Source organism: Myxocyprinus asiaticus, chromosome 46 (assembly GCF_019703515.2).
Source record: "Myxocyprinus asiaticus isolate MX2 ecotype Aquarium Trade chromosome 46, UBuf_Myxa_2, whole genome shotgun sequence".
Taxonomy (NCBI): domain Eukaryota; kingdom Metazoa; phylum Chordata; class Actinopteri; order Cypriniformes; family Catostomidae; genus Myxocyprinus; species Myxocyprinus asiaticus.
Window position 1 is genome coordinate 10,570,849 of NC_059389.1, and position 72,089 is coordinate 10,642,937.

Sequence of the window (72,089 nt, forward strand, 5' to 3'; positions counted from 1 at the left end):
ATGTTAAACATTTGGGGCTTTCTCAAAGGAACAGTGTATATGTGCCATCACTTTGGGTTATTCTCATTCAATCTGATTCTAAAATGTTAGCCATTATAAAGCAAAATCTATCTATGGTAAACTGTGTATAGAGTTTACCAGTGGTAAATTCCACTGGATATAATGTGAAGCAAAACCTCTAATCACACTTTTAAATAGTTGCAAGTAGAAATTACTATGGGGACAGGAACCCCAATGGCACAATGTAAGGTTTATCAGATACTGTATATTTCTTCATAACACTCCTGATGGTAAATTTATGAAAAGTGGTTCAAAGCCTTAGTAATTTACCATTATTTAAAGCATTATTACATTCATTAGTTTTTCCTGCAGAATAGTGCTAATGCCCCAAAAAGTGTTTTGGTGAAAATAACATGGCGGAAAGCTGTATGGCGGACATTGAAAAATTGTTCATAATAGTATTCTGCATTGCCACAGAAATAAAAAGAGCAAAGAATTAGACTCCAATGTGGTGACTACTTTTGGCCATATTTTATGTACTTTGACCAGTAGACACTGCTGTCACCAAAATGATCAAATACACTCAGGGCATTGTGCCAGTTGATACAAAGCAAGTTCCAGTGCTTGGCCCCTAATGAACTAGTAAACACACAAACTTTGAGTCAAAGAGGGATTTTTTTTAATAAAAGCAGAACCAAAACGTATTTATAAAGAGCTGACATAGAGAAAGCTTTTCCCTTACCATTTCCCCCTTGAGTACCTGGCCAGCTGAAAGCTTGTAGCAAGCAGCATTCCTCAAGATTAACAAAGAAAAAATAAAATAAAAACAACAACAAAAAGTATATAGCCTTGAAAACAATATATAGATAACAGTAAGATCTTACTGAGAATTTGTGAAGCTTCATTATTTCACTGCATGCATCGCTACTACAGCTCTCCCTGTTTGACCCTTGACCTATGATCCGTCTAGAGATTACATACAGTATCTTTGAAGAGGATGGCAGTTTATGAATAGGGCTACCACTACCCAGAGATAAAATTGTCCTCTACCCCCACAATCCCTTATTAGCTTGTGTATTGGTGGATCTGAATACGGTTTGTTATGGCACACTGACCTGATGCAAGAATGATAAATGAGATTATAATTTAGTACTAGGTGGGGGCTTGCTGACTGGATCTGGATTAATGCTGCATTCCATCCAAAGTTAATTGTGTGATATTCCTACTTAATATCTCCGACTTTCAACCATAAAGTTGACCTGTTGTCCAATTCTCATAAGATGATAGAAATAAAATGGTAATCCCAGCATTTGTTTTACAGGTGTATGATTATCACCGTGTGTTACAAACATGTAACATTTGCTAAACAGGCTTTATTACTATGTATAATTACACAGCTGTCTGGAATACTTAATTCTGATTGGTTATTCATAACATTCCATAGTCAAATATTTTCGTATAATGATTAATGCTCATTGTCCCTGGGAAACCAATTTTCTACATAGCTGTGCTACTTTCATGCATAATGTTGCACTATGCGGCTTCTTTATTCTCATATAATAAAGTAATTTAAATTTTATTAACATTTTAACAATTATGTCCATTTATTTGATAAGTTAAACATTTAAGATGATACAAGACCTGACAAAAGTCCTGATCACTCAGACAGGGTTTATTTTGCGGTAATGACCAGCTAATTCTACATGATCCCTTATGTGTTGGAGCTCATACTCATTGAGCATGTTTACATTCACCGATTATGCTAAATAAGCCGACAATGTACAATGCCTTAAATGTTTTTTCCTTATCAGGGTAAGGTCACAAACGGTTTAAGAAAAAAACGTACATGTTGATTTTTGCACATTACCCTGATTTTTCGTTGCATGTAAACACCTTTACTGGCATTTCCAATGTGCGCAAATGTTGTGCACATGCCTGTTTACATTTTGACATCCAAAAGCAGAGAACAAACCGATGATTTCAAGTCTCATGTGTGTGGCTTTCTTGCGTTGACAGATTTCTTTTGAATAAGCTGATTTTTGGTAGTTATCAGCATATTGGTGGGCATGTAAAAGCACTCATTGATGCATTATCCATGCAAATGATTGCTTATTAACAGTGTTCATTGCTCTGTGTGACACCATGTTTGTGGAATTCCATTGCACTTTTCCAAGTAGGAAGACTTTTTGAATTGAAACGCAGCATTATATTGCGATGTTCATTAGCTTGCTGATTTGCCAATTAGTCTGTCAGTCGAAACAGGGCTGAGCTCTACACTACAGCTGCTATAAACCTCTAACACAGCAAAAAGCAGATAAATGCATCATGGGGAATGTAGTCATTTGTAAAAATCACATAATTTCAAATCTACGAACCATAGTAAGAATAATGATAATAACAATAATAGCAATAATAATAATAATAATAACAACTTATAACAACAGAATTTTAGAGAGTATAAAAGCAATTGTGTTAACAGATGAAGAGAGAGTTTCGGTGGGTTTAAATGGGGATTCAGATCAGCCATTTTTGGTACTGTTGCCTGAAATACGCGTGTAAACATTTGCAAGGGACCACCATCTTGGCTCAAATATGTAAACAGTGAACACTGAAACAGGAGGCTTTCAGGGTATCATATGTCCCTGTAATGAAGCCACAACAATACTACGATAGGGAAACAAGTGTTGTTTGTGGGGGAGGGGTTTGTGAAAGCTTTTTGACGTTCTTTACTTCAAACATGCAGGCCACAATATGGCGGTGCACTTAGGAAACATGCGTCTACCGACAATTAGAACATCCAAAGGGTTAAATTCCCACCAACTGACGAGTTTTCCTATGGTGCGCAGATTTCAGAGTTTGGTCACTGTGTCCCAGCAGTCAGTGCAACATGAATGAAATGTTCTGACTGCACTTAATTGTTTGAGATCAACTTAGTGTTGTATGGGGCCATACAATACACCTGTATATCAGTATATAAACTCCCTAAAAAGATGGCACAAGGCCATAGAAACCTTAGAAAGATGTTAGAAAAGAAAGACACTTTTTGCTGAGGTCTTTTGAACAGCTGAGGGATAGACAAGGGAGAGGTCTTGTCCTCTTGTGGTGGACTAACTTTAAACAAACAGACATCCATGTCCGTATTGACAACCAGTACAGTCAACGTAGGCATTTTCCCATACAACAGATTTCCTTCGAAGATTCTCCAGGTCATGGCACCAGAAAACGGACTTTGCCCCTTCATAAGTCTCACCGGAAAGCATTAGAAGTGCTAAGGTGAGTTAAATCTTTAATTTTCTTCTAGAGTTCAGATGTAAACATAGAGTGTCCAGGGACAGATGGAGTGTGAGACTGTTGTCGTGTCCATGGCATTAACAAAACGGTCCGGAATGTCACACACTCGCATACTGCTTTCTGGTGATTGGTTGATTTCTCTCCTCTCTCTTTCTGTTTGCTTTCCATCTCAAGCCATCCATCGTTTTTACGACTCTTAAACCTTCTCAATCACACTGCCCTCATCTGATGGAAGGCTTGACTAATGCTTCCTCCTGCTGTTTTTTCTTTCACTCAAATTCTCTCTCTCTCGGTCTCTCTGTGGCATTGATTTTTTTGAATTACGGCCGGGTCCTAAGTCTCGTCTTCACTGGTTGACACTACCAGTCTTGCGGCCACTGAGAGGTGGTCAGTCAATCCAGCCAGTTGAGTGATGAAGCTAAACTCCTCTATATCCTGTAAAGGGTATTGATCAAATCTTTAATAACTTTTAAAAAATAATACCAAAATTACATCATCAGTGGATAGAGGTAGATTATACCTCCATGAATAACTCTACTGGAACAGTTGTATGAACTGCAGTTACTATAAATCTTCAATGAGGACAACTGGTTCAATGGACATGTAAACATGATATTCCAGTACGGCTCCATGGGATGGCAGCATAGAGCTGAATAAATATAACACTGCTCCCTGAATACTGAAGAAGTATATAGCTGTAGACAGAGCTTCATAAAGGGGCGGGAGCTCCGAAACCCCTGCAAAGATATAGGGAGCCCCTAAACTAACCCAAGCCCTAATTGTGTGTGAAAGTGATGCCCCCTTTTGGAGTTGGTGCAACCCCCTTTGGAGTAACCCCACTCTTGTTTGGAGATTACACCCCCATTTGGAGATCTCCGGCCTCCAGCTATAACTTCTTGGAATACTGCACAGTATAAACCATATACTGCTTTTTTAAAGAAAATAAAATGTGAAACAGAATGCATTATGGAACAATAAATGTTCCAAACAGTAGTATGCTACCTTGATGTCACATGACTTTATGTTGCATGTTTAAAATTGCAGTTAAATGTGGTCTGTTAACTTTGAGGCCATATGACTAGTGACTCCTAAAAGTTGACAAAAATAACCTTTAGCAGGCCAAAACAGACCAAAAATATGGACTTATCTTGCACTACGCAAATTTTTGTCAAATAAAATGCATTTCCACAATGAGAGGCAAGCAACAAAACATGGTTCATGGCTTGGATGTACCTAAAGTCTATTGGCTATTTTTTTTTTTCCAGTTACTAATTTACAATCTTTTCGCTGAAACACACATTAGTGATTAGTCGTATTTGCATAAGGAACTTGATAGGGGAAGGTGATCTTTAATCACAACTCACCACTTTCCAGTCCTGTTGCAGGCCTTCTTCTTTATACAAGATGTAGTCGATCCTCCTGCCGTTGCCCTTCAGGGGGATTTTGCGCCCCTTCTGGCTGGGACAGTGGTTCTTGCTGGCAGGGAAAACCAAGTACTCTTTTCTCCCCTCCTCATTCTCCATCACTCTATCAGACAAATGCAGTATTACCGAGTGTGTCCCATTAATGCATAATCTGTGTATTTGTGTGTTTGCGTGTGTTCTACTCACTTTTGTAAGCTCTCTGGCGAGCTGACTTCCTCATCGTATAGCCCGCTTGTGTCCAACAATGTACCTGTTAAAATGCATGCGTATGCAACAACAGAGGCGATACAGGTTTTTTTAAGTTGTTGACAAAGATATAGATGTACAACAGTAAAGATTCGTCCTGTTAGAGACCTCTGGAGAAGAGTATAGATATATAGTACAATGGCCCCTGAGTCATACATCCCTTCTAAATTACAGATTCCATTATTGCCATTTTAATCACTATAGCACTGTACATATTTTCACTGTACTATATTTATAGTATGACCGTATGAATACTTAATAGACCCTTGAGTCATTCAAGAAGCAGATATTTGACATCTTTGTGCAATCAAGGTCTCTTAAAAGCCAGCTCTAGAGACTATAACTGCCAGGTCTCACACACCATTAAAATAAGCTCAAGGGAAAACTCTGAGTCAAACCAAAGTTCTGATATATATAAAGACATACTGAGTTCTAAGGTTTTGACTGGCCATCCCCACCTAACACTTCTCTCTGTTATGTTTATTGCTCTTAATACTTCACTGATCCCATTATGCAAGATACTGTAGTTACAGTAGTTCCAGTACTTTCCAGAGGTCAATATTCTAATGAAGTTGCTCTTAGTAGTCTCGCTGAATTGCAATGGTTTTCAAAAATGTCTTTAGAATTCATCATGAGAGTAAAAGATTCATGAGACCAAATTCATAATACCAAAGAACTTTGATATTGAAATGAGGTTGGCTCATAATTTAAAAATATCAGGCACAAGGCCAGGTTCCACATTAAAGGAATATTCCGGGTTCGATACAAGTTAAGCTCAATTGACAGCATTAGTGGCATAATGTTGATTACCACAAAAATAAATTTTGACTTGCCTAATTTTCTTTAAAAAAAAAAAAAAAAAAAACATCTGGTTACAACGAGGCACTTACAATGGATGTAAATGGGGCCAATTCGTAAACGTTAAAATACTCACTGTTTCAAAAGTATAGACATAAGACGTAAACAATATATATGTTGACATGATTTTAGTATTAAAAATCGCTTACCTTTTCTGTGTTAACATTTCACAACTTTGGTGTCATGATGATGTAATGTCAACAAACCCTAAAACGACTGTAAAAAATTATGATTTAAAAATATTTATAGTTTAAATAATACATGAGTTTTAACAGAAGAATTAATGTAAGTGCTTTTATAAAATTATAAGCTTCATAGGCCCCATTCACATCCATTGTAAATGACTCACTGTAACCTCGATTTTTGCTTTTTTTAAAGAAAAGCAGGGATGAGTCCAAACACTTTTTTTTTTTTTTCATAATCAACATTATGCCACAAATGCTGTCGATTGAGCTTAACTTGTATTTAACCCAGAAAATTTATTTAACCTATTTCTATTTGCATGCATTTTGGAACTCCAAAAATGCATTGCTTTCTACCCATAAAATATTTAGCCAATAAATGTTTGAGAATTTTGTACTGGTCTTTCTAAAGCCCTATTATATAAACGGGAATAGATTTCCACGAGGTGGTTAGGTAGATTCGCAGTTTGCAAACTTGCTTTTTAATATTGTAAAACATGTTTGTGTTTTCTCTCGTAACTTAAACATCAAATAGTGCTTAAAGGGCTAGTCCCCCCCCCCCCAACATTTTTAATTCTGTCATAATTTTCTTACCCTCATGTCACTACAAACCCATATTTCTTTCATGGAACATTTGAGGAGAAATTTTGAAGTACATTGACGCTTCTTTTTTCCCCATACAATGAAGTGGATGGTAAGTGAGGCTTTTAGTCCTCTAACATTCTGCCTAATATCTCCTTTTATTTTCCATGGAAGAAAGTCATAAGGAACAACTTGAAGGTGAGTAAATGATGACAGACTTTTCATTTTATCTTTTGGAGATTTAACATTATTAAACATTTCCGGTGAAGCTTTTCTCTAATAAAAATGCATCAATTTTTTTTCTGATGTTAGTTGATTTGAAACAGGATGCACTAAAAACGAGAAATGGAACACGCCCTCAAATGGCACCCACTAAAATCAAAAGTGTCATTAAAGCCCTTCACTCCGTTAGATCTATTTCAGAATTGGGGCTGGGCAAGAACTTCTCTACCGTGGTCTCCAGCCACCTCATCTAGTGCACCATCTGTGTGCGACCGCGGTGAGCACAGGAGTGTGACATCTAATTTAGCTCTAACATGAAGGCCTCTCCAAACTCTCACTGAAACTGAGACATTCCAAGCAGTGTTCTCACTATTTTAGTTGAGTTTTCGAGATGTCCTGGAAAATGACAACTGTGTAGGTGTTTGCACTAACATGAGGCATGTTCTGACAACTTGCACACATCTGAGCAAAACTTCAACATTTCTTATGTTTCTGTGTTTGTGAGTTCATATATTTAGATTTTAAAGTACTGTTGGTATTCTTCATTTACAGTGGGTATACATTCAGAACAGGCTTTCTACCACCACGGTCACTGTGTGAATGAGTCATTAGCAGCTCTAAACCGCTAAAGAGCACTATAACCATAGAATTTCAACAGGCCAGAGCTGAATGCCTCAAAGCTTTTTCTCCCAACGTAACGACAATTCAGTTGGAGGCGGTAAGGGCAAGTTAAGCTTGTTTTGCCAGCCGACATAAAAAAGAAAAAAGAGGAGAAAGAAAAAGACCAACAAACACCACATTTATTTTCTTGCCAAATGTTGCAATGGAGACGTATGATAGAGACTTTACTGCAGCATTCAGCGTTCACGAGGATGTCCGTGCATTAAAGAGTTATTTGTTTGCATTTATTCATTCACATTTCATTAGAAATAATCATCATTTGTAGTATTTTTACACATATGCACAGACGTTATGAGCAAGCATCATTAGACCGCATATTCAAACAAATGTGACTTCCAAAACCTGTTAAGACTCTAAACCTGTGCTTTCTTTTAATTTGCAGATAGGCTAGCCCATATTTTTTATTTTTAAACAGGATTATCAAATGTGAATTAATTTATATGTATACTTGTGTCATATTATGTTATATTCTCCTGGCAATAAAAATGAAAGAAAAAGTGAACAGGATCATTATTTATGGGAGCAGAATACTTATCAAATGAACTACTATAAAATTTTGAAAAAGAATCGCAATTTTCCATTACATGAATTAGGGTGGAAGTTAGTACTGTGACCACGTTATTTGTATAATATTTGTCTCAATACATGCGTTAAGAGTTTTACGCTACACATGTAAAACCAGAAACGCTATGCAGTTCAAACCTGTAGGTTACAAACTTTTATTCATTATCTGTCGTAGTATTTTATTAGTAGTTAATATTTGCTATTGACCAATGCTACCACAAATTTTGATAACACTGATTATTTTTCGCAGTGAATATTTGCTTTCAGATGTAACCCCAATAGTCTATCCAAAGCATCTTACATTATGTTTTTTTCAACAGTTCCCCTGGAGAAACATGTGAGATGCTTTGCTCAAAGGCACGAAAGTTGTAACTTATGGGACTTTATCTTCAATGTTTGTGTTATAAGTTGTTTCAGACTGATATCATTCAGGCCATTTAATTAAACTTAATTTGGCTATTAATAGTAAAAGTTGTTGAACTTACCCAAGGCCCATGGTTTGTCCTCTCCAGGACCAAGACGACAGGGATCTTTATAATGAGTGAATAGAGAGTGCTGCTGTTCAAGCTTATCCTCTGAAAGAGAGAAAAAAGCATTTAGAAAAGGGTTTAACATTGCCTCCTTCTGGTCATACAACAATATACAGTTCATTCAAAACAAACAAAATTTACAAGACACCTTAGAAAAATCTAAACCATATCATTTTAAAATGGATAGCTCTTGCTAAAAAATATGATTGATTTAGAGTTCAAAACTAAAATACTCACTGTTTAAAAGTATAGCCACAAAATGTAAACATTAAACATTTTAACATGATTTTAGTGTGATAAAATAGCTTACTAACCTTATCGGTGTAAAGTTATATCTAATATTACAACTTTGTTTTCATGACAAGGAAACCCTGTAATCCCGGTATTTGATATAACTTGAAACAGATAAGGTTACCAAGTCATTTAATCACACTAAAATCAAGTTAACACATATAACGTTTACATCTTCTGGCTATTCTTTTGAAAGCATTTATGGACTGGCCCCATTCACTTCCATTGGCCTTCCATAAGAATATTTTTTGTGGTAATCAACATTATGCCACAAATGCTGTTGATAGAATTTAACATGTACCCGGAAAATCTTTTTAAAGGAATAGTTCATCCAAAAATGAAAATTCTTTCATCACTGACTCACCGTCATGGCCTTCTTTCGTATGCTGAAAACAAAGGTAGATTTTTAGAAGAATATCTCATCTCTGTAGGTTCATACAAACCAAATGAATGGTGGCCAGAACTTTGAAGATCCAAACAGCACATAAAGGCAGCATAAAATAATCAATACGACTCCAGTGGTTAAATCCATATCTTCAGAAAAGGTATGATATGTGTGGGTGAGAAACAGATCAATATTTAAGTCCTTTTTTACTATAAATCTCCACTTTCACATTCTTCTTCTTTTGTTTTTGGTGATTCACATTATTTGTGCATATCACCACCTACTGGGAAGGGAGAGGAATTTATAGTAAAAAAGGACTTGAATATTGATCTGTTTCTTACCCACACCTATTATATCGCTTCAGAAGATATGGATTTAACCACTGGAGTCATGTTAATTACTTTTATGCTGTCTTTATGTGTTTTTTGGACACTCAGAGATCTAGCCACCATTCACTTGCATTGTATGGACCTACAGAGCTGAGATATTCTTCTAAAAATTCTCGTTTATGTTCAGCAGCAGAAAGAAAGCACATCTGGGATGACATGAGTGTGAGTAAATTTTCTGGGTGAACTATCCCTTTAATGTGTCAATCATTTGTGCATGGAATGATCTTTGTACTCTTAAGTTTGGCTAATGAATGACAATATTTTACACGGCAGAAAATTGGTTTATTGTGATTATAATTATCAATATATTTATTTTTGTCTTTTTTTATATTGCTGTTGCCACTGTTTTGTAAAATAAGGATTATTGTTTTAGTAAACTATTTAAATGTTACCTGAGGAGCAGTTGTCAAAATTGAGGTCTCCAAGGATGACGTCGAAGGCCACCTGATCTTCCAGAACTTTCTCCTCATCAGTGGGACCTGAGGTGGCCCTCTTAAACTCAGCGCCCCATTCAAGCAGCATATCCAACTGCTCACAGCGCACCGATGAATCACCTGAGAGAGACAGAGAGCGAGAGAGATTTACACCAACAATACCTACCAGGAAGAAAAATCTAATAAAACCACCAAATTCCATTTTACGTGGGATTTTATTCAATAAAGAGTGCACAGATTGCATTGCGAAAAACAGCTCATTTAGTTTATGTATAATGTAATGAAATGGCATCGCACTGAGGTGCCTTCAGTTTATCACATTTTCGCATTTTGCACATTCTTGTTCTAAGGCGGTTTTTGCAGATGTAGCATTTAATGAGAAAGAGAGAGAGCAGTGAAGCATGGGTGAAGAGGAGATGATCTGTAACATCTCCCCTCTGCATTGGTTCGAGCAGACAGAGGCAGGTGTAGAAGAGCAAAAGAGAGAGAAACTGAAGGTTGAATCGTGCCTCTCAAACAGCTGTTGAAAGAAGAAAGTGTGTTTCATTAATAACCGAACTGTGTGGGAATGTAACCGTATTTAGCACTCTAAAACAAGACTGACAACCGAGCTGTTCAATCGAGTTGTCAATTAACAAAAATTACCTCCCTACACTTAACCTTAAACCTAAACCTAAGCGATACTGTCATAAAAAGCAAATGTGAGATGAAAAATGCAATTGTTGAAGCAACCACGTCATATTACGTTGCTTCTATGACACTTTCGCCTCACGTGTTAACTTCAGGTCTCCTACCACTGTCCATCAGTTGAGCAACTGTGCAATTTGAGGGTTGGAAACTGGAGTCTTATGGATTACTTTTATGCTGCCTTTATGTGATTTTTGGAGAATCAAAGTTCTGGTCACAATTCACTTGCATTGTATGGACCAACAGAGCTGAAATATTTGTCTAAAAATCTTTATTTGTGTTCAGCAGAAGAAAGAAAGTCATATACATCTTGAATGGCATGAGGGTGATTAGGGCCATTAGGTCTCCTGAGTTACAGTATGAAAGAGCTATCTCCGAGCAATAAAATATTCCTTTAGGTGCTGTGTAGGTTGAGATCTTAAAACTGCTGGCTTAAACCCTATTTCAGTGTAGAGAAAGCAAGGAACTTCGTTTACATGTGTGTGTACGTCATAAGAATAAATTATTCCCCCTCTGCACTGTCAAAGTCTATAACATAGACACTCACACATACATTGAAAGGAAAACAACGGCTTGACAATATCCAGAGACAACACTGCCACATTCTATTAACTAAACCACACTTGTCCCTGTAAGTCCCTGTCCAGCATCACTACAACATAATCAGGTCCCTCTCTCCTTCCTCCCCCTTTTATTTCCTCATACCCATATGTTTCATTTATCCTCCTGAAATAGCCCTCGCTCTATAATTAGAACGGATGGCAGACACACAGAGGCGTAGGTGGATCCCGGAATAGCAAGAGTGTCTTCGTAAAAAATGAGCGCCTGAGGCCGCAAGCTTTAAATAGAGCTGACGGCAGGATCGGCGAGAGCTCGTTGCCATGGGAACGGGGACCCTGTGGGCGAGCGGGACACGTTGATTAATCTGAGCAGGGAAGAGGAGTGGAGAATGGGGGTCAACATGCAGTGATGTCACAGCACCCAGTGTGTGAATTGTGAAGTGTCGATTTTGGCGTGTATGCGTGATTCAGAATAGGGAGTTAGAATGGGCCGTGTTTTTACATTGTCTTGTTTTGTGACGCACAAAAGCCCTGTTTGAATTTCATGGGCAATGCCAGATCTCTCTCTCTCGCTCCCTCTTTTTCCCTCTCCGTTTCCCTTGTTATATGTGGAAATTCACTTAGACGAGCAGTAGGATCGGGACAAACCTGTCAGTATCACTCAGTGTCACTGCACCAGTCAGAGTACTGCTACACCACTGGGGCTTTGTGTGTGTGTGTGTGTGTGTGTGTGTGTGTGTGGGCAGGTTTAAGTGGTTTACGAGGACTTTTTGTTTAAGGTTACAAACTGATAATTACAAGGGTATTATGCTATAAATATGGTTTATGAGGACATTTCTAGTGTCCCCATAATTCAAATCACTTAAAAAAAAAAAAAAAAGATACTAAACTGTTTTTTTGAAAATGTAAAAATGCAGAAAGTTTTTTTGTGAGGGTTAGGTTTAGGGGTAGGGTTAGGGGATATAATCTATAGTTTGTACAGTATAAAAATCATTATGTCTATGGAGAGTCCTCAAGAATAGCTGCACCAACATGTGTGTGTGTGTGTGTGTGTGAGGTTTAGCTATCTTTGAAGTGACCAAATGTCCCAATAAAGACAGTTAAACCTAAAATCCTACATTGAGGGGATGAGGGACCAACCTCAAAGTCCCCAGCTTCAAAAAAAGGGCTAAAAATGTCTTATTTCACATATAAAAATGTCTTAGGGTTAGGGTTAAGGGTAAGTTTATAGCAGTTCCAACTAGCTTAATTTAAGAACAGTCAAAGAGAGGTCCCCACCTTCAATATACAGTATGTACATAATAATGTGTAAATAACAATCTAAACTAAATTTGTAAAATTTCAGAGGGAAATGTAAGTGATGGGTTAGGGTTAACATATTCTACGCAAGTACGTAAATGCAGATGCTTCTAGCTACCTAAGCTCGATTTTGTGTGTTGTTCAAAAATATATCAGACCACATTTTATAATACAATTACAAGTACGCGTTGCATTCTCAAAGTTGCCACATGGGGTGCTATAGCGGACATTAGTGTGAACTGTCCGCTTCTACAGTGAGTTTTCTCTTTCGAACCATCTATGGTCATGATGGAGCAACAGTTTGAAGAAAACAACCTTGTCTCATAGAGTGAACGCTACTATAACAAAATATTTGCAAACTGACTTTTAGGTGCCGAAATTCTGTTTCGTCGCAGTTTCCTGGTGAAATTAACACTTGAGGTGCTACAATAACTGTACGTTTTATTTCTTTCACACAAATCACGACTACAATGGCTGATTATGAGTTTATAAACATGCATTTGACGCACTATTACACACTGCTGTGTTATGATATTGAAACACTTTTACTATAACGCATCCTTTGAAAAACAATACTATAGGCCAGCGGTCACAAATTAGCGGACCGCAGTGCAGGTCCTGACCTTGGCTTGGTTCCATCCGGACCGTGAGACATCTTGACATTTGCTGCCCCATCTCATTGTTTCTATACTTCAAGTGATCAGCACGACAAAACAACGGAGCTGTGTACAGCGCAAGCGCTCGGGTGCAGATAGCACTGATCTTTCAGCGTTGTATCCTTGAATACTTTTCTCTTTTGAGGGCAGGTTTGGGTGGTTTACGAGGATATTTTTTTTAGGTTACAAACTGTTAATTACAAGGGTATTATGCTATAAATATGGTTTATGAGGACATTTCTAGTGTCCCCATAATTCAAATCACTTAAACATACTAAATGATGTTTTTTTTGAAAATGTAAAAATGCAGAAAGTTTTTTTTTATAGAAAGAAAGACTTTTTTTTAGTCAGTGAGTGAGTATTTCAGTACAGTAATTTATGTTGAGTCACAAAAGCCTTTATTGTAAAAGACTGTGTTGATAAAAAGGTTTATAGTGCATTTTATAGTGCTGAATTCAGTGTGTGCTGTGTGGTAGTCTGACCACTCGTCTCATCTCTCACACCGGCTGCAGCAGCACGGAGCTCCGCACGCACATGCTCTTGACACAGACTGCGTCCTGCGAATGCTGCCTGTATAAGGAGGTAGGATTTTTTTTTTTTTTTTTTAATCCCCTTTTCTCCCAATGTTGGAATGCCTAATTCCCACTACTTTAGTAGGTCCTCGTGGTGGCGCGGTTACTCGCCTCAATCCGGGTGGCGGATAACAAGTCTCAGTTGCCTCCGCTTCTGAGACGTCAATCCGTGCATTTTATCATGTGGCTCGCTGTGCATGACTCCGTAAGTGGAGGCTTATGCTAAACTCCACAATCCACACACAACTTACCACACACCCCATTGAGAGCGAGAACCAATAACCGCAACCACGAGGAGGTTACCCCATGTGACTCTACCCTCCCTAGCAACCGGGCCAATTTGGTTGCTTAGGAGACCTGGCTGGATTCACTCAGCACACCCTGGATTTGAAACAAGGTGCTTTTTAAACTGTTCAGAGACCAGTTTCCTTTAGAGTTCCATTCAGCCAAATATGCTGTCGTTTAAACCAATAACTGATTAGGCAGCTGCCTACGTTTTCGGATGCAGCCAAAGCTCGTGTAAAACAGCCCTAACAAAAGTGTAACTCTGATCCTGGCGTCCTCCATTGGTGTAGTTGATTTCGGTGTTGTTGATTTTGTTTTTTGTTGTTGCTATTGAATTGCACGTTCCAACCATGTCAGAAGAAAAATGGTCGACACTAGATAACGTCACTATGGTGGTAACAACAGTATGTGAATGCGAATGCAACCGGGGAAAAGTCTCCTCGGGTGTTCTGTTCCTCGTAAGAGTTCTCATCTAGAAGGTTACTAAAGGAAAAGTACCAGGACTGTAGGTGGGAAAGGGCCCATTTTAACACTTGTATTACATGTGATTAGCTTGTGCGGTGGTTCACCTGATAGAGTGTTAGACTTTGAATTCTGTGGGCTGCGGTTCGGACCATTCAAGCATACAAGCTGACACTTGAGCCAAAAGCATTATAGAAGCGACATGAGATGAAGTGGTTTCTTCAGAAAAAGTGTTTATGTTGCTTTTCATTTTAGACAGTATCGGTTAGGTTTATGTTAAAGGTTTAGGTTAGGGAGGTTTACTCATTAAAACCTCGATCTAATATTTACCTTAAAAGCCTCATCTGATTATGACACCATTTCACTAGTTTCTGGCACTCACTGCTGCCATTTCACTGGGAAATTGCAGCCAAACATGTAATAAGTCACATAATGTTTATTTATAGCAACCTAAATAATAACACTGTTACTAGCCCACAAAAGAGCTCCTCTCCAAGTCTCTATAATATTCTGATCCTTATTTATGGCTCAGGTCCCTTCTTCAATATAGGACTTTTTTTTTTTTTGCCTGCTTTATCATCCTATAAAAGTAATAGCACACCTCTCCTCAACAAGCCATATGATTTGAGGTATCATTCATGTTACATGTACAGTTAAATAGCTATTGTTTTAAAGAATTTAAAGAACGAAAATGTTGAATTCAGGTGTGCTGAATATGTCTTTTCAATATGCGTGCATCCAATTGTTACAGTCACCTACCTTCAATAGCATGCAAATGAGTACATGTGATATATCCAACAACCTGTTGTTCCTGAGCAGAGCATCCCACCTGCACCTGAGAAGGATAGAGAAAAGAGAGTATGAGGACAAAAGAGATTGAAGTGATAACTTTGCCACATCAAAAGTGTAACTGAAATGCAAAGTACTGTCAGCACCCTTTCTCACACTCCATCACTGTCAGCTCATCCCTCATCTGTCATAACACTCTAGATTCCTTTTATCTGGCTGTGGCTTGTCTGGGGAGCATGTTAAAAGGTTATAGTCACAACATGCACACCTCTGAGCTTTTCAAAACACCTGCTCATGTTGTCATTTTATTCAGGCACACCAAATACCTCATTTTCTCTTGCTGGGGCTCATGCATAATATTGCCTTTGTGATGTCATGATCAGATGCACTGAATATTTCGAATGACAAATTGATTAGTTAGGCGTAGAGCCCGACCGATATGGGATTTTTGAGACCGATACCAATTTTAGAGGGGGGAAATTCACAGATTACCGATATGGTGGCCGATATAGCTCATTTTTGAGCTGGAATGGAAACAGACCTTTTCTATGTGGATTTTGCACCAATTTTGCACCGATATGACTATGCAAAGGTACTCAGAAGGCTGCTTTCTTAAACAAATATTTTTTATCACAGAATATTGGACATTATTATTAAACATTGTCAACAAATTCTAGAAATGAACACTGAGAAAATAAAGAATAAATAAAAATACAATAAATAGCTAAATAAACATCAGTAATGTATGTTCAGTATCAGTCAGTTGCTGACCATTAAAATAAAGAATAAATTAAAATTATAGCTAAATAAAAATCAGTACTGTATGTTTAGTATCAGTCAGTTGCTGACCATTTAAATAAAGAATTAATTAAAATTATAGCTAAATAAAAATCAGTAATGTATGTTTAGTATCAGTCAATGGCTGACCATTTAAATAAAGAATACATTAAAATTATAGCTAAATAAACATCAGTACTGTATGTTCAGTATCAGTCAGTTGCTGACCATTTAAATAAAGAATAAATAAAAATAAAATAAATAGCTAAATAAACATCAGTAGTACTGTTTAGTACCAGTCAAATGCTGACTATTTTAATACTGCCAGTCAATTAGGGGCAGGTTGTAAAACAAGAAGCATTTACACCTGCCAAGTCAAGAGATAAACAGCGGCAGCGGTGCTATACAAGTTCAGGGGAAACTTTCAATGGTGGAAAATCAGACTTTTAAATATTACTTTTTGTAAATGCAATGACTGGAATTGTTCGGTTGAAGGGGGTACCAAACTGTGAATCCTGAACAAAACAGTTTTGTGAATACATGTTTACATATTATCTTCCACTCAGCTGACAAGGTATGAAAGTAGCTAAGTGGTTAGCTAGTTAGCTATATGCTCATTGTCACGGAGAGCAAAAGATGGACTTTATTTTCTTTCCAGCATTGCGTCTCACCAACTAGGTAACAAAGTAGCATGAAATCAACACTCAACAGACACAATCCACCACCGCACCATTGTCTGCTGAGCTACAAAAAGATTCTCTGACAAACTATAGCTGGCTAACATAGCAAACAGATGTGATAAACATGAGTGACATGGTTGTCAGGGACAGGGTTAATGTTATATTAGTATATTGAAAAGGGAAAATGATGGGGTCATTGTTTCCAGTATGTATTTCACAAACTAGTTAGCGACTTACCGTGAAGACACCGCTTAACTCCGCACCGCTTAACACAGCACCGCTTAACTCCACACTGTCTGCAGAACCACCGTCACCAGAACCACCGTCAGCTCAGCTCTGTAAACAGTGGAGTCGGAGCGCGCTCTGCTGGACAAACTACGTTATGACACCAATTCTAAATCACCCCAAGCATTGTTTTCTGCATTATATGTTCTGAAAAAAAGTTTTCATATCTGCACATATCGGTAAACATATACGCCGATACGATATATCTGTAAAAGGCTATTATCGGCCGATTATATTGGCCGACTGATAAATCGGTCAGGCACTAGTTAGGAGAGCAAATTAAACAAAACTAAAAGGTTGCAAACTCACACTGAACGATATGTGTTTGACCTTTATTCTGTACTGCTTAACCCCTCTTTTCCTCGGCTTTGTGCACTGGAGTTTTTTGTTTCCTTGTTTTACCCAAATGGTCCATTTAGTGTAAATCATTCAATGACTTACATTGGCTCATCCCCAGCAAGGACTCCTATTCAAAGTGCTGAGAGCTACAGTACGGCTGGCCAGTTTCTCTACTGCCTTTTAAACAAGAAAGCCCCAAAAGTCAGTCTCCACACATTGCAAGCAACAGGCAGTAATAAATGCCATTGCGTTTGAGGTGATTTGTAGATTTAATTATGTTAATGAGAGTCTGACAGTGGTTTGTACTGTGAGCTCATATCTTTGGACCAAACATGGCTGTTACTCTTTCATTTCACTGCTCACTTTGCCTTCTTATGTTCTCTCTTTCTGCCCTCCCTTGCTTTCTCTTTCTGCATCCTTGTGTATGAATAATTCAAGTGTTTATCCATGCTTGGGTAAGAGTGTGTGTGTTTGCGTTTAAAGACTAGAGGAGGTTGGGAGCTCGGAGGGAGAAATTGTTATTTTGCATGTGTGAGACCTTGCATAATGTTTTATTTGAGATAATGCTGAAGTGTGTAGTTTTTATGTTCAAATACTTTCTGTAATTCCAGCTTAATATGCATAAAAAATTACAGGTAAGGCCTTTGTAGGCTGATTTCCCCGAAAAGTGTAACACTGTGACTCTGTAGTGCTATCAAAACATTGTTTTGTTTGTTTGAGCATCCCAACCAGTCTGACACAGCAACATTGACTCAGCCAATGGTTTAGGCTATCTGTTTGACTGACCAATGGCAAGATGGGGAAAGTGTTCATAAAACCATTTGGCAATTCCATTAGTGGATCAGAAATGACACATTTCAGCTTTAAAGTGCACGCGAGTGTACGTGTTTGTTGGTGTGTGTGTGTGTGTGTGTGTGTGTGTGTGTGTGTCTGTGCACATACATGCAAATAAGTGATAATGAGCAGTGTGCTAATTGGAATTTGTCTGCCGCATGTGGGATCTCTTAGAAGGTTAAAGATTATTTGCACAAAGGAGGAAAAATCGGCTGGCTCAGTAAGTCCAACATGCAAACACACACACACTCATAGTCTGGATGTCTAATAAACTTCCTCCATCCTTCTAATCCACTACTAAAAGCAGCTTGAGCACTGAGCTGACAGAGCTCATAGAGCTGATAACACAGACAGAGCAAAGAAACAACTAAAGCTGAAGACTGCTAGTGCTTTACACTAACAAATCTTTTTAAACAGAGCTGACCACAGCAAGAGAAATGGGTCACAACCCTTCAGCGCTATTTGCAAGTGCTAGTTTTAAACGGCTGTATTCTACATTTTATGTACCTTTTATGTACTGTAAAAGCACTTACATTAATTCTTCTGTTAAAACGTCAGTATTATTTGAGCTGAAAAGTTGTTTAAATTGTAATTTTTGGGGCTGCCTACTAACTGGAATTTAGGGGTTTACTCCATTATGTTTGTCATGACAACAAAATTGTATATAACTTTACACAGAAAAGGTTAGTAAGTGATTTAATCACACAAAAATCACATTAACATGCATATTGTTTAGGTCTTGTGGCTATACTTTTGAAACAGTGAGTATTTGAAAATGTATTAAACATTACGGATTGGCCCCCATTCACTTCCATTGTAAACAGTAACCACATATTCAGGATGGGGGGGTAACTTACCATGCACCCTATTGAGAGAGCCCCTAATCACGACCAAGAGGCGTTTACCCCATATGACTCTACCCTCCCTAGCAACCGGGCCAATTTGTTTGCTTAGGAGACCTGGCTGGAGTCACTCAGAGCACCCTGGATTAGAACTCACGACTCCAGGGGTGGTAGTCAGCGTCAATACTCGCTGAGCTACCCAGTCTCCCGTGATTGTACCTTTAAGACATCTATAGTATATGCAAATGACCTCTGTTATAAATGGCTAACCACTATGAACTGGTGTAGTTCACACTGTTGCTTATCAGGACAGGTAAAGTTACTGAATTAAGCAATAAGGCATGTGAGGCCGTGCTATATTGTGAATATAGTCACAGCTGAAGGGTGTTGTTAGGCACGACGCAAAGCAACTCCTTTAGCCATGACTATATTCACAATATGGCACAGCTTCGAGTGCCTTATTGCTTTTATAAAACAGTCACCACATAATAAAAATATTAAGGACATTAATGTTAAATTAAAATGCTATATTTTGTAAAAAAAAAAAAAACAAACAAACAAACAAAAAAAAAAACATTAAATGCCATACTTCTGCCAGAAAATATAGTCCCTGGCAGAAAACAGTAAACAGGATGTTGCTAGGCAACAAGAATAACAGTCAGTTATGGGTGTTGCAGAGTGATACAGAAAGAAGTTCTGTGAAGAGGTCAGAGCTCAAGGGGTGCTCTAGTGATGATTACTGTGAACTGTCTGCTTCTAGGGGCAGTGGTGGCTTGGTGGTTAAGGCTCTGGGTTATTGACTAGATGGTCAGGGGTTCAAGCCCCAACACTGCCACGATGCCACCGTTGGGCCCTTGAGCAAGGCCCTTGACCCCATCTGCTCCAGGGGTGCCGTATCATGGCTGACCCTGCGCTCTGACCCCAGCTTGGCTGGGATATGCAAAAACAGGGGCAGTGGTGGCTTGGCAGTTAAGGCTCTGGTTTACTGACTAGATGGTCAGGGGTTCAAGCCCCAACACTGCCACAATGCCACCGTTGGGTCCTTGACCCTATCTGCTCCAGGGGTGCTGTATCATGGCTGACCCTGCACTCTGACCCCAGCTTAGCTGGGATATGTGGAAAAAAGAATTTCATTGTATATGTGCAAATGTATAATGTGTGATAAATAAATATAATTAAATTAAATTCTATGCTGAGTTGTCTCTTAAGTCAACTACTGTTATGGCAGGGTAACAGTTTAAAGAGAATATTAATGAGCATGTAAGGTGAAGTCAAATTATTTTTGGTAACTTACCAAAATAATAACAAATCCAATTTAATAGCACAGACTTCTGAAGGTAACTCTATCGTTTCTTTTGAGTACTGAGGTTTGTTACCACCACAGTAATGCAAGAACACACGTTGTGTATGTTTAACCGGACCATGTCTAAAATCTGTCAACTCTGACTGGCCCAAAATCTAAAGACTGGAGCCGAACAGTAGCCGATTATCAAACAAATACACGTAAACATTCCTCTATACAAACAGAAAGCACAGAACTGCTTGAAGCACATGTGCTAACAATATACGAACCATGTTGCACACTCAAAAGAGTGCTCTACCCTTGACGTTGCGAGTGCAGATCGCTCTTGAATAATAATAAGGGGCTGAACGTACATGCTGAAAAGCCTTAATTAGAGGGCCGCTCATTCCTACGGGAAGCATTTTTAATTAATATCTCCACTCCACACACATCCCTCCCTCTCATCCTCCCTCCCCCCATTCATTTTCTAGCCCCACGCCCACCCCAAATCGTTTGACACAGAGGCTCCAATCGTAGGGTTTTTAGACTCTCAATTCTCACTGTACTGGGCCAATGAGAGAGAGAGAGAGAGAGAGAGAGAGAGGGAACCTCCACAATCTTGTTCCATCTGAGTAAGTTAATTAAGCCAAAACTTTTTTTTTTTTCATAAGAACTAAAGTGTGAGCTTTCTAACTAATTATTTTGAGTTTTGCTCCAGTCACCAAGCTCTTGTGGGATTTTCACAGCAGTTCTTTTCTGCAGTTACTCTATCTGTGTCAAACACAAGGTAACTGTGTGAACTGAATCACTTACAGTTCAAATTTACTCTGGTCCAAGTTCTGTCCTCATTAAAAAGTCAACATAAAATCAAATTTGACCTTGTTTACTTTCTTAATGCACACTCCTTAACAATTCATCAGTCCATGTTTTTCCAAAGGAAAAAAAAATACGTCAGTCTTCGTAATATTTAATCAAAATGCAACAACATGCTCTTTCTGACTTTGACCAATGAATTTCCTTTACTATGTCCAGTTGTTCAATATTAAAAATAATTTTATTGCACTTACAGTCAGCAATTTCGAGCCAGTGAAAAGCTTTTGAGCTAAATATAACTAGAAACATTTCCAGACATAATTTAAAAATATTCTGAATAGGTTTTCCATTGCCATGTAGATGTTTTTAACCAATAGCCAAAAAAGCTATTTAAGCATTGTTTTAGGAAAGTCTGGCTCCATTATGGCCCACTTTTCACAGTCCAAACAATCCAGTCCTACACTTTGTCCTGTTTAATATCCTGTTTACAATAAAATATGTCACATTACAGAAGTAAAATGGGTTGTCAACTTTCATATTGACTATAACTTGACATAAAAAATATAGTTACCCTAGTCCTATTTTGAAACCTTCAGGGCTGGATAACAGGCTTATTTTGTGGTTCAAAAGCTAACACTAAGCAAATAAGAGGCCAGAACCTTTCAGCAATATTCAATCAATAATTCTAGAAACAGCTGCGTAAACCTACAACACCATGATAGATTGAACATCAATTCGAGTGAGAATCTCTGTAGTGAGAATGTGGCATTGACCTGTTGTCCTTCTGTGTACAGTTTTCAATTTGTAACAAGCCCCTCACACACACACACACACACACACACACACACACACAGACTCAGTGTTTGTATTTATCATCCTTGTCTGACATACAATGGCGGTTGGCCTGTTGCCTTTTGGAAGGAAAAGGAGATCAGGTCTGGAATGTGGCCAGAATCAGCCACCGTGCTGAAAGAGTAATGACATCTCCAGCCTAAAAGCCTGAGTTCATCATCACTCTAGATGAGAGCTACACATACAATAGCTAATACGTATACAAATCATGCAACATTTCTCACACCTTAACTGTGCTCTACACTGAGCCTACCTAAGTATGTGCCACAGTACATAAAGATCTAAGGGAAACTGGCTTGGACTTTCATATTTGTTATTAAATATCACTTTAGTTCATAATCCAGGAGTTAACAGACATTTACATCTTTTGCACTACAATGCATCATGTAGAAAACATAGGCTTCATTGGAGAATGCTTGCAACAGCAGATACAAGACAAATGATCCTGTCTGTACAAAATACAGACTCTAATAAGCATAAAATACTGTTTTATAGTAAAACTTATAATTGCAATATAATCTCAGCATAAGTGCAAAGTCCCATTAAGACCATATATAATGAAACACACTTCGGCAATGTACGTCCACCAAGATTCAACAAAGAGAGGAAGCATATGTTTCTGAAGGCATGACAGATGAGTGTTTCAAACAGGCCCTCTGGGCTACAAAGGGCTAGTTGTAAATTATTCAGACTGTTTGTATACACTCAAACCACCAGTCCAGCTTTAAGTAAAGGGAACACATGCCATGAAACATTTAAGAACAGGAACAGGCCCTGATGGCACAAATTGATAATATCGATGTATTAAGTGAAAAGTACTTTTTGAAGTATGATAATTAATAAAGAAATCTAATCGATAAGCAATATATTGTAACTTGGTGGGATATTTACTTTATGGCAAAAGTATTTGGACACCCCAACACCACACCCATAAGTGCTTGTTGAACATTTAATTTCAAAATCACGGGCTTTAAAAAAAAGTTGGTCCTCCTTTTTCTGCTATAATAGCTTCATCTTTTCTGGGAAAGCTTTCCACTAGAAGTTGAAACAATCGGCTGTCCAATTCATCCCAAGGGTTTTCAGTGGTGTTCAGGTCTGGGCTTTATTCAGGACAGTCAAGTTTAGTCAGTAAACCATTTCTTTATGGACATCACCTTGTGCAAAGGGACATTGTTATACTGGAACAGAAAAGGTATGCACCATTCTACTAAAAATGTTTGATTTACAGTACGTTAATAATGGGTGTAGAAGAAGGTGTCCGGATACCTTAGACCATGTAGTGGAAATTATCATTTTTAGAAGTCCTTTTACCATTGCAGGTTTTAGGGTGTAGTTAATCAACTTGGAATGTAGCTAATCCACTTTTGAAGCTTATGTCAAAACAAAGCTACATCAAAGAATCTAAGAAACACGGAAAGAAATGCACTCACCTTGGCAAAAAGAACTCCCTTAGCAGCCAGAGCATCCTCGCTGCGCCCATTGGGAAAGCACTCATAATGGGCATCCAAAATGGGATAGCGACTGGCCAACAGCAATCCACTGTTCAAGAACTTGAACTGGGAGCAACAGCCTTTCCAGCCATAGCGTCCCACGTCGCTCAGCACGAAGGGGAAATAGCGGTGCAGCTGCCTCCTGAGCCTGTCTGCAGCCCGCCTGTCGAAGACTTCCTGCAGACACAGGAAGTCCAAGTTGGCTGGGAAGAAAGCGGAGATCTCGTGGTCAAAGCCGTCATCGCCGTGACGCCGCTTGCGCCCAATGGGTCTTTTGAAGACTGAGGTGCGGTGTTGTGAAAGGGTGTTATTGGGCGATATGCCTCCATCAGCTGCATGGAATCGTACCAGGGATTCCCTAGAGGCAGTGCGGCTTTCTAGGCTACCTGTGTCTCCATCACCGGTCTGATGGTTACCTTTTTCAGCCTCGTCTGGCTCTGGATCAGGAGAGGTAATGCTGATCTGTACTCCAGCTGGATGGAGAGGACAGTCCTCAGAGTTTTGGGTGCTGTTGCTATGCACTGGACACTCACTGGAGGCATGTGGGTCTGAAAACTGATGGACCGGACAGTCTGGGACATGCTCTTCTCCATTGGGGTGAAGAGGACACTCAGAGGAATTCTGGGCTCCAGTGTTGTGGATGGGACAATCCAAGATTGTACCTCCTGAGGGATGGATGGGACACTCTGTTAAGGGCTCAGTCTCAGTTTCAGTGGTGACCGTAGGTTCGGGACGATGGTCCAGAGAAGAGGTGCGACGGAAGCCCTGAGTCGCCAAGCTGCAGAAGGATGTGGCACTAATCGAAGTATTAGTGGGCGAGTCGATGTATATCTTGATCTGCGGTCTACTGGCACCATTTCGGATCCGTTTTCCCACTTCCCGTGCCCGCCGTTGAGTATATGCCAGGTTGTTGAAGCGTGCTAGTGAGTCCGGCAACAGGCAAACGTTGGCACTCCCAAAGCAAAAGCTGCAACCCTGAGGGCGCCACTCAGCAAATGCCGCCCCATTCCCAGCAACTCCTCCCTGCTCATCGGCATGCTTGTCTGGTTTCTGGTGGGAGTAGATGTACGGGTTCCTGATGCTCTGCAATGGGGCCCACAAAATGAAGCCAAGAAAGGCCAGTGGGAGGGATGCCAGTAGCAGCACCAGGTACAGTGGTGTTGAGATCAGGACCCCTAGTGCCAGGAATGAGCAGGGATCCTGGGAGCGTCTACGTTTCTCCAGTGATGTTGCAACACAGGATGCCAGCAACCGGTCCAACAGCCAGTAGCAAGGGAAAACAAAGGCCCAAGACAGACGGCTCAGGAAGCTGAGGAAGGCACTGGGGTAGGGTGTAGTGTGCAAGACCATTTCTGGCTCACCTTCTAGACCAACTTCCCTTTTAAAAAACAATACAAAAAAACAACCACAAGTTAACCCGCCCCCCTGTGGTGGTAGAAGGTACACTACATGGTTCTTTCACTGTGTTCAACTTTGAATACAGGATATAATGTGTTCCGTGCCCAGCCTCAACCTTGAGTGGGTCTGCAATGCTACAGTCTTATGATGAATCTGATCATGGTGATGGCAAAAAAAAACTCCTGGGATCCAGAATATTCCACACACGGCAATGCAAAAGGTAGTGAGGCTTCGTTAGTGCAGAGCCTGCAGACAAGCGGGGGGGAGGGGGTAGGGGGTGGGGGGGGGGGCAGAATAAACAGGCAATCAGTTGAAAGTGGAGGATAATGTGCAATCAACAAAGTAAAATTTCAAACGTTTCTGAAATCATGATGAATAATAAATAATAATAGCTTTTCATAGAATACAGTGTGCCAGGTCACCAAATGTAGCTGGCTGTGTAAGAACACGGCTAAAAGTGTTTCATATTTTCATTTTCAAGTTAAATATATAATTTGTAAAATCTTGTTGTTTATAAATAAACTAAAAGCTGATATTACATATTATCAGCTTGACCTTATAAATGTTCATTATTCAAATTTGTGCAGCCACAGTTATTGTTGGGGGAATTTTCACAAAAGTGGTCTACCAGACAGGGCTCCAGACTAAAAAAATGACTTAGGAGCCATTGGCTCCTAAACTGAAACATTAAGGAGCCAAATGGCTGTTTTTTGTAGTAAAATCACAGATTTTCTTGATTTAGATAGAAAGTCAGCTGATAACCCATTCATCAAAGGTTTAATAAACAGTATATATAGCTCAGAAGATAAGTTTGCATTCCCTTTTGCCTCATAAATGTTCACACTACTTTCATAATTTATACAAATATAAGAGATAAAAGATTTTTATTTTATTTAGTACTGCTCTTTAGAAACTACATTACAGATATTTACATATAGTATACATATAGCAGTGTGTTGTCTTCTTGAGCATCAATGCATGTTTTCACCTTGTGTAATAGTTGTGTACAAGTCCCACAATTGTCCTAAGTGTCAAAAGCTTATTTATATACTGTATATATAATTGTAATTGTTTTAAAATATTGCCTTAGTCTTTCTTTACTGTTACAGGATGGCTCCAGACACAGAGACTACAAAAGTGCAAATTGAATGAAATCCCAGATGCAGTTTATTGTGCTACTCCTATCCCAATTAATAATTACCTGAAGAGAAAAAGTGGTAAATAATACAGGACTTTTAATTATAAAGAAGCTTGAAATACACATGGAACTTTTATTTTGAAATGTCTGCACTCCCAGTTGTGAGCACACTGATGGCTGATTCTCTAAGAAAATGAATCGGATTCAAACTGCTAACCAAGCTCCTGAGTTCAAACCCTCAGTTCTTTTCAGGTGATTCATTAAAAAGATCCAGTTCAAAAGAGTAATTTGCTCATGACTCTCTCACGCTGGGTTTGTTGTTGCGTGCAGTGCAGCGAGCTCGTCAGAAACAGAATGGGTGAAAAGCAGATTAGTCCCACTAGTGCATGCGCTAAAGATGTATTCAATAATTCACAAGATGATATCTGACGAAACCGCATATGAACGCACACTAAGTTTTAAATTATTGTCGCAATCAATTATATTTTAGTCGTAGTCTGGAGCCCTGCCACATGTGGCTTGTTTTCTCGAGTGACCTCCGGATTTCAACAAAGGAGAATTTAGGATAATTACCATTTAAAAAGCTCCCACTGCACAGGTGTCACTATAAAATATGATAACTAAGTCCCTTTGTAAAGTGGCAGTGGAAAGAACTGGTTGTTTTTTCTGGTTGTTGCACATGAAATAAACGGGCAGGAAAAGTAGGCACACACCATATGGAATAGATGAGAAAGATTAGACTGCATCCTCACAAAGATAATTAAAAGCGGTTACTTAAAAGCAGATAAGAAAAGAAATTCTTTGTGATGTGGAAATACCAATTAAATTTAAATTGTTCTCAAACAAAGCATTCTCAAGAACTCAGTGAGATGTTATAATTATTTTGTTTTAGACCTTTTATTCTGTGTGATTTAAAATATGATTAATATAAACACAATTAAAGTTAAAGTATATGATTTTTTTCAGTGTTAAATTATTCCATCTATCCCATCTTAATATACAGGGACAACTGTAAGTAAGCCAATCATGAACTTATTTCCTCGTAATCTGTAAACACTGTCACAGTGGAACTTTAAAACATTGCTTGTTTGTTTGAGTGTCCCAACCCCATTGACACAACATTAACCAATGGCATGAGTTTGGGGCGGGACTATCTGCTTGACTGACCAATAGCAGATGGGGGAAGGTGATCGGAAAATAATTTATATATAAATTCTAAAAATGCAGAAAGTTTGTGTGTGTGTGTGTGTGTATATATATGTATGTATATATATATATATATATATATATATATATATATATATATATATATATATATATATATATATATATATATATATATATATATATATATATACACACCGATCAGCCACAACAGTGTAGGTCCCCCTCCACCAAAACAGCGCCAACCCGCATCTCAGAATAGCGTTCTGTTCTGGCGTTTTTGGCACCATTCAGAATAAATTCTAGATACTGTTGTGCGTGAAAATCCCAGGAGATTAGCAGTTACAGAAATACTCAAATCGGCCCATCTAGCACCAACAATCATGCCACGGTCCAAATCATTGAGATCTAATTTTTTCCCCATTCTGATGGTTGATGTGAACATTAACTGACGCTTCTGACCCATATCTGCATGATTTTATGCACTGCACAATGTCTACGGTAACTCAGATAACCGCTCTTTACAATTGTGGTGAGAAGAATATAATTTTAGAATGCTATTCTGCAGGTTGGCACCGTTTTGGCAGCACGAGGGGGACCTACACAATATTAGGCAGGTGGTTTTTTGACAAATTTGTCCCCATATTATAGCTTAGTACGTATACTCACATACACACACATGCAGACACTTTAAAGTCAACATGAAATCAAAATAGACCATATTTACTTCTTACAAAAATACACTTTTACACTCACTGTGAACGATTCACGCTTATTATTTCAATGAAACAGCTTTAATCAGTATGTAATGACTTGATTCCCTCTGAAACTTTTCTTTTCAACTGATCTGATCAAGTCCTCTTATTTTTCAACCCCTCCCCTCAAACTTCTGTCTTTTAGAGGCAAGTTTTCGCAATCCAATCAATTCCTGATGGAAAAATTAAGTCCCGCCCTACATTTTTTTTGAAACTGACTGTCCTGTTTCACTTTAAAATACCTCACATTTCCGAAGTAAAATGGGTGTCGAATGTCAATTTATACTGACTTTAAGACTTGTAATGATAAACATAATGAAACTAGTCTTATTATGAAACCTTCAGGCCTGTATGGCAGGCTTACTCTCTGGATCAAAGGCTGAAAACTGTTTCATATAGACTTTAAGCAGCACAGACACCTCTAACATTTACACTTGTGGCCAAAGCAACACATGCACTCACATACAATAGACCTTTCACACACAAGTTTTCTAAAAATACACACAAATAAAGCACATTACAAATAAAACCCAACCCTCTTGCTTGTACTCTACCCATAAGATTACAATGGTTTACCTAGATAAGCATTACCAGCAAACACAGAGCATCACGTACACATAATCCCTTTGCATCCACACTCACCTCATCTGCACACACACACACCCAATCTGTGGAATAATAATTTCCAGGGTTTTATCCATCACGGCTGACTAATCTGCTCAGGACCAGCGCACCGACTGAGTAGTGGCCTAGACATGAGGCGAAAGCTCATCATTTGTTGAGAGGGCTGATTTTGACAGCCTGCTGTGATTACGGTGCTGCGCTTGGGAGAATTTGAGCCGTCCGACTCGGAGAGTGACAAAAAAGGCCGTCTGTGCTGAAGAACAGGAAAAGGAAGCACAGTAAATAAATGTGTTGTAGTCTGCAGCTGTGCATGCTGTATTACCACACACATTACCACACACAAACACGCTCACACATGTGCAGAGGGGGGTTAAGTGACTGTGCCTTTAGGTTAAGTATGCTTACCACTGAGTAGCTTTCAGGTCACACACACAGACACACACATATAAAGATTGCAAAGGGAATCTGGTGCAACAACAATGTCCTCAACTCATGGATACCCTGAGAAGGTCCTGCTGTTATTTTGCACCTACAATATACACAACAGTAAACACACACACGCACGCACACACACACACACACACACATATGTTGGTGCGGCTATTCTTATGAGGACTCTCCATAGACATAATGATTTTTATACTGTACGAACTATAGATTCTATCCCCTAACCCTAACTCTACCTTTAAACCTAACCCTCACAAAAAACTTTCTGCATTTTTACACAAAAACAAAAAACAGTTTAGTATGTTTTTAAGCGATTTGAATTATGGGGACACTAGAAATGTCCTCATAAACCACATTTATAACATAATACCCTTGTAATTACCAATTTGTAACCTCAAAAAAAGTTCCTCGTAAACCACCCAAACCCCCCTCTCTTTAAGACTAGTAGCATCAGTCAGTAAGTGCGTATAACGAGAGAAGATATGCATAATTTCTCTAGCCCATCCATGCGTGATTAGAATTAAATGTTTCTGTCAGTTTAAATGGCCTGGATCGCCTGCTTGGATTGTCACGGAATGACTGTCATGATTTGTGAATCAGAGGAACTGACACTGAAGTATTTGATTCTGGCTGATGGAATACACGCGGAAGAGGAAGATATTAGATGAGCGCTCGACGGGAAGAAAACACTGGATTTTCGTGAGGTTCATGAATTACAGAATTTTAAACAAGATATCTGCATATTTGCAGATGGTATATAATATAAGTTTTATTGATATTTACCTTTTATCATTATAAAAGTTACAGGGAACTGTTGAGGAGAGACCGTTAGAATACGTGCTTCACAGGAGCGTTCCACAGGATGCTGGATCTGCTGAAGCTGTGTGAGGTTGGTTTATTACATCTGTTTAAACGAGATATGCGCATATTTGCAGATGGTATATGATGTTAGTTTTATTGAGATTTGACATTTTATCATTAGATAAGATAGTTAAAAGATACAAGGAACTGTTTAGAGACAGGGAGAATGAAACATGCGAGCACATAAACATTATGAGCTCAAACGCTTCTGCTGCAGACTGTTTAAATGAAACTTTGTTGCACACCGGTCTATTATTGTAGTAACACGATGGCACGTAACAACAAAACAAACTGTGATTGGTCATTTACATGATTTACATGCAAGCAGGCGATTCTCAGTGCCCTCAAGAAACAAATCGGCCAAAGGGGAAAATGTATCGGCCAATGCCGATAAGTAAAACAATTCAGAATATCGGCCAATTTATCGGCCTCTGCGATTTATCAGTTGACCACTAGTTGAAACAGTTCACATTGTATTCAGGAGGCTTCTATCTGCCTTTATGATCACCCAAACACCCTTCTTGTGTGTTTACTTTGTGAGTATGCACTTAAAATGTTATGTGTGCCTTCAATTGCTAGCCTTCAAGGTCTAATATTGCTCCAGTACCAACCAGAAGACTGATAATCAAGGCAATAAATGAAATGAATGTGGACACCATCAGGAAGTCTGTTAGCTAACACCGTGTTTAGAAAGCCTCACCTATAGATCTGTTTAAACACAAATCCTTTACCTTCTAATCAATACTGATCACAACTTTCCCCATGAGGAAAAGGGGGAGAGAGAAAGATAAAGGCAGAGAGGGACAGAGAAATGCCACATCAATATCTGAGACTGTTTACTTTCTATAAGCGTGATAAAAAAAGTTTGTTTTGTAGGAGCCAAAGAAAGGTTTTAGGTTCCTAATTATTTGATTTAAAGGCTTAGTTTACCCCAAAATGAAAAGTCTGTCATTATTTACTCTCGTAACCCGTATGACTGTCATTCTGCCTAACATTTCCTTTTATGCTCCTCAGAAGAAAGTAAGATATACAGTTTTGGATCAACGTGAGGGTGAGTAAATGACATAATTTTAATATTTGGGTGAACTATCCCTTTAAGGCACCGTTTTTTACTCCATCTAAGAGCCTAAAGTAAGACATCTATACAGTTCATGTTTCTGGCCTTTACTCTTAAAGCTCACTCTTTCCGTTTCTTTTTTCCTTATTGGCTACCTTTTTCTCTCTCTTCCTGTAGTTCATTAATAATAAACCTATAGGACAGAACCACAGCCCCGCTTGATGGGTTTGCGTCAAACTCTCACATACACTTATCCGCCTTATCGCACACCATACAAAAACAAACAAACAATAAGTGGCTTGAGTGCTCACTGGAAGATTCATACATCAGTTTTCATTCACATCCTTCAAGTTTCACATTTATTTAATTCTTTCTCTCGTGGCTTAATGTTATTATAAAATGACCGCAACAGCAATATGATCAATGTAGTGCCCTGAGGTAATCCTCAAACTTTTATCTGCCTGTCTCATCTCCCATTTTGCCTATTAATTTTCTATTGAAGTTGGGTAATGCTTATTCTTGACTAATATGTATGTGTGTGTGTGTGTGTGTGTGTGTGTGTGTGTGTGTGTGTGTGTGTGTGTGTGTGGCAGAGCGAGCAAGCAACACTACACTGAGCACACAAGGGAGTTTGTTGCCATGGCAACACTGCACTCACTCATGAACAGTATTGCTGTTGTCTGTCAGTCTGGCCAATGCCCCCCTTAGTATGACGTGTATACACAAACGAACACACACGTTTTTCTATCTGGGACAGGACTTTCCATTGACTTCTATTGTTTTTATACAGAGTGAATAAAAAATGTTATACCCTAATTTTTACATTTATATTAAAACATTATTTAGTATGTCTACAATCTGTGGTTCTGAGGGAAACTGTGTGTAGTCCTGATATCGAATTGATGTCATTTTCACTTCGTCCTTTTTATTTGCCTCGGGAGTTTCCCCGAATTTCTATTATGGTTGTTTACATCCACCCGAGGGCTAATATTAACAATGCATCGGATATTTTATGTAAAACTGTACAAAGGCTGCAGTGTATTTCACCTGATGCACCCAGTTTTGTGATGGGACAAGCTCCCAGTGACTTTTACCAATATGTGAACTGCCTGACAAGAAACAAGAAGTATTTGGATCTCCGCTTTGGGTCTATTAAAGGGGTGTACAAGTCTGCTTTAAGAGCCCCCCTCAGCATGTCTGATCATTCCACTGTTTATCTTGCACCTACCTACAAACCTGCATTGAAAAGGGGGAAAACAGAGAAAAGACTGGTTCCCGTATGGTCTAATGACTCAATTCAAAGCCTGAAGAGCCTGTTATGAATGCACTGATTGAGATTTGTTTAAGAATGTTTGTAGAGATTTAGATGATTTTACGGAGACAGTGATGGCATATATTACATTCTGTGAAGAATTAGTTACTCCACAGAAAATGTGTACAATTTTTCCCAATAACAAACCATGGATCACAAGATCTGTTAAAAATGTAATTAATTTAAGGAACATCTATTTTAATCAGGGGGACTACACTCTGTATAGAGAAGCTCATAAACAAGTAAGAAAAGAAATAAAGCTTGCTAAATTGTGTTATAAGGATAAGGTGGAGACTTTGTTGATAGCAAACAGAAATTCTCGTCTTGCTTGGGATGGATTTAAAAACTTGATTGGAATTCAACAAAAGACAAGAAGTATTAAATTAGGAGGTAAGTCAAGTTTTGAGCTAGCAGATGACCTTAATCAATTTTACACATGATTTGATATTCTTGATTTTACTTTTGAACTTTCTGTTTATGAGAACGTGGAGGGTTTAGATACAAACGTTAAGTTTCAAGTCAACACAGTTGACATTTATAAATGTTTTAGTCAAGTTAAAGCTAAGAAGAGCCTGGCCCTGATCTTATTGGTGGTAGACTGCTCCGTAATTGTGCAGAGCAGCTTTCAGATATCTTTTCTTTTCTTTTTAATAAATCACTGCAGCTTTCTGAAGTCCCATGCATTTTGAAAGATTCTGTAGTTGTCCCTGAAGCTAAGAAAAGTTATCCTTAGTCTCTTAATGACTATAGGCCAGTGGCACTCACTTCATTAGTGATGAAGACCTTTGAAAAAATTAGTTAAGGATGAGATTTTAGCCTCGACATATTCGCTACTCGATTCTCTTCAGTTTGCTTATAGAATCGGTAGAGGAGTAGAGGATGCCACTTGCACTCTGCTTAGCTTTGTTCTGGGGCACCTGGAGGGAACCAAAAATCATGGAAGGCTGCTTTTTATTGGATTCTCCTCTGCTTTTAATTGTATTCAGCCCCACATTTTAGCTAGAAAGCTCATTGATCACTTTAAGTTGGATTTTAAAACAGTGTGTTGGCTGGTTGATTTTTTTTTTTTTTAACAAATAGATCCCAGAGAGTATGTGTCATTGGTGTGCTGTCCAGCAAATTGGTATCTTCTACTGGCTCTCCACAAGGATGTGTTCTGTCCCCACTTTTATTTTCTTTATACACTAATGACTGTCAGAGTAAATGTGAGGGAAGGTATATTATCAAATTTGCTGATGATTCAGAAACTGTATCTCTACTTAATGATTCTGACTGCAGCCATGGTCCTGTAGTAGATATGTGCACACAATGTGATCAGTCTTTTTTAAATATTAATGTTCTTAAGACTAAAGAGATTTCCATTGTTTTCCATAGGAAATATTTTCCTATTATGCCTGTTGTCTTAAAGGGACAACCTGTGGAGGTTGTCAAGCAATTGGGAACTGTAATTGATGACAAACTGATTTTGAGGCTAATACTGATGTCATTCGAGGTAAAGCTCTCCAGCGAATGTATTACTTGAGGAAACTTCATAGTTTTAACATGGATGTCACTTTTATGAAAATGTTTTATTCTTGTTTTATCGAATCTGTTTTAACTTTTCTTTTATTTGCTGGTATGGTCACCTTAACGTAAGAAACAAGAGTAAATTGTGTAACATTGTTAATATGTGTAATAAGTTAGCTGGTACTGAATTTACTAATCTGACGCAATTGTATATGACTAGAGCAACTAGGAAGGCTTTGTTCACTGAGTTTTGGTTGCTTCCCTTTGGTCGGTGATACAAACTTCCTTAATGTAAGACCAACAGATACAAATACTAATTTATTCCAGCTGTTACCACTTTTATAAATGATTCATTGTAATTTCTCCTTTGTGTTTTTTTTTTTTTTTTTGTGTGTAAATTGAGTGTTTATGTATGTGTATGTATGAACTGCTGCCAACATTCCAAATTTGCCTCTGTAGAGGACAATAAAGGCTGAGCTTGAACTTGTACAAAGCCATTTTCCTTTCCTACTAATGATTTTCTTGGAACTACATGTTACTATAGTTCTCAAAATTAGGAAACACAGTTTGTACTCCCCAAATACAAACATGCAGGTTTAGAACTTGATTATACAAGCAGAAACTCTTCTGCTGAATTAAGCTCATGTTGTAAAAATAAGCCTTGTTAATTATGGAATATAAAGCTGTCAGATTAGAGTTATTTATTCTTCCGTCAAAGAGAGCTTTTCCATTTGCAAAGCGAATTAAACATTGATTTGTCAACAACTTGTCTGTTTTCTGTTTTACAGTTAATAATCTGACAATCTTAAACACGCTCTTTTCAACAACATTAAAAAAATTACTTAGATTTTTTTTATTTATATACAAGTAAAAGGACCCATGAAAAACAAAGAAATTCATTCATATTTAAAAGGTTTTCAGTGCCTAAGCATGTCCGCTAAAGACAACATCATCTGGAAAACACTGCATTCTTCTTTTAAGTGTCATAGTTACATTTACGCATTTGGCAGACGCTTTTATCCAAAGCGACTTACAGTGCCCTTATTACAGGGACAATGCCCCTGGAGCAACCTGGAGTTGAGTGCCTTGCTCAAGGACACAATGGTGGTGGTTGTGGGGATTGAACCAACAATCTTTTGCTTACCAGTTCAGTGCTTTAGTCTGTCTGTCCACTACACCACCACCACTCCATGTGTCATAGTTGTATTACATCATAAACATCGCAAAACATCTGCTAAATTACCTTCTAACATAAGACAGGTAACGTTTTAGTGGCATAAAAATGATATCTTTTAAATAAAGCAGACATAGAAAAGCCAATTTCAGCTGCATATGTAAGAGTAAATGCTAAAACGAAATCAATTTGGGTAACACTCAACAACACTTTCCAATAAGGTTCAATTTGTTAACATTACTTAGTTATTAGTACTAACTATGAACTTGCAATGAACAATTCTTTTACAGCATTTATTAATCTTGGTTAATGTTAATTTCAACATATAGTAAGACATTTTTTTAAAACAAAAGTTGTACAGGTACATGTTAACATTAGCCAGTGCACTATGAACTAACATGAACTAACAACGAACAATTGTATTTTGGTAAACTAACATTAACAAAGATTAATAAATGATGTAAAAAAATATATTGTTCATTGTTAGTTCATGATACCTAATTCATTGACTAATTTTAACAGATGGAACCCTATTGTAACCTTATGCGCTACCTAATTTGTAAATAGTATTTTGGGCATAAAATGACTACTCTTTACTGTATATACAGTGGCAAGAAAAAGTTTGTGAACCTTTTGGAATTAGCTGGTTTTCTACATTAAGTGGTCATAAAATGTGTGTTGGATATCTTGATAAACTTGAGAATAAATTTTTCCCTCAATGATGGCAAGCGGTTCAGGCCTCGAAGCAGCAAAGCAGCCCCAAATCATGATACTCCTTTCACCATACTTCACCATTGGGATGATGTTTTCATGCTGGTATGCAGTGCCCTTTTTATGCCATACGTAGTGCAGTGTGTTCTTCCCAAACTATTCAACTTTAGTTTCATCAGTCCACAAAATATTTTCCCAGTAGCATTGTGGAGTGTCAAGGTGGTCTTTGGCCAACTTCAGCCACGCAGCAATGTTTTTGTTGGAAAGCAACGTTTACTTCATGGTATCCTGTCATGGACACCATGCCTGTTTAATGTTTTCTGTATAGTAGACTCATGAACAGAGATGTTAACCAGTTCCAATGATTCCTTCAAGTCTTTAACAGTCACACTATGGTTCTTTATTACCTCACTGAGCATTCTGCGTGTGCCCTTTGAGTCATCTTGGCTGGACAGCCACTTCTAGGGAGAATAGCCACAGTACTAAACTGTCTCCATTTATAGACAATTTGTCTAACTGTGGACAGATGAATATCTAAGCTCTTTGAGATAATACTTTCCAGCTTTATGAAAAGCAACAGTTCTTGATCGTAGGTCTTCTGAGATCTCTTTTTTCAAAGCATGGTCCACGTTAGAAGATGCTTCTTTTGAATAGCAAACTCAAAATGTCTGAGTGCTTTTATAAGTCAGAGTAGCTCAAACCCACACCTCCAATCTTGTTTCATTGATTGGATGCCAGGTTTGCCAACTCCTGGCTCTAATTAGCTTTTGCTGGCATCATTAGCCACATACGTTTTACAACATACACTTTGAATGTTTGAATGATATATTCAATATGTACAAGAACAATACAATAATTTGTTTGTAATTAGTTAAAATAGATTGTTTGTTCATGTTTGCAACCAGATTTTAAGACAAATTTATACATAAATGCAGGTAATTACAAACAGTTCACATACTTTTCCTTGCCACTGTACTTGAAAAAATGCAAAGGATCTTCAATCTACAAAACCCAAAAAGAAAACATTTATCCCACATCATGACACAAATTTAAATGAGATGAGGAAATTCCAGCAGATGTACAGCCTCTCCAGCGTATCAAATTTGGGCTAATTGCAGTGGCAAAATGCTCATGATATAATTTAATCCATAAACAGATCAAATGCCATTTCCTCTGCACTGTAGATAAAGCTAATTTTAGATGATAATCAATGTGACATGTTTGTCGAGGGATTATGACCGTCAGCTCCTCCATAATCCCTCATTTATCAATACAGGCCTAATAGGTCTAATTCTCATCAATCTGGCAACCGATATACATTTTCTAAGGGCTGGTTCCACAACATACCGTTTAATGTATTATGTTTAATTGTGACATGACTACTGTTGGTATTAAAACTGTCAGTAACACTTTACAATATGGTTCCTTTTGTTAACATTAGTTCATGCATTAGGTATCATGAACTAACAATGAACAATAATTATTTAAAGCATTTATTAATATAAATTGTAATGCTTATTAGAATAAATAAAACTGTTTATTGTTAGTTTATGTTAGTTCATACTGCATTAACTAATGTTAATGTTCACAACTTTTAATTTAATAAATGCATTACTATATGTTGAAATTAACATTAATCCAGATTAATAAATGGTGTAAAGTTCAATGTTAGATTATGTTAACTAATGTAGTTCACTAATGTTAATGAAAACAAAAGTGTTACCAAATTGTCTAAGTAAAACTTACCTTTTTCTGAAGAAAATGTGAGTGATGCAAAAGTTGCCACCATTAAACTAGGGTTTTGTAAGTGATTGCCATGGCATTGCTATGCAGTTGCTAAGGTGTTTTAAGTAGTTTTTGAGCATTGCTATGTGGTTGCTAGGGTGTTCTGGGCTTGGTGGCTACTTACTGGCCCACACCAAAAGAGACCACCCCTAAGTACATCCCAAGTCTTCCATAGCATTGCAATGGGGTTGCTAAGGTGTTCTGAGAGTTTTTAGCACATTGCTGTGTGGCTGCTAGGGTGTTCTAGTTTTAGATCCCTCCTTCAAAGTAAGGCCACGTTCACACTAATACGTTTTCGTTTGAAAATGCATTGATTTAACTAAGTTTATGCCTCTCATCCACACTAGAATGGCATTTACCTACACTGAAAATGAAGCGCTTCATAAATGCTCTCCATTATTGCATATTTCGGAAATGATGAGTTTAGGAAACTGAAAACATATTAGTGTATGGGATTCTTTTGTCACCCAGGCAAAAATTTTACATGTGATCACTTTATTAATATATAAGAAAATGAATAGCACATGTCTCCTCGATATGATGCAGGATTTGAGGTATCATTCATATCCATAGCAAAAACAATGCAGGACGAGTTATGTGCTAACGATTAATAAGTAGGGTTATTTAAAATAACAAAGGTTTTGAAAACAACTTGCCTGGCTAACTAAAGAATCTAATGAATAATTGACTACTGCAACTTTCATCGAGGCAAGACTTTAAATGGTTCTTTCCCTTCTTTGTGAATTTTAACCCTCAAATATGCCATTTAAATGGTGTTATGAAATCAATTACTGCCTTTACCAGAATTATCATCACGATTATCTGTCTTTCAAAGAGCAGCAGTAACTCAAGTCTGATTCTGCCACCACTTTCATTCAGCAAGGAGCGACCATTACTCTGCCAGACTCCCTGACACCTGGTTACACAAGGTGACGAGTGTTTTTGCTGTGTGGGTGTTTGCAAGATTGAGTGGCATCCAGGGGCAAGACAGTCAGAGAGCGTTTTGAGTGAAGAAGTGCGTGGGATGGCAGAGGAGAGGCAAGGTGCTATTAGATATGGCTGTGCTACATTTTTCCTCACTGTTTATGTCCAAATTGAAAATCTGGGATTTAAAATCTAATTTAAACCAAAACAAAGAAACACAATTATGTAAAATATGTAATATTTCAGATTCTGCACTATTTATAGATCCCTAATCAAATTTGTGACATTGGTTGTGTTTACTATAAAGGGTCAGCACACAAGATGCTCTTAGGAACATTTTCAAATCATGCTGGATAACATCAGGTTTTGCACAAACTTTTGGAGTCCATTCTGTCATTAACCCTTAAGCCACGCCGTGTTCGTTTTGTGTTAACACATTTTGTATTCTCGGTCAAAAATGGCCGGCCCACTAAGATTGTTTATAAATCTCTCATATTGCATATACACCGATCAGCCACAACATTAAAAGCACCTGTCTAATATTGTGTAGGTCCCCCTCATGCCACCAAAACAGCATTCTGAGATACAGCAATTAAACAGCTGTTCTTATCACCACAGTTGTGCAGAGAGGTTATCTGAATTACCATAGACTTGTTTTTTGTTTAGTTTTTTTTGGCACCATTCTGAGTACATTCTAGAGACTGTTGTGTGTGAAAATCCCAGGAGATCAGCAGTTACAGAAATACTCAAACCAGCCTGTCTGGCACCAACAATCATGCCACATTGTGATCTCAATCACTGAGATCACAAAAAAAAAAAACATCCAGTGAGTGGCAGTTCTGTGGACGGAAATGCCTTGTTGATGAGAGAGGTCAACAGAGAATGGCCAGACTGGTTCAAACTGACAAAGTCTATGGTAACTCAGATAACTGCTCTGTACAATTGTGGTGAGAAAAACAGCATCTCAGAATGCTATTCTGAGATGCGAGTTGACGCTGTTTTGGCAGCATAAGGGGGACCTACACAATATTAGGAAGGTGGTTTTAATGTTGTGGTTGATCTGTGTATTATCACAAGATATTGCATTAGATCTTTTTATCAACTTCTTTTTTAGTAATTATGAAAATAAAAATGTTTATTGATAGAATGATTCATTGAACTGAGCTCATACTGGGCTAGTGGGGGGCACTCCCTACGAAAAAAAAAAAAAAAAAAAAAAATATATATATATATATATATATATATATATATATATATATATATATATATATAAAATAATTACATAATAAATTAATAACCACTTGCTTGATCTGAACAAAATAGGTGTCATTTTAAATTTAGAATCTGGACTTTACAATGCATATAGCTGAACCTAACAATTCTTAAATAATGCTTTTTAAGTTGCTGACAAATAAGAACTGTTTCTTTCTCATCATTTGCAAATTTGATAAGTAGATCTTGAAATATTCCTCAAAGAGTGTACATGGAAAAACGATGCACAAAAGTGCGCTCAACACACACTGTGTTTGTGAATTTGTGTGTGTGTGTGTGTGTGTGATTGTGTGTGTGCACATGTCTGAGGACTTTGTGTGTGCAAACACACATCCACATATGTGCTTATCTAAAGGATTGAGATTTTGAACACTTAATATTTCTGTATGTTTTAGTCTAATCCATTCATTTCCAATGACTGGTCATTTTTGTATGGGAAATCACACCCCATACATCTTACCAAGCCATGTCGACAAACGTCCACACTGGCTGGAAAAGCTTACTCAGCGGCAGGACAAGCTGGATCAGCACTCCACGCAATGGTGGTGCTCCAGGTATTTTAAGCCAAGCTCCTCAAGCAAATGGACAAGCAAGGCTTCGATCCAGAGACATTCAAAGAGCTCTGCACCGCTACAGACTTAGCGTTGCATGCCACGAAAGTCACTGCACAGGCAATCGGCAGTTCCATGGGCAACCTGGTAGTTCTGGATTTACATATATGGCTGACCCTCACAGAAACGAGTGATAGGGAAAAAGCCACTCCGTTGGATGCTCCAGTCTCTCAAGCCGGCCTCTTTGGCGGCTCTGTGAATAAGTTTGCTGAGCGCTATGTTGCGATTCAGCAGCAGTCACAGGCTATGAGACACTTTATGCCCAAACGGAGTACATCACAGCCGGTTCACCCTCGCTCTGTTTCGAGCCAGCACCCGAATAAAAGCCCCATACCTGCTGCCTCAGCGCCGCCACCTGCCACTGTCAAGCCACCGGTGAGCACCCAAATGGAAGCAGCCGTATCAGTGCCACACACACACACACAGCAAAAGCACTCCTGACAGGCACAGCCCTTTAAAGTGGAAAGCATAGCCCGTGGTTCCCTCCTGGTCTGCTCCAAAGAAGGCTTGATTGGAGACACAAAACACTCTTCCCCATCTCCCCAATGCTGTTTGTCAGGAAAGGAATATTGTTGTGCACAGTATTGTTCAAAATGTTGTTTCTGTGTTTTGCACTCAAATAAATGCAATAAAAAAATTCAATGAATGCAAAAAATAATACAGCACTCGTTGCAAATGCACGAGATGCTCACACATAATCAATATAGAGCCCTTTTCCTCTTCAAAGCACACACATTATGCTCATCCGCTTCCCTATGGTGAGCAACGCATTATATCATACGGTGAGCAAACCAAATTGCCCTCTGTCCCGTTACGTAGGGCGCATCTTGAACTACCTCAACGATTGGCTGTTACTGGCACCATCAGAGGCTCTGTTATGCCAGCACAGAGATTTACTGCTTCAACATCTAAACAGCTTGGGCCTCAATGTGAACTGGGTGAAGAGCACGCTCTCCCCCAGCCAACAAATCTCCTTTTTGGGAGTCCGCCTCGACTCCACGACCGGGCGCACACACCTCACGAGCAAGTGCATTCAAGCCATTCCACCTTGTCTGTCGCAGTTCAAACTGGGGAGAACACTTCCGCTGAAGCTGTTTTAAAAAGCATTGGGATTAATGGTGGTGGCATCTGCCATCATTCCATTAGTTCTCTTACAGGTTAGGGGGTGGTGTGCAATGGACACCTGGACAGGCGCGAACAAAGCATGGCACATCAAACACATAGAGCTATCAGCTGTATTTCTAACCTTAAAGGCTTTTCAATCCGAAATAGCGAACTATCATGTCCTGGTTCGCTCAGACAACATGACAGTTGTGGCATATATAAACCGCCAAGGTGGATTTCATTCACCACCACTGTTGAGACTGACACATCACCTCCTCCTATGGAGCGAGCGTCATCTCCTCTTCCTAACAGCTGCATATGTCCCAGGCCGCCTGAATTATGGCGCATACCTATTGTCATGCCAAGGGTGATACCGGATGAATGGAGACTTCATCCTCAAACTGTATTGAGGATTTGGGAAATATTCGGCAAAGCAGAAATCGACCTATTTGCCTCAGTGCGGAATACCCACTGTCCCCTCTGGTACTCGAAGTTCCAAGCCCCGCTGGGAGCGGATGCAATGGCCCACAAATGGCCGGCAAAATGCAAATATGCATTTCCCCCGGTGTGCATGATTCACTCTGTCATATGCAAAGTCCGAGAGGACAAGAAAACTAAGCCATGGTTTATGGAAATGATAGAGATGCTGTACAGCTCACCATGGGAAATACCGCTGAGGATGGATCTCCTCTCTCAGCCGCAAGGCACGATCTGGCATCCCCAGCCCAAGCTGTGGAACTTGCATGTAAGGCCACTGAATGGAGCACACTAAACATGCCAGAACTGACGCATTCAGTCATGAACACCATTTTACAGGCCAGAGCGCCATCCACGAGATGCGCTAAAATGGAATTTGTTCACTGATTGGTGTCTCTCACATGGCAAAAACCCATTAAACTGCCCTATACATGAAATATTCTTAAATATTTCTTCAAGAGCAATTAGACACAAGACTCACTCCATCAATGCTCAAAGTGTATGTGTTGACTATATCTGTGTATCACGCACACAAAGCCGGCGCCACTGTAGGCAAGCATGATTTAATCATAAAGTTCCTTAAAGGAGCAAGACGATTAAACCCACCTTGGCCGGCTACAGTCCCAACTTAACTTTAGTCCTAAAAGCTTTTGAACTCTGTTGATTTGTGCATGCTCTCTGTTAAGGCCACACTACTGCTGGCTCTGGCCTCAGTAAAACGGGTTGGTGACCTGCATGCACTATCAATCAACAATTCATGTCTGGAGTTTGGCCCTGGTCTTTCAAATGCCACTGTCAAACCCAGAAAAGGCTATGTGCCTAAGGTCCTAACCATGCCCTTTAGAGCGCATGTTATTCACCTTCAGGCCTTCTTCCCTCATCCATTTAATTTGGATGAGGAACAATCATTGCATTTGTTATGCACTACACACATACGTTGAGTGTACACGCCAGTTCAGACTGTCTGATCAGCTCTTTATATGCTATGGAGGACACACAAAAGGAATGTCTGTCTCCAAGCAAAGACTTTCTCACTGGATTGCCGATGCAATTGACCTGGCTTATGAGTCACAGGGTAAGACTTGTCCAGTTGGTGTTAAAGCACACTTTTGAGATGTAACGTCTCTTTCTTCACAAGTCCTCTCTGTTTAGAGCACTTGCTATTCATTGGCCAAATATATATACTTATGCTCTTCCCTTTAATGACGAGCTCCCCATCTTTTTACACAAGCGTATATTCATATATTCATACTATATGACTATAGTTCATATATTCATTCTGAGTGCTCCCCTCCTGGCCCAACACGAGAGTCACTCACTGCGGAGAATATTGGCATTATTGTAGAGAGGTTTCAACTAGGATGTGTAAGAAGGCTCTCCCCATACAGTGCATCCAGAAAGTATTCACAGCGCTTCACTTTTTCCACATTTTGTTATGTTACAGCCTTATTCCATAATGGATTAAATTCATTATTTTACTCAAAATTCTACAAACAATACCACATAATGACAACGTGAAAGAAGTTTGTTTGAAATCTTTGCAAATGTATTAAAAATTAAAAATTAAAAAAATCACATGTACATAAGTATTCACAGCCTTTGCAATGACACTCAAAATTGAGCTCAGGTACATCCTGTTTCCACTGATCATCCTTGAGATGTTTCTACAACTTGATTGGAGTCCACCTGTGGTAAATTTAGTTGATTGGACATGATTTGGAAAGGCACACACCTGTCTATATAAGGTCCCACAGTTAACAGTGCATGTCAGAGCACAAACCAAGCCATGAAGTCCAAGGAATTGTCTGTAGACCTCCGAGACAGGATTGTATCGAGGCACAGATCTGGGGAAGGGTACAGAAAAATGTCTGCAGCATTGAAGGTCCCAATGAGCACAGTGGCCTCCATCATCCATAAATGGAAGAAGTTTGGAACCACCAGGACTCTTCCTAGAGCTGGCCGCCTGGCTAAACTGAGCGATCGGGGAAGAAGGGCCTTAGTCAGGGAGGTGACCAAGAACCCAATGGTCACTCTGATAGAGCTCCAGCATTTCTCTGTGGAGAGAGGAGAAACTTCCAGAAGAACAACCATCTCTGCAGCACTCCACCAATCAGGCCTGTATGGTAGAGTGGCCAGACGGAAGCCACTCCTCAGTAAAAGGCACATGACAGCCCGCCTGGAGTTTGCCAAAAGGCACCTGAAGGACTCTCAGACCATGAGAAACAAAGACTGAACTCTTTGCCCTGAATGGCAAGCGTCATGTCTGGAGGAAATCAGGCACCGCTCATCACCTGGCCAATACCATCTCTACAGTGAAGCATGGTGGTGGCAGCATCATGCTGTGGGGATGTTTTTCAGTGGCAGGAACTGGGAGACTAGTCAGGATCGAGGGAAAGATGAATGCAGCAATATACAGAGACATCCTTGATGAAAACCTGCTCCAGTGCACTCTGGACCTCAGACTGGGGCGAAGGTTCATCTTTCAACAGGACAACGACCCTAAGCACACAGCCAAGATAACAAAGGAGTGGCTCCGGGACAACTCTGTGAATGTCCTTGAGTGGCCCAGCCAGAGCCCAGACTTGAACCCGATCTCTGGAGAGATCTGAAAATGGCTGATTTCATGAACACTCCCCATCCAACCTGATGGAGCTTGAGAGGTCCTGCAAAGAAGAATGGGAGAAACTGCCCAAAAATAGGTGTGCCAAGCTTGTAGCATCATACTCAAAAAGACTTGAGGCTGTAATTGGTGCCAAAGGTGCTTCAACAAAGTATTGAGCAAAGGCTATGAATACTTATGTACATGTGATTTGTTTTTCGTTTTTTTATTTTTAATAAATTTGCAAAGATTTCAAAAACTTCTTTCACATTGTCATTATGAGGTATTGTTTGTAGAATTTTGAGGAAAATAATGAATTTAATCCATTTTGGAATAAGGCATAACAAAATGTGGAAAAAGTGAAGCACTGTGAATACTTTCCGGATGCACTGTATGTGTTAATAAACGCAATGTCTCATTCCCTTTGCCTCAGGGAACCGAGGTTATGTATGTAACCGAGACGTTTAGCGATGACTTTTCCTTCATAGTGTTCACATGAAACTTACGCTACTGAAGGTAATGCAATTTTCAAAAAGTTTCACGCACTTTTAAAAATGGGCGAAAACAGTTCAAGAAAATATTTTGTCTTTCTTTAAAAAGAAGAGAACAGAAGTTAAGATACTGCTACGACGAGTTACAACATGTACATGTTTTTAATTCAAACTATTTTAAGGGTTTCGCCCATAAAACGCTTCTGTGTGTAGAACAATTTTTTACATCACTGTTTAAGCATCCTTCACAAAAACAGCCCAAACTTACTTTACTAGTTTATTGTAATAGAAAAAAATTATGCCTGTGACAGTGGGTGAGCGATCTAGAAAAAAAAAAACTTTTTCATGATCATAACATGGATTCTTTTCACAAGATTCATCATAAAGGTGGAGGGTAACAGGTGCATATTATGGCCCTGTGTCCTAAGGGTCAATGAATTGATGCTCATTTTTGTCCAGATCTATTAAATTAAAAATACATAAAAAAATACATTTCACACAAACTTGAATTCACCTCTTCTATGATGAGCGTATTTTCAATTTCTGACTTTCATATGATCCTTCAATATGATCATATAGACATTTTCTAGTGCAGAATAATCTTTTTTTGTTATTTCTTAAAAAAATAAGTAGTGAAACAATTGTGATTTAAAATATGATTCATATTTTAAAAACACTTTTGTCCACCAAATCAAAGTCATTGGGTGTAACCAACATGTAGGTAGCCATTTTGTTGTTTATGTTGACCATAAAAACCATAAAACAGAGCGGACACCTTTAGACCCCCATGACTGAGCGTGAAGCTTTCAAACATCTGATATTTATTTTGACAGTTTTATGAAAAGGCACATTTTGTTCAAGTCATATGATGTAACCCTGAGAAAACTTCTTGTTATTTTTTACTCAAAAACTCATAATATTTATTCAAAAAATATGTTTTACCTTGAAAAATGTGTTTAAAAACATTATAGAAATGAATGATTAAGTTGTTCATACTCTCATATTCATACTTCAAGGTTTAAATTGTTTAGTTATTTTTATTTATTTATTTTTTTTATAGAAAATGCTATAAATGTTTTTCAAAAATGTATTAAACCAAACTGGACACCAAGTTTACATTTCTGAGAACCTGACACAAGTGTTTTAAACTAGTCCCCCCCCCCCCCCAACATAAGGGTTAAAGCAAAAGGGGGACATACCAAATACTAAGAAATTCAAGTTGTTTTCAAAATTCAAATTGTATTAAATTAGAAAAATGCTTCTATTTTAAAAATAACTATACAAATATATATATATATATATATGGAAAGTTTGCATGTATTTGTCTATGAATGAATTAAAGCTGCTACACACAGATCCTTTGGTTTGTGGAATAACGTGCAGAGGATTATGTTGATGATTCAGTATTACTCATCATGCGCTTCGACAGTGGCCCATATGAGCGCACACCCCCCTAAAGCCCATGATATTTTCTCTGTGGTCTTCTAACCCGGTTCTCTTCCTCTCCCCATCTCATCTCATCTCATCTCTGTCTCGCCCTTTTTCCATCTGTATGCTTGTGACCCACACAAATACAAATTGCTTTCAGACTTCTAAACACAAAAACTACTTGCAAATCAATAAATCCTGACCTGCTTTCTAAAACAGGCATATGTGCAAAAAAATAATAAAAAAATACATGTGTGCACATGCGCCCATACTCTCTCTAGAGACTACATATAGTCATATAACATGTAGATCTACAGTGCAGATATTTTATATAGTTTACAGAGTTTTCTCATTTTTTTCTAGTGGATTTAGCTACTGCATTTTGAAGACAGATTTAAAGTATACTACAGTCAACACTTGTCATCTAAACATTTATAGGAAAGGGAAAACAAGCCACAATCAAACATTTCATACAAATGTTCTTCAGCTGTGATGCAAATGATACATTTGCTTACTAGTCTTCACTGGTTAAATATTTTTGCCACAGATAGCCTACATGGACAAATTTCCATTAGAGATGCACTGATATAGCTATTTGACCAATAATCAATATAATGACTGATATTATAGATCTCTATGGTTTTATGTGTTGTTTTAAAAAAGTGTTTACAGTGGAATCTTCACACTAGAATTGTACATCAAGTAAATCAGAAAATTAAATAATTTTAATGTAAATTAGATTAAGACCGATAACAGCTGAATACTATTGTAACCTGGCATAAATAATTTATTGTTTGAATTGGAAAAAAATGCTTCAGATATCTGCCAAAACAGATTGATGCATATAATACTACAAAATGCTAATATTGGCCAATACAATATAGTCATAAACCATTTATTGTGCATTCATACTACCCATTCCATCAAGGTCAGATTAAATTTTTTTGAAACTGTATATAACAATTTGAAATTATGTGATTATTTAAATCAGTGTGAACTTATGAAAATTACGTGACTGTGGCTAAATGTTTTGCCTAATAATATTACAAGGTTCTTTACAGGTTTTGCAGCAGTTCCGATGTGAAATATCGTGATGCTAAAATCAAGTTAATTTTCTTCCAAATAGAGGAAGTTCTTAAAGGGATAGTTCACCCAAAATGAAAATTCATCATTTTCTTACCCTCATGCCATCCCAGATGTTTAAGAGTTTCTTTCTTCTGCTGAACACAAATGAAGATTTTTAGAAAACAAAAAAAAACAATTATATATATATATATATATATATATATATATATATATATATATATATATATATATATATATATATATATATATATATATATATATATATATATATATATATATATATATATGTGTCAGCTCTGTAGGTCCATACAATGCAAGTGAATGGTGGCCAGAACTCTGAAGGTCCAAAAAGCACATAAAGGCAGCATAAAAGTAATCAATACGACTCCAGTGGTTAAACCCATATCTTCAGGAGGGATATGATAGGTATGGTTGAGAAACAGATCAATATTTAAGTCCTTTTTTACTATAAATTCTCCTCCCTGCCCAGTAGGTGGCGATATGCACAAAGAATGTGAATCACCAAAAACAAAAGAAGAATGTGAAAGTGGAAATTTACAGGAAATGTAAATGATGAGAGAATTTTCATTTTTAGGTGAACTACCCTTTAACGTTAATGCTCTATCGAGTTTTAAATCATCAAACCCTACCTCCCTACTCTAAACCTTAAACCTTACAGATTGTGTCAGAAAAAGCAAATGTGACATGAAAAACTCAATTGCTGAAGGAACCACTTAATTTTGTGGTCACTTATGTATGCTCTTCTGGACTCAAAGAGATGTGTAAAATGTATTGCTTTACAAGTCATGCACTATAGTCAAAGTGTTTAGATGTCATGCGATAGCATTGTGTGAGGAATAGGCGAAAAGTCAGTGTTTATGAAATTATAATCTACTGTTTTACTTGTGATTTGTGTGAAAGTGAATACAAGTCATTATTGTTGTAGCACCTCAACTGTTTATTTCACCAGGAAACTGCTGCAATACATACAACGAGCCACTCAAAAATGACTGTAGATGTAGATACAGTAACATGATTCTTTAGCTATGCATTCCATGTACAAAAACTTTAGGCCAAGCTTCCTGTCCCGGTATATACAAAGTGTACCTATTTGATCAATGATCAGACCTAGTTTCCAGACTTAATTTCAGATACATTTTTATCTGCCCAGTGCCAATAATCTTAAAACGGCCAAATATTGGCCCATTAATCAGCCTGGCAGATTTATTAGTTAATCACTACTCTAAGGTACTTCAATAAATACCATGGTCCTACCATGGTACATGCTCAAAAACATGGTACTTTTTTGTGAATGCTTACACTGCACACATAAAATTTAGTTCCCAAAGTGTCTCACAGAGTTCAGATCATGCAGTTTGAAACAGTCAGTGTTTATGTGTCTCATAGGGAGCACCTGATCTCTTATGTCTTAATACATCACAGCCACAGCAGATGAACAGAACAAGGCAGGCACAGCCAAGAGCTCAAGTAGAGAACGGGAGGGGTGGAAAGGGGGGCGTTGTCATTGCGAACTCAAGCATACAAGAAGAGAGTTGCCAGGGAAACCACCCTAAAACCCAAACTGCACCGCTCTGGCAAAGGGTACAGAGGTGAGCAGCGAGTCATATGGCCCTGTGGCAGAAAGGGAGAGCGAGGTTGTCCCAGCAGCAGAGAGACAGTACATGTTCTTTTCTTTCTCCTGCTGATCAGAACAAGTTCTGTGATAGCATACCAGCACCTACAACAACCCTCTCCTGCTGCCTGACACCGCAGCAACCCACATTAACATCCATATGGCTCTGATGTGTAGAGCTAGTTTCCATGTTTATAATAGCAGGAGACCATCAAGTTCCTTAATTACATACATACACACACACACAGACGCCTTTAATCAGCACACTTTCATGTGCCACACACAAAAATAATTTTAAGTCCCCAATGAGAAATTGCAATGCATTAAAAAAAAAAGTAGGATTCATTTTAAAGACATATAGCACAAGCACTTTTCAAACAACAGACATACTGTTCAAAATGAAGACTAATTTCTGGTTGTCAAATGTTAGTAGAACATGTCCATTGTTTCTTTCTGGACCACAAAAGGCAAAATGTTGGCCTCCTTTGGTTTGACATTGTATTTTTTATCTAATGCAATGAATTTCATAGATTTTAACTGTATCTAAAGTGTCCAAATACTTTTTGGAGCTACTACAGTACGTTTGCAAACACACATGCCCATACACGTATTTCCAAAATTTGCACAGACGTACATCTCTTCACCAAAGCTTCTTAACTGTTTTGAGGTCAGCTCATGTCCTGAAGGTAATGACAGACCTCACTGCTGTGCTCACTGGCCACTGACGGAAAGGGCAGGGTGAATTAGGGTGGTTCAGAACCAAAGCATCCTCAGTAATCTACCAACAGTCATGTCCTTGAGCGAACACCCACAACTGGCGTCTCTCTGCTGGGCTGAGAGTCTTAACTGGAGGTTCTCCCAGAACCACAGTCCTTAAATAGGATTGAAAGTAGAGTTAAAGAGAGCAAACGCAAAGCATGGGTACCAGTCTAACATTATAGCTCTCTACTGGGTACTGTAGCTCCATATAACCAGAGGATGGATGGATGGATGGATGGATGGATGGAATAATATCCATATTGGGACGAGAATATCAATGAGACTTGAAGATGAGCTTTTTTGGCTTAGGCAAAACTTAGACCCTAGCAAGGCCATAGAAACCACCTAGAACACCCTAGCAACTAGGTTTCAGCCAACTAACAAACACTCAGAACTCCTTAGCAACCCCAATAGCAATGCCCTGCCAACCACCCAGAACACCCTCACATTGTAGTGGCAAGCTCTTCAGAAAATGTTAAAATTCTTGTTCTAAAAATTATATTTTTCTTTACAACTACATCATGCTTTGATATCGTCAAACGTGACAGCCTCTATTCAAGTGGTTCCCACAATTATTATTATCACCATTATTATTAATAACATATCACCTTACCAAATGCCTGTCAATCCATTAATGGAAGGTTGGCTAGGTAATGTTAAAACCAGAGCTGAGCAAAGACCCAATGTTCTACAAATGACCTGCAAGGGCTTTTACACACACACACACACACACACACACACACACACACACACACACACACAATCATATCGCACTGCTCTGGCAGATTAACTGAACAAAAACCAAATCCTTCTTTCTCGTTGCATTTATATTTCCCTGTGTACCACAGAGGACATCTAATCTGTCCATGTTCACACAGTCTGTTCACAGAGCACTGCCAACATCAGCCAGCACAGACACACACACACACACTCATTGGTTTTACTATATTATTAAGGACATCTCAAAGATGTCATGATTGTTATACCGAGATGATGGTATTTGCTGAATCCCAACCCAAACCCTAAACCTAACCTTCACAAAAAATTTTAATAGCATTACATTTGAAGTAAAACATGATTTTATTCAAGCTTTTCAAAATATTAAGGACTACTCCAAATGTCCTCAAGTTGGTTTTCGACATGTTTCGACATTACATTACATTACTTCTCTGGCGGATGAATCTCATGATTTGAGGTTACCTGGACATTGCTTGTGTGATCATGACTGGAAGATATTCAGAGTTGGATTTATAATGAGCTATTTACATGTTGATATTATTATGTTATATGATTAAACATTTAAAAATGAAATATTACTTGCTTTGATCAACACTCTTATTTACATATTTTGAATGAATGAATTGTACACTTTTTTGACACTACACTTAAAGCGCTTTTACATAGAGAACAGGGACTCTCCTGAATCACCACCAGTTACAAGTATATTTTAATATGATTATTCAAGTGTTTTATCGACTATTAATGTTTGTATTGTATTATACTTATCATTTTAAGAGGTGAAACTCATGATACTGCTGATTCGAGTTATTATTCGACATTATTAATCTTGTCAACGAAATCAATAATGAAAACGTTTTCTTGACTAAAGGTTTTATGATTTCATCAACGATAATGAAGACGAGACGAAAAAGGCGCATCATGAAGATTAGTAAATTATTTTATTAAAGCATATTGTTGATGAAAATATGACGATAAAACTTATACTGCAAGATATTAACAGTGCGAGATAAAAACAGAAGAAGAAACATCTTGATAATCTGTAAATAGAAGAAGATATTAGATATGGATTCATTAAATCCATTAATCCAGTGTGTTGGGCATTTCTCTGCTTAAGCTGCGTGAGTTGAACTTGCTAACACCGGCAAAATGAACTGCTTTAAAACAGGGTAAATACCTCATTCAAACACATCCTATTTATACATGTGATTCATCAGTATATCCACAACATTTATGGAACAACTTGACAAATCTGCACAACGAAACAAATGAACACATGAACTTGAATTAAATGATGCGCTAGTCGGAAGAATCGTAATTTGCGTTGCGTAACTTGTGTTGTGAATACACTGTTTCCATAAAAACATGCTACACGCAATGTAATATCCTTTCATGGAAAATGAATAAGTCTCTAAAGCATGAATAATTCAGAATAAAGGTTAACTTCTAAAAAGTAGATAATATTTCAATCTATTCATTATTATTTCAGGAGCTCAGGTTTTTCATAACAAGGACAGTAGGCCTATGTACATTTATACTGTATGGTTGATACATGTTTACATTAGAAAATGTTTATGCATTTTTTTTCTAAATATTTGAATATTTGATTAAAGTTTGGTCTGTTAAAGTTTGACACTTTTTTTGTCCATTTTGCACGTCATCGTCAAGTAAGCGATATTATTTTCGTTGACTAAAATTGTGTCATTTTTGTAAAACTGACTAAAATGAATGAATATAACATAACAAAATATTGACTATATTTAAAGGACATTTTTGTCAAAAGACTAAAAGTGACTAAAACAAAAAACATGGCAGCTGATAAAGCAAGTGAAACTGTAGGCCTAATAACACTGTAAACTAAAAACATAAAACGAGCAATAATTGGGATAAAAAACACTTTATTAAACATGAAAATATTATGTACAAGAAGTCAATTTCAGAAGTCATACGTATCAGTAAACATGCACAGTAATTCCTCTGACAATGGATTGCAGTCGTAAACACATGAGTAATGTTCGATTCATAAAAGCATTACCCCTACCAGACAACATACTGTATCCAATTCCATGCATTATAGCAGGTAAACAACTTCGCCAAATGGATAACAGATCCATCTAGACTGCAAAGATGCCATCCTGAACTGTGTGATTGTGGCTGACTGAACTGAACAGCGTCCTCAGCCAGAACACGTGACAGCCGGCACTTCTTTTCTGTGTTTACGGACATGACATCATGATGCAAAGAGGAACGACATAAGCCAGCGATTTTGCACCAAATCCAACCCGACAGCTCAAAATACAAATGATTTTTTATAGGCTAACCGAAATGAATCGGGGTAAGGTAAGGACATTGTTTTGAATCAAAAAATCATACATAGTGCAACTTTAAGTATAAACCTCACAAAATTTGGTGAGATTTAAGCTAAAAACAAGAAAACAAACTAATCGTGTACAAAATGGTGGTGAATGGTGTATGAAAACTAAACATTTATAGTACACTCACTTAGCACTTTATTAGGAACACCTGTACACCTACTTATTCGTCCGATTATCTAATCAGCCAAATGTTTGGTATCAATGCAATGCATATAATCATTTTTCAGCTTCAGTTAATGTTCACATCAACCATCAGAATGGGGAAAAAATGTGATCTCAGTAATTTCAAGCGTGGCGTGATTGTTGATGCCAGATGGGCTGGTTTGAGTATTTCTGTAACTGCTGATCTTCTGGGATTTTAACACACAACAGTCTCTAGTTTTTACTCAGAATGGTGGCAAAAACAAAAAACATCCAGTGAGTTGCAGTTCTGCGGACGGAAACGCCTTGTTGATTAGAGAGGTCACCGGAGAATGGCCAGACTGGTTTGAGCTGACATAAAGGCTATGGTAACTCAGATAATCACTCTGTACAATTGTAGTGAGCAGAATAGCATCTCAGAATGCACAACACGTCAAACCTTGAGGTGAATGGGTTACAACAGCAGAAGACCACGTCAGGCATTTTATTTGGACCGTAGTGTTCCTTATAAAATGCTCAGTGAGTGTATATACTCTGAACAAAGTCTTTAATATCTTTAATATGTGGCAATTTTACTTCTGTATCTTGTTTTGAGGATGCTTAGATTTTTTTTTCTGGAAAACAAGACAAAAAAATACTGAATAAGAAAATGATGTAAGCATTTTTGCATATATTTCTAAACTAAATTTCCATGTGCAAACATTAATTTAGGTTATTTAACATTGTGCTCACTCGTCTTCCAGAATTGACATGTAAGCTCTTCAACGGGTGCAAGAATCTCTTTCCTCCTCTTTCAAACATTACTTTTGCTCCTCACAGCACGAAAAAACAAGCAAACCTCATGTAGTGTAGAATGCATTCAATGTGCATTCACAACCCACTCATTCAACACTCAGCAGCATCCTTGAAATTCAGCACAGTGTTTGAATGAACCTGAACATACTGTTCTGTGCCCAAAACAAACACACTTTCACGCACTTACTCTCAATCAGACACCTTGTGCCATACCTGCCCTATATCTTGCCAAGCACTCCCCTTGTGTAACGTCTGTAGACCTGTACCAAAACTAAAGTCCTGTCCTTAAAATAGACTGCAACGTCACTTTCAAAATTCACCCTGTTGCCACATGGGATTGTTGTTGACAGATTCTTAAGTATTCCCATTTGTGACCAAGATTAAAGAAAATGACATGGTGAAATGTGCTATATTCAGCACTTAAAGCCACGTTCTTCTACACCATATTATTTTTCTTAGGTAAGGAACTGTGTGGGTGGGTGTGTGTTTGAGGGTGTATGTGTTGGCATATGTGAAAGGACCACCGTCACAACATAAAAAAAAAAATCAATACATGAGTGTGCACACACACTTACTGCTCCTGATCAAGATACTACACAAAATAAGAGGGTAAAGAAAAACAGATGGAGACCATCTATATACGGTCTCCTGAGTTTAGAAATGAACACATGCAAAACAGAACGAGGTTAGTAACTAATATCATGTTAACACACATATTGTTTACGTCTTGAGGCTTGTCTTTTGAAAAATTTAGTATTTTAACATTTACTGATTGGCCAAATTCATTTCCATTGTAAGTGTCTCACTGTAACCTAGATGTTTGCTTTTTGTAAAGAAACGGAGTGATGAATTGAGATTAATTTATGTGGTAATCAACTTTATGCCACAAATGCTGTCCATTGAGCTTAACTTTTATTGAACACGGAATATCGCTTTGAGAGGAAGGACATTCTCATTCTAGAGAGCATTTTATTGGACAAAAGTTTGGATACGCCCCCTCAGTGCAAGATAAATCATCAATATTTTTGCTCCATTATTCCTGAAGAGAAAGACTGTAACTTCTAAATGCGTATTCCTGCTAAAAGTTCTTTTAGTCAACTTTCAGGAGTACACTAGCATATAGACGGCCTTGAAGCTAATAGCCTTTAAGAATTCTATTATATCATTCTATGAGAAAGACAAGAGATTTATTTTGTGGCTTTCACTAAGGCACATCATTCTCAGGCAGATTAAATGTATCATGCTTTTGAGCTCTTAAGAAGCATATAAGATCGACACAAGCTCTTCTCAGCTGTTCCTCTAATGGCTTTGGCATAATTATACTAAAGGAATGTCTATACCCCACGTGGACACTACTTGATGGCCATTTTGGCACACTGACTACAGTATTTGACACTAACCAGTGTTGTGTTGTTTCCTTCTGTTGTCTCATTTTCAGATAATGTGCTCTAAAAGTGAAACTTCAGCGAATCCAGTGAGAAATTGCCCACTGTGTTGGATTAGCACTGCGTCATCGCTAATTTCAATACAGTGATCACATTTCCCCTCGCCCACTGTCGTGACTTGGCCTAATGCCTATCTTGAGAGGCTCTCTAAAGACTAGAGGAAAAGTAGGCCTCTATAAATCTGGAGGCTACATGGGTGGTTTAATAGCTAATCCAAATCTAAAATGCAGTTTGCCACATCAGACATATTTCCAAGTGGAAAAAAGATATTCATCAAGAAAAAATGTAAGGCAGGGCTTGATTTTATCCATCACAAAGTGACTGGATCATGAAACTACATACCATACATACTATGTACCTCAATTATAACGATGTTTGTAAAATTATCTTAAATGTGAATGTATGACAATTTCCTAAATAAATAAAATAAATAAATAAAACATCCATACGTACAAAACTTTTTCCTAAATGCATCCCACTTTATAGATTGCAATTCATCTTAAAAAACATGCAGACTCTACCTACAGAATGGCCACAACAATCCTAATATGGTGAGACAGAATACAATAAAAGGGCATGTGCATGTTATTCATTCGTACATTCATTCATTCATATGGAATGTTTTTGTGCGGCTGGCAAGGTTTTCTAAAAAAGTGAGTGCAGCTACTGGTGTCTCCCCATAAAATGCATCCTATTCAGCAACTCATCATCAGTTAATTCATTTTCATTATCAACAATAAATATATTCATTGACCGCGTTTACTGTAAATTCACACCATTCTTCAACCAGTGTCCATATTCCTGCTAAACCTTAATTCTAAAAAGAGGTTTAAATGCTCTTTTACATATAATGAAATATGAATAGTCTAAATGGCAATCGTGTTCTGTATAAATTGCATGTGCATTCTTTCCCGCTGTTCTCTTCTGTTCGCTTTTGCCATTGATTATGCTGCAATTTAGTCAAATCAATCATTTTTATTAATGTCTCCAACAAAAGCTGACAAGAGGCTGAAGGATGAATAGATAAATAAAAAATGTAGACAAGTTTTAAATAGGAGACTGTTGCGGTGCTTTTTAACCATATGCATATTGATTTAGCTATGTTTAGCTATCTGTCCTCCTCCTCGCTCCAAAAATGTTACATACCATATATTAAACCTGCCTGTTTTCTTGTATGTCTCAAAATTAATTTATTATAAAAACATGCAGAAAGGGCTCAATACATATTCTGTTACAGCGGATATCCCAAATAAAACACTGACTGGTACTCAGTAACTGACTGGTATTTGCATCACTAAAAATCAAAAACTTAAGTCAGCGCGCACTGGCACACCAGAGCATAAGCACAAAAAACGTTTGTACACAAGCTTGCCAGTTGACGTACGCATAAGAACATTTTCACATCAGTTTCTGCCTTTATAAATCCCGATTTGTTTCTCTCTTTTGACGTAGGATCAAATCCATGGAATTTTGGATAAAATCTGATCGTACTGTACGTACGTTTTATAAATGAGGCCCCAGATTGTAGCCAGGTTTTTGAAAGGGAGAGGTTGAAATTTCGAGGGATTTGTGAAACACGTTTCAGAAGCAGAGGAAGTTATTACATTTTGATGAAAGATTTCAAAGACAACTCAAGCTTAAGTATCATTTATGTGTCACTAGCATCACCAAATTCCCCCAACTTCCATTAGCTGTACAAACAGATAGTCCCGCCCCAAACTCATGCATTTATTTGAGCCAGTGTTGCTGTGTCGGGCTGGATGCAAGTGTATGGTCAAGTTCGGAATAGCATTATATCATACTACTCTTACTATTTCTGCCATAGACAGACATGGCAGAAACAGTAAGAGTAGTCTGGGAAATTTGCCATTCTGAACTCAGCCTATCTGAACACTCACTACATGACACACCTACTACAAGGAACGACCCCTTGGATCGTAAAGCGATTCTATTGGCTAAAATGGCTTTTAAAATCCTATGCAATAGCTGTATGATTCACGTTGCCTTAACTGTGTAAATATAACAAATAATAACTTTTAAATTATATGTCACATATAAATGGTGAAATTACAAATTTCTCTGTTCTGTTCCTTCAGTTTACTCACAAGCTAACCGGTTAGCCTATTAGCTTAGCGCACCGCTAGCTTCCTCTACTATTCATTTTCATCACATTTCTTCTCACTGTCACCACCAAGTGACACGGCAGTATAATTGTATTCAGTAGAACTTTTAAGTTGTGGAATGTTTATTAATTTTACAAACTTTTCTTTTTTTTTAATGTTTGTGGTTATAGTTAGGTTTAGGGGTAGGGATAGGTGTAGGGTTGCTGCAGCACTCCAAATAAACACAACAAACAGTGTTTGAATGTGACATCCTGTTGCAAGACTTATGTGTTTCTCAGTTATTTTAAGGGGCGTAACTTGTAGTGAGTGTGTCTTGTAGTGGGCATGTCTTGTAGTGAATGTGTCTTGTAGTGAGTGTGTCTTGTAGTGAATGTGTCTTGTAGTGGGCGTGTCTTGTAGTGAATGTGTCTTGTATTGAGTGTGTCTTGTAGTGGGCGTGTCTTGTAGTGAGCGTGTCTTGTAGTGGGCGTGTCTTGTAGTGAGTGTGTCTTGTAGTGCGTGTGTCTTGTAGTGAGTGTGTCTTGTAGTGGGCGTGTCTTGTAGTGAGCGTGTCTTGTAGTGAGTGTGTCTTGTAGTGGGTGTGTCTTGTAGTGGGTGTGTCTTGTAGTGAGTGTCTTGTAGTGGGTGTGTCTTGTAGTGGGTGTGTCTTGTAATGGGCGTGTCTTGTAGTGGGTGTGTCTTGTAGTGAGCGTGTCTTGTAGTGAGTGTGTCTTGTAGTGGACGTGTCTTGTAGTGAGTGTGTCTTGTAGTGGGTGTGTCTTGTAGTGGGTGTGTCTTGTAGTGGGCGTGTCTTGTAGTGAGCGTGTCTTGTAGTGAGTGTGTCTTGTAGTGGGTGTGTCTTGTAGTGGGCGTGTCTTGTAGTGAGTGTGTCTTGTAGTGAGTGTGTCTTGTAGTGGGCGTGTCTTGTAGTGAGCGTGTCTTGTAGTGAGTGTGTCTTGTAGTGGGCATGTATTGTAGTGGGCGTGTCTTGTAGTGGGTGTGTCTTGTAGTGAGCGTGTCTTGTAGTGAGTGTGTCTTGTGGTGGGTGTGTCTTGTAGTGGGCGTGTCTTGTAGTGAGTGTGTCTTGTAGTGGGTGTGTCTTGTAGTAGTCTTGCAGGATGCAGACAGACCCTTTTCACTGGACAGGCTGCTCAAATAAACAGAGGAATGTTTTGATAGTGCCACAGAGTTACACTTTAAGGTGATATCAACCTACAAATGGCTCACTTATTGTTGACTCTGCATTTTAAGATGGGATACGACAAAGAATTTCAAGATCGGAAAACTGGCATCAGCTTTAACGGGATGTACATTCAAAAGTAGTCTAAATTGGGCTGATTTTGATTTCATGTTGATTTTAAGGTGAAAAAAAAAAAATACCAAGCAAAAGAAATTAACAGCTAGAAAGGTTCACGTTTGGGTAACACAGCAACAAGGTTTGACTACAAAGGAAGTAATTAACATCTAATTCACTTGTAAACACACAGGCTGGTATAAGGTATCCACCATGCACGTGCCTGACTCCGCCCCATTCGATGACGTGTCTATTAGTGAAGGAGGATCATTACTTTATAATGGAAACATTATCAAGTGTTTATGGTCTGATTGAGAAAGAGATGATGAGCTTATCTCACTTAGCCAAGGATGGCAACAACTTTGAGAGCTTTTTAGACAGTGTGTGCCACTGTCAGTCCCTTGTAACGGAGAATAATGTACCTTTTGAGTCTGAATAGTTTTCATCTGGTTGCATGATTTTGGGAAGGTAGACGAAACAGACTTTTTAAACGTCAGGCAAACACTGGCGCCGTAGCTGCCACACCTTGATCTGTGACTAAAATTGGACGCTAAATCAAACCACTATTACACTGTACAGTCTTACCTTAGAGAAAGCTCGAAAGAAAATGCAAATGAATACACGGATTTAGGTTACAAATCGTGTTATATCTCGAAGATTTAAACATCTTTCATCCTTTACTTGTGAATGCGCCTTTGATATAGGAATTAGTTTTTAATTAAGAGACATTATACTGAGGCATATTATTATTAATGATGGAAAACCACGTTAGACATTTGGCAAAAATTGATAACGCATACCTTGCCTATGCTCGGCGGATTCAAGTCGACTTACAGCCTTGTATAACTGCAGATGATATCAAAACGAAGCATGGCTCTCTGTATAAGTGATCAACCAAATGTGTGCTGTAAAGAACAGCGTGGGATCAGTGGTCAATCGGTCTCGCGCGTGCGCGCGCTCACACAAACAGAAGCGCACCTGCTTTGAAAATCTGATCTTGTACAGCCTCACACATGCAAATATTATTCAAATGTCACCCTTCATATAGTGCCACGAAAGCAGAGATTTAAAGCCAGAGGCGGTGCAGTTTTGTGAAATAATGGATCAATAAACACTGAAACACAGTTATGTAGAGCAAACCCCTTCCAGCGAGTGTATGATGTCGTGCAAGTGGCACAAAGAAGAGTGGTCGTGATGCTGATACACTCGAACACAGGCAAACCCTTCTTCCCCAGGCTGCCCTTTCTTCTCCCTCCCCAACTTTTCCTTTTTAACCCGGTCTGGTGGCATATTTTCAATACTCACGATTCGGCGATTCTAACAAGTGAGTTTCTTGATTTTTCGCTATTTCCAGATAATTGATTTCGTTGCGCCTTCGCCGCGGTCCGCCTTTCCGCTCCGCGTTGCAACTGCTGACGACGACGCTGAGTTTCTTTCCAGCACCACCGCGCTTTGAACAGCTCCACTGACGCCACTCCCCGCGAAGCCAACCAACGCCACGCCTTTCAGATAACGACCGAGCGGGACACTATACAACCCACAGCTCGCGTTCAGAAACCCCACCCAGTACACGCTACAACATTTAACCCAGATGACTGCCAGTGGCGTTCATTTAGTATGTGTGGAAGCTTACATACCACGGCTGCCTAGTCAGTTGTAATTAATAGATCCTAATTGACAGAATTTAAATTGTCCTGTTGTTTCAGAACACAAAGATATGTAAATTGATCGTGATTTCACAACACACGCAGTTAAACACGCACATATGCCGTTTCCAGAATGAAGTGGGTTAGCCCTTGGAAAACGATGACAGTTAGATATAAAAACACAATTAAAAACGTATTTCCTAGAGGTATGCTAGTTTTCTTTCTGAAGTAGGGGGCCGTTCAGACCGAACGCGTTTTTGCGCTAATTAAAAAAAATAAAAAATAAAATAAATAAATAAATAAAAATGGAGCGCAACAGTGCCCACCCACTTTTTTAGACCTTTGGGTTCCGGAAGTACTTTTCCCATTCATTTTTTGCATTGGCTTTTCATAAAATCCTACATAAAAGAGTTGTAAGCTATGAACCAAAGCAACCAGCTCCGAGGTGAATCACAAACTTAGTTTTAAGGCAAAAAAGTTTTTGGACAAAAATAAAAAAGCTAAATTTTGTTTTTTTTTAAACAGTGTACTTACCGTCTTTCATGAGGGTATGAACTACAGTCCCATGAAGCATTGCGAATGATGTAATTAATTAAAAAACGATGGGAATATATACAATTATTGATTTTAGGTTGTTGATTGTAAGTATAGAAACAATATAATTTACGTTTATTGCAATTATTCCAATATGTACATAAAGGGTGGAGGGGTTGCATCATTCACAGTGCGTCAATGGAGTGTGCGGTCACTTCAGTGCTCATTTCACAGGCTTCGTTGGCCGCGGTTCTCTGGTTGGTGAAGCTTTCTTTGCCGGACTTGTAGTTGTTTACCAGGAAGTCCGATATCAAACACGATGACTTATGTCTGCGTTATTTCAACTTCACTGTTTAAAAATCATGTTTGATAGCGGAATTTATGGTAAACAACTACATTACCCATTGTCAGGGTTGGAAGGGTTACTTTTGAAATGTATTCCACTACAGATTACAGAATACATGCTGTAAAATGTAATTTATAATGTATTTCGTTAGATTACTCAAGGTAGGTAACGTATTCTAAATACTTTGGATTACTTCTTCAGCACTGGTAGATTTTTTCACTTTTTTTGACTATAAAAACTCTGCCAGTACAGTAAGACAAAATACACATGTTAAAAATACATTCTCTGAAAAACCTAAATATCTTATGCAGTGTTGTTTCTAAAACAAGATCAATCAAATTGATCTTGTTTTAAGGATATTTAGATATTTTTACAGAAAAACAATACAAAAATTATAAGATTTTTGCCCTAATATCAAAAGTCTTACTAGAAAAGAAGAAATTATGATCCAACGTGAATTTTCTTGATAAAAAAACATGATCGCGCCTGGTAACATGTGCATGTAAAATGGCTAGAAATAGCATTTTAGCTTAGTGTAAAGCTGACAATTTACACAAGGTTTATTTCTATTTCTTCTGCTCCAAACTTACTTCAAACTTACTTCTCTGTCTGCTCGAATGAATGTGACACATCATAAGAAAGTGTTTCACTGCTGTTCGAATGCACTTTGGATCCCATCATTTATATGTATAAATGTTTTCCATCTGAAAGGACTAAATATTAAATGAAACAAATGTCAATAAATGGGCATGAGGGCGCCACCCCTGGCCCCCCCTTTACAACCGCCCCTGTTCGTGATGTTGTGATTCACCTCAGAGCGGGTTGGTTTGGTTCATGGCTTACAACTCTTTTATGAGGGATTTCATGAAAAGTCAATGGGAAAAATGAATGGGAATAATACTTCCGGAATACAGACGGCTGAATAAGTGGGCAGGCACTGTTGTGCTCTATTATGTGTATAAGTGTTGTTTAGAACCACTAGTTGTAATAGAAAATGGTGCATCCAGAGCCTTGCTGTTATATTTGTGGTCATTATCGCATGTTCAATATTAGGGACTCCAAATCCCAGAAGACACTGCAATCAATTTCCCGTTCTGCCGTTACCATAGTAACACACGCTGTACAAGTGCTTAAATACAAACGCAGCCAAGTTTGCGAAAGTGGTTTTAACTGTCAGCGTTCCTCAAGCAGCCATCAGAGGTATTTAGCTTACTATTATTAGGTTTACAAGTTGTGTTTTAAACACGAAAAAAGTACCAGGCTATAGTGTTTTAAATGTCAACTTGTTGTGTTCCCGTCCGTACGTAGAAGTTATGTCCGAGACCATGTTATGACTTTAGTGTTAGTTACCTTTCTGAGTATGCATTCCATGAAAAACTTAAATCCTGAACGTTGAAATGCTGTTTCACCTCTCTTTAGCCAGACTGAGGTGAGCGATGGAGGGATGTATGGTCCGTCTGCATAGTGTGGGATTCCGGGGTGACTTCACATCTCAGCCCGTCAAAATCAACTTCCACCAACTCCTCCAAACCAAAGATGCTCCTGCAATCCTGCCCACGGTTGACATATTCTTCTTTCTTATTTATAAAATTAGTAGTTTTTACAGATTCTTACTAAATAACTAGACCAGTATCACATTAGAACACAAAAGTGATTTATTCCCCTTCCAGACAGCATTTTGAACTATATAACTGGATAGTTAACATATTTGAGATTAAAATTGATATAAATTTATAAGGGAAAGTGTACCTTTTTGGCGCTGTAACCGGTCACCATTTAGAATGCATTTTAAAAGTATTCTATGTAGTCTCTCAATTAAAATGAGGTCATAAAAACTTGGATACTCATATAAGAATTTGAAAAATGTTGTTTAAAATGGTTTTAGAAATAAATGGAAGTATAGTGATAAGCCTATAACACTGCAGGACACTGTCCCTGCTTGACATGCCAACTGTAGTTAATTGTTCTTCTGGGGCCTGTAAATATAATGTGGGCTGAGCTGGAAAATATTGTTCTAAGGATAACAAAAATCCCACCAGACAATGCAAACATAACAAATCATTTGCTTTGTGTTCCCTTGCTCTCATATCTTAATGTGTGGGTGAGGGATCGAACGCTATTTTAAAATTTGGAAAGGACAAAGATTTCTCTGTGCTTTGATTCATCTCCAAAAAAGGGCTTAAATGATCAGCGTAATCACTATTTATATATACTATAATGAAATACATACTGTTTGTTGTACAGGCAAGAAAAAGTTTGTGAACCCTTTGGAATTACCTGCATTTATGTATAAATTTGTCATCTAAGTTACAATAATGAACAAACACAATCTGTTTTAATAACACACAAATTGTTGTATTGTTCTTATACATCTTAAATACATCATTCAAACATTCACAGTGTATGCTGGAAAAAGTATGTGAACCCCTAGGCTAATGACATCAACAAAAGCTAATTAGAGTCAGGAGTTGGCAAACCTGGCGTCCAATTAATGAAACGAGATTGGAGGTATGGGTTAGAGCTACTTTGACTTCTAAAAAGCACTCAAACATTTTGAGTTTGCTATTCACAAAAAGCATCTGCTGACGTGGACCATGCCTCGCAAAAAAAGAGATCTCAGAAGACCTAGGATCAAGAATTGTTGCTTTGCCTGAAGCCAGAAAGGGTTACAAAGTTACCTCGAAGGCTTAGATATTCATCTGTCGACAGTTAAACAAATTGTCTTAAAATGGAGATGATTTAGTACTGTGGCTATTCTCCCTAGAAGTGGCCGTCCAGCCAAGATGACTCAGAGGGCACACCACAGAATGCTCAATGAACGCTAGAGTGACAGCTGAAGATTGAAGGAATCATTGGAACTGGTTAACATCTCTGTTCATGAGTCTACTATATGGAAATCATTAAACAGACATGGTGTCCATGGCCGGACACCATGAAGAAAGCTGCTGCTTTCTAACAAAAACATTGCTGTATGCCTGAAGTTTGCCAAAGACCACCTTGACACTCCACAGCATTACTGGGAAAATGTTTTGTGGACTGATGAAACTGAGGATGAATTGTTTGCGGCACCGCAGACCAACATGAAAACATCATCCGAACGGTGAAGTACAGTGGAGGGAGAATCATGATTTGGCACTGCTTTGCTGCTTCGGGGTCTGGACCGCTTGCCACCATCAAGGGAAAAATGAATTCCCAAGATGATCAATATATCCTACAGGATAATATCAGGGTGGCTGTGCGCCAGCTGAAGCTCATTAGAAGTTGAGTGATGCAGCAGGACAATGACCATAAACATCAAAGTAAATCCACTACAGAATGGCTTCAAAAAAAGAAAATCCATCTTTTGGAGTGGCCCAGTCAGAGTCCAGACCTTTACCCAATCGAGATGCTGTGGAATGAACTCAAGAGATCAGTTCACACCAGACATCCTAAGAATATGGCTGAGCTGAAGCAGTTCTGTATGGCAGAATGGTCCAAAATTCCTTCTGAATGTTGTGCAGGTCTAATCTGCAGCTACCGGAAACGCTTGGTTGATGTTATTGCTGCCAAAGGAGGATCAACCAGTTATTAAATCTAAGGGTTCACATACTTTTCCCTCAGCACTTTAAATGTTTTATGGGATGTGTTCAATAAAGACATGAAAGATTATAGCTGTTTGTGTGTTGTTAGCTTAAGCACATTGTGTTTATCTATACTTGTGACTTTGGTGAAGATGAAATCACATTTTATGACCAATTAATGCAGAAAACCAGCTAATTCCAAAGGGTTCATATACTTTTTCTTGCCACTGTATATTAAAATGGCATGCTAGAACAACAAAACAGAAATGTATCATATGACACACTAAACATGCAAAATTGCCTCATACACGTGCATACAGTGACTACACACAAACCCATGAACACAAATTCAATTCAGTCTCTTCCACTCTCAGTCAGTCTGCTTTATTATCATGCTTTCTTTACCCTCATTGATGTTTATTGATTATTGAATGCCATATTACACTGCCTTTCAACGTATTGACTCCCTCTTTGTTTTTTAATTATTAGCTTGGCTTTTATTGTCTCCCTTTCTCACTCAACAGAAATATGAAATTAGAGAGCCTGTGTGATTGTGAATATTGGTTATGTTTCAGCCTCCCATCATGTTGTCCAGGAGCTCCCAGTCTTAATTGAATGGATTTTTTCCACTGCTGCCCAGCCAGAGCTGTGTAAGCATGGTGGGCTGGGGGGTTGGGGTCAGACTGCAGGCAGCCACCCTCCCCTAATCACTGGATTGAACCAGATCTATGACTGTGGGTGCTGACGCATGGCATCATGCGTGTTTGTGACGTACATTAGCTTGTCCACCACATGCACCGCTGGGGGGTGGAGAACTCAAGCCTAAACCATTCTCAGTGCTTGAGACCCTTCATATTGGACAGCATGCCAAATCCGTTAACCTTAATCTGCTCCAGGTCTATATGAACCAGTGAACTCATGAAATGTTTATTGTGCTGTGTTGACATGTACAGTACCTGCATATGTTAGGCTACGTCCACATTAATCCGGATACATTTGAAAAAAGGCATTTCAGTTACATTCACACTGCTGTTTTCAAGCACTTTCCAGAAGTTTCTTGTCCACACTGAAATGTATGAAAACTCTTAAATCCCCTTACTGTGAATGCAAAATATTAGCATTCCATGTGTGGTCTGAAACACAGTCATACTCGTGTTCCGTCGCCAGACAGCAATTTAGAGTAAACTTCCTGTTGCGTGTACTGTGATGTGTACTGCAATGTAATGTGAAGGTTGTACAAAGTAATATTTATCTTTAATAATGCTATCAAAGTGGATAGCAGGCACAACAACGCTGCTACAACATGGGCACCCATATTGATTGTTTTGGGTTGAATGGATGACATGACTGCGTCAGATGATAACTGATACTTCATCGTTTTCAGAGATCTCCTTTTTCCCTGTCCACACTACAATGCAAAGTTTTCAAATGTATCCACTTGGGAGAGCGTTTTCGAAAAGCTACATTTTCGCTGTCAGAAACGCCATCTCTGTGTGGATGGAAGGCCAAAATGTAGAGAAAAAGATGCATTTTCAAACAAAAATATATTAGTGTGGATGTGACCTTAGTATGAGTGTATGCTTGAAAAAATTTCTTATGAGCATGTGGGTTTGAATGTTTATGCTTAAAGATAAGTGTTGCTTGGTCTTGTATATAGATAAAGAATGAGGATATTCTGCGGACAGTGGTGGCTATATTTGACACATCCTTGCCTGATGTTGGCCCAAGAGATGTCTACGAAACAGTACACTGCCCTGGCGTACAGACCATTATTTTGTCACGGGACCAAGCAGGTACATAATTCACAGTGGTTAGGCAATAAACCATAAATTATGGTACTGTAAGTTCCAACATTGTTTTGCTTAGAAAGAGTGTTAGTCTTGGATGTATTAATGCTCCTGTCTTCTTCTATTTGATTTCTCTTTGCAGATGTTTTAGAAGAGTATCGGGTCAGAACAACCAGAGATAATTTGAGGCCAGTACCCTGTAAAAAGACAAAAGACAGAGCAGACTCCACACACAACCTGCTCACAGAGCTGTACAGTGATTCTGAAGAAAGCCCAGAAGAAACTTCAGAGGAGAACTCAGCAGAGGATGACAGTAACAGGTTTAGTTATTATAAAAAATGCCACCTGAGTGAATTTACATGCACAACAATATGCTGACAGCTACCTAAAATCAGCTTATTCCAAAAAATCAGACAATGTAAGAAAACTGCGTTTACATGAGAATTGATATCGGGTGTTTCTCTGCTTTTCACGTCAAAACGTGAACAGTTAAGCGCACAAGACCTGCGAAAATTGGATACACCTATAACAGGGGTCTGCAACCAGCATTGGCATAGGGAGGGGTAATCACTGGCACACCAGCAACGGCGAGAGAGAAGTTTTTATCTTATTTATATAAATTCCGCACCTGCATTCCAGTCTACATATTGATGTAATCCTCATGATCTTGCAGTGTGTTTTCATGAGCTAAATGGGAGGCTAAACAAAAAGTTAAAATGTGACAAGACTGCAGTATGACCAACAGATTCGTGGAGCACGTGCAAGCCATTCACGCATCACGATCCGGCAGCGCTTCACTTTCGGTTAATCACGCGAGTAAATGCGCCCGCTTTGCTTCAGTCAGGCTGCGCAGATGACAGCCTACATTCAGTGTTTCATTTGTTTCTTTTTGCTTTCAGAACAACACGTAATGCAGTAAGGAAAACACCACTATTAATCCTTGATATTTCCATCCCAGCATACAGGTACATCCTCCTTAAACCATAGTCAAACTCAAAACTACATTAAATGATTAAGAGAGAAAACATAAACCCACATCGTGGGGTTCAAAAATCAGAGTCTATTCAAAATATAAATTAAACCTGGAAATAAAATTTAGGATTTTTTAGATGCGATTCACCAAAAAGGGCTAAATAGCTGATCGGATTGTGATGCGTGAATGGCTTGCACATGCAGCGCGAGTCTCATCACACATTAATAGTGTTTACCCTCCCATTCAGGCAATGAAATCATGCTGCATGATCACGAGGAAGGATTACATCAAGATGTAGTTTGGAATGCAGGTGCGAAAAACTTCTTATAAATAAAATAGCCTGCTCCTCTCTCACTGTTGCTTGCGTGCTAGTGATATAAGAAATATTTAAGATTCCACACAATTTTGTGACCAGTAATCAAATAAGCAAATTTGTGACAACTGTGTTAACTCATTTTGTACAAAAGGACAGGTTTTCTTTCATTAAAGCACTTTCACAAGATGCTCTGTGAAAATTATAATCATTGAGTTTTGCACAAATTTTTCACTCAAACTGTTATGCTGATAATATCATTTGTAATTAAAAATAAACGATTAAATTAGAAAAAATAGAAACATTTTGCCGGAAACCATGGTTTAACTATAGTAATACTGTAGACTTAGTTTGTGGTTTTACTATCCACCTTATTCCTGGTGGTCTTACTGGGGAAACGAATGTGGGATGAACTTCCACCGGAAGTCGATCTGTAGCATTCGCTAATGTAGGCAGCGGCCATTTAGACCACATTTACAGCTGGTATTAGGATGTGATTCAGACGATCCGATGACAAGCACTATATACAGGTGTAAATGGGGTGCAAAAGCTTTTGTGATGGAATCACAAAAAACACATACAGAGGTAGTCAAAAACGCATTCGAAATGCTGTAAACACCGTTCGGGATGCAGCAAAGCGCAACTCCTTATCTGTCAATCAACCGCTGCGCTAAATCAAGAGTTTAAACTGTTCATGACACATGGCTTAAAAAGGAAATAACTTGTCTGATCTGAAAAAATTGTAAAAGAGCTTACATATACATAATCTTTATGTATCCTCTTCAGTGTGTCTTCGTGTGCGCTTACAGTAGATGAAATTTCAGCTGTAACTGGTGCGCCATTTTTCCATGCTTTGTCTTTTGTGACATTTTTCCAGTTTATTAATTTATGACATAGTGATGATATTACTGTATGTCATCATGAAACCCTCCCCTTGAAAACCGATCACAAGTGCTCACAGGAGATGCATTTGTGTGACCGACAGCGATGTGTCTGGCCTGACCACATATTATCGGATCACCTGAGATACATGTTAATACTGTGATGATATGCATTAATTACCAATACCTGTTGTTCTTCAAGAATCCAGTAGATGGCACTGTGTTACAGCAAACGTTACAAAAGGTTTGAGAAACAGACATACAAGACCAACATGTAATCAAAAGTGAGTCATTTTATTTTGAATCATTGAACAAAACAAATACCAGCTATAAACAAGGTCTTAGTGAGTATTGTATAATGTTTTGCTCAAGTTGTTTGGCTAGAACACGTTTTGATGTCCCCACAGAGCTCAGGGATAACGTGCAGTTCGTAGCTCTACATACATACTGAGGCCACTTCTTTAAATTGTCCTTCCAAACCTATTTTAAATATGGAACGGCTATCCGCATATTGTCTTTATTAAGCTCTGTCAGGCTGTGCTCGCACATCTATAAGTATGAATAAACGATCAACACCGCAACTAAAAAATTAATGAATATACAATGCAACTACAACCCCAATTCCAAAAAATGTTGGGACAGTATGAAAAATGCTGATAAAAACAAAAAAGAGTGATTTGTATATTATATTCACCCTTTGCTATATTGAAAGTACTAAAACTACACATTATATGATGTTTTACCTTGTGAATATCATTGTTTTTTTGAAAATGTACAGTAATTTCAAATCAGATGATTGCAACACACTCCCAATAAGTTGAGACGGGCAATTTATGAGTTGAAATAACAAGGCGATGTGTAGCAAGAGATGTTAAACAGGTGAGGCAATTGTGTCATAGTACATGTGTACTGCATAAGGAGCCTCCAAAAACAGCCTAGTCCTTCAAAGGCAAGGATCATTCGACTTGTCAGTTTGCCAACAGATGCTTCAGCATATAATCCAGCACTTTGAGAACAATGTTCCCCAAAGACAAATTGGAAGGATTTTGGACATTTCACCCTCTACATTGCACAATATAGTTAAAAGATTCAAGGAATCTGGTGCGTAAAGGGCAAGACAAAAACCACTTCTGAATGCGTGTGATCTCTGATCCCTCAGACATCACTGTCTTAAAAAACATCATTCATCTGTAATAGATATCATGAACATGGGCTTGGGATTACTTTAGTAAACCTTTGTTAGTCAACACCACTCACTGCTGCATCCACAGATGCAAGTTAAGACTTTACATGCAAAGCAGAAGCCATACATCAACACTGTCCTGAAGCGCTGCTGACTTCTCTGGGCTCAGTCTCATCTTAGATGGAAAGTAGAACAGTGGAACTGTGTTTTTTGGTCTGAAGAGTCCACATTTCAAAAAGCTTTTGAAAAACACAGCCATCGTGTTATCCGGGCCAAAGAGGAAAAGGACCATCCAAGCTGTTATTAGTGTCAGGTCCAAAAGCCAATGTCTGTATGGGCCAGGGGTGTGTCAGCGCCCATGACATGGGTAACTCGCACATCTCTGAGGGCACCATTAATGCAGACAGATGTGGAAAAATTTTGGAGCAACATATACTGCCATCCAGCACTGTCTTTTTCAGGGATGTAACTGCATTTTCCTGCAGGACAACTTCAAACCACATACTGCCCAGATTACAAGTGCATGGCTGTGTAAGCAGAGAGTGTAAGTGCTAGATTGGCCTGCCTGCAGTCCTGACCTGTCTCCAATTGAGAATGTGTGGTGCATTATGAAGTACACCATCCGGCAATGAAGAACCCGTACACAGCTAAAGATCTACATAATGGATGAATGGGGGAAAATTCCACTTTCTAAACTTAACAAACTTGTGTCTTCAGTGCCCAAATGCTTAAGAAGTGTTATTAGAAATGGTGATGTTACACAGTGGTAAACACTCGACTGTCCCAACTTTTTTGGAGCATGTTGCAATCATCTGATTTGAAATTAGTGTACATTTAAAAAAACAAAAAACAAAACAAAATTCACAAGGTAAAAATCATATAATGTTCAGTTGTAGAGCTTTCAATATAGCAAAGGGTGATTATAATTTACAAATCACTCATTTTTGTTTTTATTAGCATTTTTCATACTGTCCCAACTTTTTTGGAAGTGGGGTTGAACAACTGTATTTACTTCTTAGCTGAAGTACCTCCCACATTTCGCGCAAAGCATCAAGAAGCGTAGGAATAAAGTGGATAGTAATATTGTAAAAACCATGATTGTTGTAGGCTAACAGTGTGTTTTTTTTTGTTTTGTTTTTTGTTTTGGCAGAAAACATGGTTTTACTATAGTAATTTTGTAGTTACTATGAAAAGTAACTGTTTTTTTGGTGAAAACCATGGTTTTAATATATGAATCCATATAGTAACCATGGTTTTACTGTGGATTTTTACTATGTTTTTTGTAGTAAACCATAATAACCACAAAATTATTATTTTTATTACCATAGTTTTTGTTCCTGTATTATTACTATAGTTTTACTATGAATATGAAGGTTAAAATATGGTTACTGTAGTAAAACCATGGTAAATTTATTGCGATGGAACACAAACTATTTCAGAAAAAAAATTCCCACCCTGTCCTCTAAGGGACTCCATAGAATAGGTCTGAGTTTACTTAAATTTGCACAAAAATTAAAGTTGTTTTTACATTCAAAGGTATAGTTTATCCAAAAATTAAAAGAAAAAGAAAAAAACTGTAAACATTCACCCTCATGTGTGCCAAACAGCCACAGCTCTCACATCTGTTCGCGTCCATGTATATTCATATATGGCATGTCAGGATGTGTTGCGTTACATATCCATACTTATCTTATGAACGATTGACAGAAGTGCGAATGAGATTTGAGGCAAACATTTTATGTGAATAACTTACATTTCGATCTGTTCCTCACACAAAGCTGCCGTATGGCTTCAGAAGACTTGGAATTTAGTCATATGATCTACTTTTATGGTGCTTTATTTGTCCTTTTTGGAGCTTCCCTGCTGAAAAGACCGGCTTAGACTAGCATGAATTTCCATGCTGCTAACAAGACAAGAGTGAGTTTAAAAAAAGGGATTAAGACTGTGGGGGGAGAGAGAATAAATGGATATTCAGGGATGAGAAAGAGGATGGTCAAGAGAGAGAGAGAGAGAGAGAGAGAGAGAGAGGATGGGACAGAAGAAACATTGCAGTGTATGATGTAAATTAGAGTCCTGG

The 72,089-nt window shown here is 38.3% G+C and overlaps 1 protein-coding gene across 2 annotated transcripts; it reads right to left on the minus strand.

The window, feature by feature from the left end:
- Positions 1–385: 385 nt before the first annotated feature.
- Positions 386–60,241, minus strand: LOC127436143 (sphingomyelin phosphodiesterase 3-like). Of its 2 annotated transcripts, none has more exons than XM_051690093.1 (8): positions 60,095–60,241; positions 23,524–25,227; positions 15,360–15,435; positions 10,038–10,199; positions 8,536–8,625; positions 4,902–4,965; positions 4,656–4,818; positions 386–3,726 (listed from the first exon to the last, which is right to left on the minus strand). In XM_051690093.1, the coding sequence occupies exons 2-8, from the start codon at positions 24,931–24,933 to the stop codon at positions 3,625–3,627; spliced, it is 2,067 nt and encodes a 688-aa protein (XP_051546053.1). In that variant the 5' UTR covers positions 24,934–25,227; positions 60,095–60,241; the 3' UTR covers positions 386–3,624. The 2 variants fall into 2 exon arrangements, with proteins under 2 accessions (XP_051546053.1, XP_051546054.1); XM_051690094.1 differs by lacking the exon at positions 60,095–60,241 and adding an exon at positions 28,681–28,705.
- Between the last annotated feature and the right edge of the window lie 11,848 nt (positions 60,242–72,089).

What these genes read in the sequence shown, in the direction of transcription:
- LOC127436143 (XM_051690093.1), bottom strand. Translation starts at nt 24,933, where the DNA reads ATGGTCTTGCACACTACACCCTACCCCAGTGCCTTCCTCAGCTTCCTG. An exon ending in TCATTTGCATGCTATTGAAG is followed by an intron (nt 10,200 to 15,359) that starts GTAGGTGACTGT and finishes TGTCTCTCTCAG; the next exon opens with GTGATTCATCGGTGCGCTGT. An exon ending in GGACAAACCATGGGCCTTGG is followed by an intron (nt 4,966 to 8,535) that starts GTAAGTTCAACA and finishes GCATTTTAACAG; the next exon opens with GTACATTGTTGGACACAAGC.